The following is a 54,464-nucleotide window of genomic DNA, read 5'->3' on the forward strand; positions in this document are numbered from 1 at the left end:
CCAGTCAGGTGAGAATCGTGGATTCACCAATATTTAGGATTGACTCCAACAGAAGGCTTCTATGGCCTATGTCTGCCATCTGCCTCATTGCAATTCCTTTCTAGGACACAGGACACTAAAGACACAAAAGAAAACATTTCTTCCCTTCCTGTGGGAGGAAATGGATCAATAAGCAACAAATTACACTACTACATTTTACCAAGAGTTGTTAAACCCAAGTAACTAGTGCCACAAGATTTTCTCCTGCTAATATAAATTTAGAATGAGAAGGGTTTTTCCCCCTCTCACCAATATTGCTCCATCTGACTCCACAGCCAGACTGTGGGAGTCTAACAATGTAAGAGATCTTACCTTCTGCTGACTATATGCCAGATGTCCCAGGACCTCAGCTGCTGTTCAGATGTGAGCCATGTCTGCAAGTTCAGGTGTCCTGGCCTCTATGCCACGTGTCTGGGAAGAATTTCTTCTGCCTTTCAAGATCCTTCAGGCTGGACTAAGAATTGGATTGACATAGGAAAGATGAACAGATTTAGTTTCATACTGATGGAGATTTCACACCCACTTAAAATTCCAAGGGCAGGCATGTAACAGGAAGCTTATCTAAGATCCTGAGCAAAGGACTGGGGTAGAGACCTGGGGACAAAGAAGAAGAAGATCATCAGCCGGAAGATGAGAATTGATGTGTGGAAAGCAAAGATTGCTCTGTTATGTAGATATGTTTCTCAGGTAAAGAGAAATCGCTGTTAATAATTCTGTTCTTAATTCAGGCAGGTGATAGAGGGCCAGGTAAAGGGCCTTTGGTAAATTGATTGAGTGGTGATGGATTTTTACTCAAAATAATTTTCATGCCAAAGATGTCCATATTGGGATGGCCTGCTCTCAGCACTACATAATCAGCTGGACTGTGGTGATGGCTTCATGTGTAATACACCTCTTAAAACATATCAAGTTGAAAAGTTTAAATATGTGTATTTGAATCGAAGTCACTTATACTTCAGTAAAGCTGTCATAAATAGCTTCAAATCTCTTCAGTATGAAAATGTCTTTCTTACTTCTGTCCACAAATACCCTCACTGTCTAGACATTTCCATGCAGTGGTCATACCATAGCATTTGCCTTCCTGCCATCAGTTTCTGCCACTATGTGGCTGAGAATTTGACCACTCTGCTACTGTTACAAAACTATACCATTGTAGCCCATGCCCAGGAATGGTTCTGCTTTCTTTGTCCTGCAACAGGATGCGCACTTGCATTCAGACCAGGTCACCAATGGCACCTCATGTGGCTGTGCTGAAGCAGGGGCTCAGGAATTTGCTCCCAGGTTTTCCCATTCCCAGTTCCCTGCATCTTTACTCACCACTCACAGGGTCATATTTCCACATGTCTTTCTCTTGGTAGTCTAGAAATTCTCACAATTAAAAGGGGATGCTCATTATTGTCAATTTCCTCAGGGCAGAAAAGATGCTGTGGCCCATAAATTTTTTTTTAAGACAGGGACCATATTGTCACTGAGAGAGTAACGTTTGAGCAGTGGGCACCAGGGGCACAGTGGGTCTGTCCCCAGTGTCTGTACAAGTGTGTGATTGTCCTGGGTAATTCCTCCAAATCACCCAAGTTCCCCATGGCTGTGTTATCTGTGCTTATGTCTGGTAATAGGGATTCCACAGCTATGCCCCCTCTGGGCTGGGCAGAGTCTCCTCTCACAGGTCTGTGGAAGGTCCCAGCAGCTGCTTCTTCTTTAGTCACACTCAGAGGACATACTCTAAGATTCACCCATCAGCTCCCTCTATTTAAAGCCTGAGTGCATACCTTAGCTGATCCTCAGGGTGGAGCAGAGTTCACCAGCAGGGGTAACAATTTTACCGGAACAGCCCTTCCTCCCAGAGGCCAGTGAAAGAGATCACAGGTGCCTGGGTAGCCCAGCTCCAGCCACAGGACCTAGCAGGGCTATGTCCACTTTGGTGTAGACTCTTCTGCTTCCTGGTTTCTCCTCTTATTGCACAGGTAAGGATCAACCTCGGACAACCAGGGAGTGCCCTGCCCCTATGTCTACCCCTTTGGCTCAGACCCCAAGCAGCTTCAGCTCTATAAGTGCCCCATTACACAGGAGTGTCTGTGTTTGTAGGAACCAAACCTCTCCCAGCCTGTGCTGACCCATATCTGTACCCTGACAAGAGACATAATTGTTCATAATATGATTATATAGGCACTGGCACGAGACAAACAGCCATGCCTGGTTGCTCCTAAGATTCAAATCAGGGTCAGATGCACTCTAGGGATCTGGGTCTCCTATCATTGTCTGGATGAAAAGATGCTTTGACCAGTTTAGGTTCTGGTATCTCTGGACTCCAGCATGAGAAGCTGGCTATTATTGTCCTATATGCCAAGATAGTGCTAATGCTTATGTAGTGCTCAAGTCCCATTGGGAAGTAAGACAAAATCTCCCTTCACTCTCTGGGTCTGGCGACATTACCCTTCAGGTAGCTCAGGGGGGTGACTTCTCAGATCTTCAACAAACTCTTACTTGCCCTGGAAATAGATGATCTGACAGTGTCATATTCCTTCCTTTGATTACATGGTTAGAATGATGACCCATTCTCATCGTGTTCATGTTTTCAAAGGCAAACTAGGTTGCTCATATATACAAAAAATATTTAGTGGAGATGTCTGAGGACAAAAGGTATTAATTCCCATTCTGGCTCTAGGGCTCAGTCACAGAAGGTTTTGATCAAATCGGGCTTCAGGTTACAAAAACAGCATGGGGAAGTAAATAGTAGTCTATATAGAGGCAATAAACCATCAACGTATAAAAACAAATCCAATGTTGGGGCGCCTGGGTGGCTTAGTTGGTTGAACGTCTGACTTTCGCTTAGGTCATGATCTCGCGGTTCGTGGGTTCGAGCCCCGCGTCGGGCTCTGTGCTGACTGCCAGCTCGGAGCCTGGAGCCTGTTTCAGTCTGTGACTCCCTTTCTCTCTGACCCTCCCCTGCTCACGCTGTCTCTCTCTCTCTCTCTCCTTAGAAATAAATAAAACATTAAAAAAAAACCCCAAAAAACAAATCCAATGTCATTTATAATGATATAATTATGAAATCCTTAAGGATATATTTTAGAAAATTGAAAGTCTTGTATATGGCAAACTACAAGACATTCTAAGAGAAATTAGAGAAAGCTTGAATGAATGAGTAGATATTCCTTGCTTATGGTTCAATATGCTGGTCTTGGTCAAGGTAAGGATTCTTTCTTTTGTTTAAGTTTATATCCAGAGAGAGAGAGAGAAAGAAACCCAAGCAGATTCTGCACTGTCAGTATAGAACCCTATGAGGGCTTGATCCCACCAACCATGAAACCATGACCTGAGCTGAAATCAAGAATTGGATGCTTAACTGACTGAGCCACCTGGGTGCCCTGGTAATGATTCTTTATAAATTTTACAGCAGCAACTGGTGTCAATAGACACCTAGCACAAAATAAACAAAAAATGGAATATCTCACACAAATACCAAGAAAAAAATTTCAAAGAATATATTAAATAGTGATATTCAGTTATATATATGTATCAGAAAGAAATACACACAACAACGAAATGGGGTTTATTGCAAGGATGCAAGTCCAGCTTTATATTCAAAAATCAATCAATGTAATCTCCAATATTAACAGGCTAAATAAGAAAAAAAAAAAAAGACCCTGGGAAGTGAGGATGGCTCAGTCAGTTAAGCAATCACTCCTGATTTCAGCTCAGGTCTCAGGGTTCCTGAGGTCAAGCACTAAATGGAGCTCCATGCTGAGAATGCAGAACCTGTTTGAAATTCTTTCTCTCTCCTTCTCTCTCCCTCTATCCAAGCTCACATTCTCTCTAAAAAAAAAAAAACAATTTTTTCCACTTTTTTCTTCTTTTAATGTTTATTTATTTATTTATTTATTTATTTATATTTTTTACCTATAACTATAGGTAAAAAGGTATTGTCAAGTAGGTTTCCATACAACACCCAGTGCTTTTCCCCACAAGTACCCTCCTCCATTCCCATAACCCCCCATCCCCATCAGTCCTCAGTTTGTTCTCAACATTGAAGAGTCTCTCATGATTTGCCTCCCTCCCTCTCCCCTCCTATTTCCCACCTTCTTCTCCCCCACTATCCTCCATTAATTCCCTCCTAATCCTCCTATATGTGCAAACATATGGTAGCTGTCCTTCTCTACCTAACTTATTTCGCTCAGCAGAACACCCTCAAGGTCCATCCATGTTGCTACACATGGCCAGATTTCATTGTTTCTCATTGCCATGTAGTATTCCATCGTATAGATAAGCCACATCTTCTTGATCCATTCGTCCGTTGATGGACACTTAGGCTCTTTCCATGGTTTGGCTATTGTGGAGAGTGCTGCCATGAACACTGGGGTACATGTGCTCCTATGCATCAGCACTCCTATATGCCTTGGGTAAATTGCTAGCAGTGCTATTGCTGGGTCATAGGGGACTTCTATTGTAAGTTTCCTGAGGAACCTCCACACTGTTTTCCAGAGGGGCTGTACCAGTTTACATTCCCACCAACAGTGTAGGAGGATACCCGTTTCTCCACATCCTCGCCAGCATCTAGAGTCCTCTGATTTTCTCATTTTAGCCACTCTGACTGGCGTGAGGTGGTATCTCAGTGTGGTTTTGATTTGTATTTCCCTGATGAGGAGGGATGCAGAGCATCGTTTCATGTGTTTGTTGGCCATCTGGATGTCCTCTTTGGAGAAGTGTCTGTTCATATCTTCTGCCCATTTCTTCACTGGATTATTTGTTTTTCGGGTGTGGGTTTGGATTTTGGGGATTAACCCTTTATCTGATATGTCATTTGCAACTATCTTTTCCCATTCCGTCGGTTGCCTATTAGTTCTATGGATTGTTTCCTTTGCTACGCAGAAGCTTTTAATCTTGATGAGGTCCCAATAGTTTATTTTTACTCTTGATTCCCTTGCTTTGGGGGATGTGTCAAGTAATAAATTGCTGCGGTGAAGGTTAAGGATGTCTTTTCCTGCTTTCTTCTCTAGGGTTTTGATGGTTTCCTGTCTCATGCTCAGGTCCTTTATCCATTTTGAGTTTATTTTTGTGCATGGTGTGAGAAAATGACCTAGTTTCATTCTTCTGCACGTTGCTGTCCAGTTCTCCCAGCACCATCTGTTAAAGGGGCTGTCTTTTTTCCATTGGATACTCTTTCCTGCTTTGTCAAAGATTAGTTGGCTGTATACTTTTGGGTCCAATTCTGAGTTCTCAATACTACTCTATTGGTCTATGTGTCTGTTTCTGTGCCAATACCATACCGTCTTGATGATGACAGCTTTGTAGTAGAGGCTGTAGCCTGGGATGGTGATGCCTCTCATTTTGGTTTTCTTCTTTAATATTACTTTGGCTATTCGGGGACTTTGGTGGTTCCATACAAATTTTAGGATAGTTGTTCAAGTTTTGAGAAGTATGCTGCTGCAATTTTGATTGGGATTGCATTGAATGTGTAGATTGCTTTGGGTAGTAATGACATCTTAACTATATTTATTCTTCCAATCCATGAGCATGGAATGTTTTTCCATTTCTTTGTGTCTTCTTCAATTTCCTTCATAAGTTTTCATCATACAGATCTCTTGTATCCTTGGTTAGGTTTATTCCTAGGTATTTTATAGTTTTTTGTGCAATTGTGAATGGGATCAGTTTCTTGATTTCTCTTTCTGTTGCTTCATTGTTGGTGTATAAAAATGCAACCGATTTCTGTACGTTGATTTTGTACCCTGCAACTTTGCTGAATTCTTGGCTCAGTTCTAGTAGGCTTGTGGTGGAGTCTACTGGGTTTTCTATGTAGAGTATCATGTCGTCTGCGAAAAGTGAAAGTTTGACTTCTTCTTTGCCAATTCTGATACCTTTGGTTTCCTTTTGTTGTCTGATGGCTGATGCTAGGACTTCCAGCACTATGTTAAACAACAATGGTGAGAGTTGACATCCCTGTCGTGTTCCTGATCTCAGGGAGAAAGCTCTCAGTTTTTCCCCATTGAGGATGATGTTAGCTGAGGGCTTCTCATAGATGGCTTTCATAACGTTAAAATAAGTTCTTTCTATCCTGACTTTCTCTAGAGTCTCTATTGAGAAGGAATGCTGTATTTTATCAAATGCTTTATCTGCATCTATTGACAGGATCACATGGTTTTTATCATTTCTTTTGTTGATGTGATTTATCACATTGATTGATTTGTGAATGTTGAACCAGCCCTGTAACCCAGGAATGAATCCCACTTGATCTTGGTGGATAATTCTTTTCATGTGCTGTTGAATTCGATTTGCAAGTATCTTGTTGAAGATTTTTGCGTCCATATTCAGCAAGGATATTGGCCTGTAGTTTTCCTTTCTTGCTGGGTCTTTGTCTGGCTTGGGAATCAAAGTATCTCCACCGGTTTTTTTTTTTTTTTTTTCATTTCTAGCCTCATCCCCAATGAGTGTCTGTGTTTGTAGGTTCCCTGTCCCAACCTGTGCTGATCCAGACATCCTCCCTCTCTGCATCTCCGGGAACAACTACCAGACTCACATGCACCCTGAGCGGTGGCTTCACTGTGGGAAGCTATTCCATATACTGGTACCAGCAGAAGCCAGGGAGCCTCCCTGGTAGCTTCTGTATTACTACGCAGACTCAAGTACACAGTTGGGATCTGGGGTCCCTAACCGCTTCTCTGGGTCCAAGGACACCTCGGCCAATACAGGGCTTCTGTTCATCTCTGGAGTGCAGCCTGAGGACGAGGCTGACTATTACTGTGCTATATATCATGGAAGTGGGAGCAATTATCATTACTCACAGTGTTCCAGATAAGGGAGAAGTGAGACATAAACTCCTCGACCACAGACCTTGTTTCTGAGCCTCTGTCATTGAGAAGTTTCTGTGGAGGCTCTTGTAGAAGAGAGTCCTCTGTGATGAGACTTGTTCTTGAGTAAGAAGGACTGACACACAGATGATGCTGTTGTCTGAGACAGCACAGGTGTCCTAGGAGCACCCACAAGTGAGGGAAGAGAGGTGAACTACACATGCCCCTGGACCTGGAGAAAATGAACAAGAACAAATATTTTACAACAAAAATCATTGTCTTTCCCTCTAGTTATATCTCCTTTAATACTCACAGAATACTTCATTTCACACACTCATGTTCATCAATTATATGTCTGTTTATCTGTTTTTTCACATCAAGTAATTCTTTGGGACACATGATGAGTGTCCTGCAATTTAACTGAACTTAACGCTTAGAGTATTTTCCTAGAGATAGTGTCACATCCACAGTTAAGGGCTCAGTCCCAGGAGGCTGATCCCCATTTTGATGCCAACAACAACCAGTAGCTTACTTATACCGTTTGTTCAACATGGCTACACACTGGAGGCTCCTATGACTCCCTCTTCAAGTTCCAGTAATTTTGCCAGATCAACTCACAGAACTCAGGAAAACACTGACTCCTTTTGTGAGTTCATTAAAGGATATGATGAAGGGGACATGTGAACAAACAAATGAAGAGACACTTAGTACCAGGTCTGTGAGTGTCCTGAGCACCAGAGCTTCTGTCCCCATGGAGTGGAGGTGCATCATGTTCTATGTGTGGATGTGTTCGCCAACCTGGAAGCTTTTCAAACACTGTACATTGCGATTTTATTGAGGATTTGGGTAGACATGATTCGACATTAACTGCACTGTCAACATTTGTCCCCTATCTCAAGCATGAGGGGGTGAATATTGACAAGCTCTGGTCGAGGTTTGGTCTTTCTGGGGGCCAGCTCCATCCAGAAGCCACCCAGGAGCCCTCCCAGAGTCACCTCATTAGAACAAACATACTTCTAGTGCTCTTGTCCCTTAGGAAATGACAAAAATTTCAGAAACTCTGTGGCAGGACCCAGGGTGCACAGACTCCTAGATAGTTTCTAAGATCACACAGTACTGGTTGTCTCAACTGGACAAGCTGAACGAGATAGTCAGGCCATAAACTGTTACTCTTGTGTTACCATTGATACATCCATACCCAATATGTTGATAAGCACCATGTTCATAGACACAATTTTCCCTTTCACCTACCTCATAAAAAGTAAGTCAAAACTTCTTCATACTCACCTCACACCACCCCTACACACACTCATCATCTCCCCTCTTCTCCTGCCTCCCTCAGGCCTTCAGTCTCTCCCTATGGCTCTTCAGGCCTGAGCTGCAATTCTATGTTAGGATTTCAGAGAAAAGTAAAATCTTGCAGTACTTTCCACTCCCAAGGTCCCTCTCTCACAAGGAGAGGTCATAAAAATTGGACCACCATGGGGGCGCCTGGGTGGCTCAGTTGGTTAAGTGTCCGACTTCAACTCAGTTCATGATCTCAAGGTTTGTGGGTTCAAGCCCCATGTCGGGCTCTGTGCTGACAGCTATCTCAGAGCCTGGAGCCTGTTTCAGATTCTGTGTCTCCCTCTCTCTCTGACCCTCCCCTGTTCATGTGCTCTCTCACTCTCTCAGAAATAAATGAAAACAAATTTTAAAAATAAATTTAAAAAATAAATTTTAAAAATTGGACCACCATGAAATCCCTTCATCATTTGATTCCTACTCTCATCTCTGATTATAGTTTTCATGCCCCACCAGCCTCAGTTAATCTCTGTAATATGACAACAATATTATTGTGTTTCTGACAAATGAAAGTTCATCCAGCCTTTGAGTATTTGCACATAGAAGCTATTGGTGCAATTACTTTTCCTCCTTCAGAATTACAGAGGCTCCACACAAGATAACTGTAGATATAGTCGTCATCGTCATCATCATCATCATTATCATCATCATCAACAAAAACAACAACAGATTGGCTGCATATTTCAATACATGATAACTTATCTTGTTCTTGAGAATATTTGTTTCTAAGCTCATCAGAACACTACCTAAGACACATACTTTTGCTCCAATCAATGAAGTCTCATGCATTAGCCTTTTTCCAAAATAAAAGAAGGCGCTCTCTCATGATCACACCCAAGGAGGCATCCAGGGACCCTGGGGAGGGGGGCAGGGGATGAGTGTGATGTGAAGGGAGGGAAGAAGGGACTGTGTAGTCACCCTTGTCTTGTGCTTCCTGAGACCTGAATCCTATTGCTGTGGGATAAATATCTGCTGGGATGAAAATGGACAGAAGACCCATCCACAAGGTCCAAACTGCTGATTCAGTGGAATTCCTATCAGAACTAATCTGCACCAAATTCCTCCTCCTTGTGTAAATTCCATCCTCATGCAAAGGAAGTGACCTTCCAGGCACTGGGTTTCCTCAAATTCAAGTCCAGAACACAGGAGGTCTTTAGAAAGCCAGCTCCAGGAATGGGTTTGTGTGGGGAACAGCACTCAGGGAGTGAAGAGAGAACATAAGAGGGACAGGGGACACTTTTCTTCATATTTGGCCTCCAAAAGACAGGCTTCCTGAGGACAAATCAACCATATTCTCTCCCGCTCCCCGCCTCCACACACAGCTAATCTCTATGAATGTCCTGAACTCTGAAATTCCCAACCTTCTCTGTCCCTCCGTAAGTCAACCTGTGCTCAGCAGGTGTCATCAGCATCACAATCTAGGAAGCAGAAGCCCCATCATCTAGAAACTCAGTGATATTGAGTGTCACTGGGGTCCTGTCACCAGGGGAGGATGTGCCAGGAACACCAGCTCCCCTGGGATGAGGCTGATGTTTAGGAATCCCTTGGGTGAGTCTCTATGCCTGTGGGCAGCTCAGCCTCTGAGCATCTCTAGGCTCCAGTCAGTGCCTGAGGCTGATCAATACATTGATTCTGGGACAACAGCTTCACTGCTTCTCCCATGGAGCTCAGGACCCACGGGGACATGAGACACACATTCTGGGTTCTTTCAGGGCTGGGCTGTCTCTCCCCATACACTCCAGTGACACCTCCAGCAAGGATTGGCCTCTGCTGAAACATCTGTTCCAACCCAGGGCCACAGAGCCTATGACCACAGGGACACAGTGCTCCTTATCTCTACCCTACCTGGAGTCACATGTGGGATGTTTGAAAGAATTTTCTGGCTCAATTTGGCCTTGGGTAATGGAAATTCATTCCTCTAGTCACACGTGGCTGAATGATCAATCTTTTTTGAATGATCAATCTTTTTTATCCTGAACATGCTGGACACAAGACACAGAGACTGTTGCTTTCTGCACCCCTAGATGGATCTGACTCCTAGTCAGTCCATCCTGGAAGCTCTATGTGTGGTAATTCCATCGCTGAGATTGGTCTAAAGTTCAAAAGAACAGGCTTCTCATAGTGTCTCCTTGGGCACCACTTTGGGCTTTCTTACTTTTATTGCAGGACCAGCCCTAATATACAAACTCATAATTAAAAAAAAAAAACAATAATGAATCAAATAATTTAGAAACAAGTTTATAAACCCCTTTCAACCATGAACTAAAAGTCATGTATTTCCGTTATTTATGATCCATTTTATCAACTACCATTTCAATCCATATTCTCTTTACAGTAAGCACAGATCTGTGAGAATACACTGGTGGTCTTCCCATCGACAGTGTCATTGAGCTTAAATCTTTCTTCTTGGGGTGCCTGGGCGGCTCAGTCGGTTAAGCGTCCGACTTCGGCTCAGGTCATGATCTCACGGTTCATGGGATCAAGCCTCGCGTCGGGCTCTGTGCTGACAGCTAGCTCAGAGCCTGGAGGCTGCTGCAGATTCTGCGTCTCCCTCTCTCTCTGACCCTCCCTTGCTCACGCTATCACTTTCTCTCTCTTGGAAATAAATAAAACACACACATTTTTAAATCTTTCTTCCTGAGCTGATTTTTTAAAATAAAATCCCTACATTCATTTTCAGTTAACAGTTGTCTAAGTGGTGATGGACACATGAAGTCTGCAACGAGGTCCCTGTCCGAGCACCTGCAGCTGTCACTCCTTCTCTCCTAGAACTTCCTGCAGGCTTGCCCTTTGTGATCTGAAGTCAGGGACACACACAAGGCTCCTGCAGCTTGTGTTTGTGTGCTAGGAGGACAGATCCTGGGAGGGAATCGTGAACTACAGTGTGTGGAGAACTGTTGTTTCATGAGGTGGAAGTAGTGACAGATGACAAAGATGTTCAGTGTGTATCCACTCTAGGAATGCACAGGAGGGCTTCTCCCCACAACCTAGAGAAAAAGACTCCCTGTCTCCTCAGTGCTGAGGGGACTTCTGAGAAAATAGAACTCTGACACCGGAGAAGAATCAGAGAAGAATAAAGAAATCAGCCCCTGCACAGAACTGACCATGTGTCAATGTGGACCCATCACTGCTCTGGCCCTGATCCCCATCTGTGTGATTGTGCAAGAGTCACTACCTCAGTCCTGCCCCATCAACAGCCAAGGGAGCTGTGGGCAGACTCATTATGTGGCTACTGAGTAGGACAAAGTGCTCCCTTAGGTGATGGAAGGTCACACAGGGGGACTCATGGGCTGGCCCGAATGAAGGGGACAGTGGACAGAGCAGTTAGTTGGGAGGCAGGAAGTCTCTGAGATGGTCTCTGGTCACCATGTCACATAATGCTGTGCCCAGACATGGACACCAGGGGACGCGCATCACCTGTTTCTGACAAGTCAAGGATGATCAGTTAGGACCTGCCCCCTGACACTGCCTGTGCCCTCTGGCAGGACTCACACCTGTGATCTCACCGCCCTCGTGCTTAACAGAGCCCCTCCCCTGCCCGCCACCCTGATGTCCTCAGGCGGAGGGACTTGACCCAGGGCAGTGAAGTGTCTGAGGGCTGGGGATCTTATTTGCATGGATAGGCCCTCCTTCTCTCAGAGAATGAAAAGAGGATGGGACATATTAGGGGAGGTCTGCTCAGCTGTGGGGCCACAGAAGGCAGGATCAGTGATGACCTCCACCATGGCCTGGTCCCCTCTCCTCCTCACCCTCACATTCATTGCACAGGTGACTAAGGTTGGGCACAGGGGAAATGGTCCTGGGATCACATGTGTGATATGATTCTTCTTGAAGTCCTATAGTTTTATAGGGGAAGGTGCAGGAAACCGTGAAGTCTCCGTGTGGGAGAAGCAAGTGTCCACGTGGCTAGTTCTATGAGGACATGACCCTGGACATGCCAGATTTGTGGCATCGCTGGCAGCTGCTCCAAATGTGGTCAGACCTTCTCCTCTGGGAATGTTCCATCTTTTACTCCTTCCTCAAGGACAGTAGTCTGCACATCTCAAAAAAGTAGATGAGTTCTGCTGCAGATCAAGGGTCTTAGGTCAGTGCACAAGGAGTAGCTATACTTGAAGCCAGTTCACTTGAGAGATCAAAGTAGCGCTTTGTGATTTCACCGACATTTGTGAAATGTATATATTAAGGAAATCGTAAATTAACTGAAGAATGTGAAAGGATATTTTAAAAAATTTTTATGTGTACTTTTTATTGAGACAGAGTGAGTGGGGGTGGGGCAGAGAGAGAGAGAGAGAGAGAATCGGAAGCAGCTCCAGGTTCTGAGCTGTCAGCACAGAGCCCTATGCGGAGCTTGAACCCACAAATTGTGAGATCGTGACCTGAGCCGAAGTCGGAAGCTTAACCGACTGAGCCACCCAGGCACCCCGAAAGCCTATTTGAAAAAGTGACGAATATCCTATTTTTGTAATCTATAAGAAAACAAAACATAGGCGGGGAGCCTAGATGGGTTAGTTGGTTAAGGGTCTGACTTTAGCTTAGGTCATGATCTCATGGTTCGTGTGTTTGAGCCCCACATAGGGCTCTGTGCTGACAGCTCAGAGCCTGGAGCCTGCCTCAGATTCTGGGTCTCTGTCTCTCTCTGACCTTCCGCTGCTCACACTGTTTCTTTCTCTCTCTCAGAAATAAACAAAACATTTAAAAAATTAAAAAATTAAAAAAAGAAAGCAAAACATAGGCTTTGTTAACAGATAGTGGGTGATGCCATAAAACTTATCTTCTAGGTTCTCAATTCTGTTCCATTGGTCAATGTGTCTGTTTTTGTGCCAATACCATACTGTCTTGATGGTGACAGCTTTGTAGTAGAAGTTAAAGTCTGGGATGGTGATACCTCCCGTTTTGGTTTTATTTTTCAGTATTAGTTTGGCTATTCGGGGACTTTGGTGGTTCCATACAAATTTTAGGATAGTTTGTTCTAGTTTTGAGAAGTATGCGGCTGCAATTTTGATTGAGATTGCATTGAATGTGTAGATTGCTTTCGGTAGTAATGACATCTTAACTATATTTATTCTTCCAATCCATGACCATGGAGTGTTTTCCCATTTCTTTGTGTCTTCTTCAATTTCCTTCATAAGTTTTCTATAGTTTTCATCATACAGATCTCTTGTATCCTTGGTTAGGTTTATTCCTAGGTATTTTATGGTTTTTTCTGCGATTGTGAATGGGATCAGTTTCTTGATTTCTCTTTCTGTTGCTTCATTGTTGGTGTATAAAAATGCAACCGATTTCTGTACGTTGATTTTGTACCCTGCAACTTTGCTGAATTCTTGGATCAGTTCTAGTAGGCTTGTGGTGGAGTATGCTGGGTTTTCTATGTAGAGTATCATGTCGTCTACAAAAAAGTGTAAGTTTGACTTCCTCTTTGCCAATTCTGATACCTTTGATTTCCTTTTGTTGTCTGATGGCTGATGCTAGGACTTCCAGCACTATGTTAAACAACAATGGTGAGAGTGGACATCCCTGCCGTGTTCCTGATCTCAGGGAGAAGGCTCTCAGTTTTTCCCCGTTGAGGATGATGTTCCCTGAGGGCTTCTCATAGATGGCTTTTATGATGTTTAGTAGGTTCCTTCTATCCCGACTTTCTCTAGAATCTTTATTAAGAAGGGATGCTGTATTTTGTCAAATGCTTTTTCTGGATCTATTGACAGGATCATATGGTTTTTATCTTTTCTTTTGTTGATGTGATGTATCACATTGATTGATTTGCGAATGTTGAACCAGCCCTGTAATCCAGGAATGAATCCCACTTGATCTTGGTGGATGATTCTTTTTATGTGCTGCTGGATTCAATTTGCAAGTATCTTGTTGACGATTTTTGCATCCATATTCATCAAGGATATTGGCCTATAGTTCTCTTTTTTTGCTGGATCTCTGTCTGGCTTGGGAATCAGAGTGATTCTGGCTTCATAAAACGAGTCTGGAAGTTTTCCTTCGATTTCTATTTTCTGGAATAGCTTGTGAAGAATTGGGATTAATTCTGTTTTAAATGTCTGGTAGCATTCCGCAGGGAAGCCATCAGGTCCAGGGCTCTTATTTGTTGGGAGATTTTTGATCATTGATTAGATTTCTTCACCCGTTATGGGTCTGTTCAGATTTTCTATTTCTTCCCGTGTGAACTTTGGTAGTGTGTGTGTGTGTTAAGGAATTTGTCCATTTCTTCTAAGTTGTCCAATTTGTTGGCATATAATTTTTCATAGTATTCCCTGATAATTGCTTGTATTTCTGAGGGGTTAGTTGTAATAAGTCCATTTTGATTCATAATTTTGTCTATTTGGGTGCTCTCTTTTCTTTTTGATAAGTCTGGCTAGGGGTTTGTCAGTTTTGTTTATTTTTTCAAAAAACCAACGCTTGGTTTCATTGATCTGTTCAATTTGGTCTCTATGTTGTATATTTCTGCTCTGATTTTTACTATTTCTCTTCTTCTACTGGGTTTAGGGCATTCTTGTTGCTCTGCCTCTAGTTCCTTTAGGTGAGCTGTTAGATTTTGGACTTGCGGTTTTTCTAATCTCTTGAAATAAGCCTGGAGAGCAATGTACTTTCCTCTTAGGACTGCCTTTGCCGCATCCCATAGATTTTGGATTGTTGTGTTTTCATTTTCACTTGTTTCCATATATTTTTAAATTTCATCTCTAATTGCCTGATTGGCCCATTCATTCTTTAGTAGGGTGTTCTTTAACCTCCATGATTTTGGAGGATTTCCAGACTTCTTCCTGTGGTTGATTTCAAGTTTCAAAGCACTATGATCTGACAGTGTGCATGGTATGATTTCAATTCTTTTCTATTTATTGAGGGCTGCTTTATGTCCCAGTATGTGATCTATTTTGGAGAATGTGCCATACGCACTTGAGAAGAAAGTAAATTCCCTGGCCTCAGGATGTAAAGTTCTAAATATATCCGTCAGATCCATCTGGTCCAATGTGTCTTTCAAGTCCATTATTTCTTTAGTGATTTTCTGTCTGGTTGACCTATCCATTGCTGTAAGTGGAGTATTAAAGTCCCCTGCTATTAGCACATTCTTATCTATAAGCTTGTTTCTGTTTGTGATTAATTGTTTTAGATATTTAGGTGCTCCCATATTCGGTGCGTAGACATTTATGATTGTTAGTTCTTCCTGATGGATGGACCCTGTAATTATTATGTAGTGCCCTTCTTCATCTCTTGTGATTGTCTTTAATTTAAAGTCCAGTTTGTCTGATATAAGTATCGCTACTCCGGCTTTCTTTTGATTTCCTGTAGCATGATATATATTTCTCCATCCCCTTACTTTTAATCTGAAGGTATCTTCCCGTCTAAAATGAGTTTCTTGTAGACAGCATATTGATGGATTTTGTTTTTTAATCCATTCTGCTACCCTATGTCTTTTGATTGGAGCATTCAGCCCATTTACATTCAGTGTTATTATTGAAATATGTGGGTTTAGAGTCTTTGTATCTTTTGTAGGGTTCATGTTTGTGGTGGTGTCTCTGGTATCTTTGTTCCTTGCAACCTTTCCTTCAGAGCATCCCCCTCAGGATTTCTTGTAGGGCTGGCTTCGTGGTGACAAATTCTTTCAATTTCTGTTTATTTGGAAAGGTTTTTATCTCTCCTTCTATTTTGAATGACAGGCTTGCTGGATAGAGGATTCTTGGCTGCATATTTTTACTGTTCATCACATTGAAGATTTCCTGCCATTCCTTTCTAGCCTGCCAAGTTTCAGTAGATAGGTCTGTCACCACTCTGATAGGTTTCCCTTTGTATGTTAGGGCCCTTTTCTCCCTAGCTGCTTTCAAAATTCTCTCTTTGTCCTTGTATTTGGCCATTTTCACTATGATATGTCGTGCAGAAGATCGATTCAGGTTACGTCTGAGGGGAGTCCTCTGAGCCTCTTGTACTTCCACATTTACTTCCTTCCCCAGGTCGGGGAAGTTCTCTGCTATAATTTGTTCCAGGACTCCTTCAGCACCTTTCCCTCTCTCTTCCTCTTCTGGGATTCCTATGATACGGATATTGTTGCGTTTGACCGTATCGCTGAGCTCTCGAATTCTTCTTTCCTGTTCCTGGATCAGTTTGTCTCTTTTTTTGTCAGCTTCTTGTTTTTCTATAATGGTGTCTTCTAAATCACTTATTCTCCTTTCTGCCTCTTCAATCCGTGCATTGGAGGCCTCTAATTTATTATGGATCTCATTTATCGCATTTTTTAATTCTTCATGCCTATTTTTATTTTCCATTCTGTCTGTAGCCATAGTTTCTTTGATGTCCCCTATGTTTTTTTCAAGCCCAGCTATTAATTTTACCATTATTATTCTAAAATCTTGTTCAGTTATGCTGCTGATATCTGTTTTGAGCAGTTCATTAGCTGTCATTTCTTGTTGTAGTTTCTTTGGAGGAGAGCTCTTTTGCTTCGTCATTTTAGTTACCTTTCTGGCTCTTGTTAGTTTTAAAGACTTGTTATGCTCTCTGCACCTATGAGTGCTTCTGTATCCAAGAAGACTCTCTGACTGTCCAGGGCCTATCCTTTCAGATAGTGTTTTTTGAATGGTATCTTTTGGTCTCTCTTGTTGAGACCTTGGTTATTTTATTTTCCTACTCGTAGTGATTTTTGGGACTCTCCACCTTGTGTACTCTGGCTTGTTTCTTGAGGTAGCCCTGGAAAAGAAAACAGACAGACAAACACACAGGGAGCAGGAGCACACAAATGCACAGTTATTCAACTAACATGCAAACCGAGAGAAAAAACGAAAAAGTTAAAAGAAAAGACAGAGGAGGGAGGGCGAATAATAGAGTGTAAAATACATAAAAGGGTCAAAAAGGAGAAAAGAAAAGGAAAAAAGAAGAAAACCGATGGACAAAGAACGGTTTAAAGCATATAACCGGATTTCCCAGCTACAGTTAAATAGCTGTGTGTATGCAGTGCTGGTTGAGGAGCATAGAGAAAGAGAGAGAAGACAGGGCGGGGATGAGGCAAAATTGGAAATAGAATCAACAGACAGAAAGGATAAGAAGCTTTTTTCAAAGAGCTAAAGGGTGGACTATGGTTGGATAGGTGAGAGAAAGACCCTGGTGTTATCCAGAGAAACTATATAATCTAATTACTCCTGAGAGAAAGAGATGAAAATGTCGGTAGGTGTAGAATTTACATCTACAGAATGGACTAAATGTGATTGTTTAAGCAAGCCGGTGCCCAGAGTTAATCAGGTCAGGTTCTGGGGAAAAAAGAAAGAAAAGAAAAAATTTTAAAAAAAGAAGAAAAAAAGGGAGGAGGGAAACTCTGAAGCAGGGATGGGCGTAGTGTGATCCAATGCCTCAGGCGGGATTTCTGCCTTGAGGGTTGTGGGGAGGAGAGTGACGGTCCTCCAGTCCTTTCTTGAACCAACCGCTGAACTTCGGTTCTTTGGGCCTGTAAACTCCCCGTACTGGGGGCACATAGAAAGTTGGTTGTGCTCTTCAACCCAGGCCAGTCCCAGTCTCCAAATCCCAGTCCGCGCGCCCTGCTGAAATTGCCTTAGACACAACTTACTTCCCAGGCAATCCCCTCGGGGCAATTCCAGGCCTCCTGCCTAGCTGTGGGGGTGGAGTCAGAATTGCTGCTTCCTTCTCTGGGTCAGGCTGGCGAGCATGGGCGGGGGCTTGCCTGCCGGGTGCGCATAGCCCGCTCGAGAAAGGAAAACCAAGTCCCTCTATGTCTCGTCACCCGAAACACGAACTTGTGGGCAAATCTCCCAGTTTTTAACTCTTTGCCTTCCCTCTAGAGTTCCAGCTAGCCAAGAGCGTGGATGCTCAGTGCCCGTGTGCGGCTCTTTCAGGGGCCCAAGCCAGCCAGGAGGACAATGGCAGCAGGCACGCCGCTACTCTAGAAACCAGCCAGCCAGGAGCAAGCACAAAGAAACAGTCCTTGAGCTCAGCCCCTCCGGGACCAGTTGGCGCGAGGGGACCTGGCATGTAGGTATTTGGCGCGCGCGGTCTTTCTATGCCCCCAGCAGAGGTTTTTCTCTAAGCGGAGGTTTTTCTGTTTCAGACTCTCTCTTTTTCCCCTCTCACTCCCCGCAGAGGGGGATTGCCTCTGACCCTGGAGTCTCTGATCCCAGCCCAATTTTATCTTCCCCAGTTCGCACTCACGTTAGAAGGCTTTCTCAGTGGATTCTCCATCCTTTTTCTCCCAATCTCTCGGGTTTTATAAGGTTTCTGATGGCTTCAGATCTTTTCCATGTGAGGTATGGATGCGAGTGCAAGTACGGAGCTTCCTACTTCTCCGCCATCTTGCCAGAATCTATATCTATAGCCAACTAATCTTTGACAAAGCAGGAAAGAATATCCAATGGAAAAAAGACAGCCTTTTTAACAGATGGTGTTGGGAGAACTGGACAGCAACATGCAGAAGAATGAAACTAGATAATTTTTCCACACCATACACCAAAATAAACTCAAAATTGATAAAGGACCTGAACATGAGACAGGAAACCATCAAAACCCTAGAGGAGAAAGCAGGAAACAACCTCCTTGACCTCCACCGCAGCAATTTCTTACTTGACACATCCCCAAAAGCAAGGGAATCAGCAAAAATAAACTGTTGGGACCTCATCAAGATTAAAAGCTTCTGTTCGACAGAGGAAACAATCCATAAAACTAATAGGCAACCAACAGAATGGGAAAAGATAGTTGCAAAGGACATATCAGATAAAGGGTTAATATTCAAAATCTATAAGGAACTCACCAAACTCCACACCCGAAAAACAAACAACCCAGTGAAGAAATGGGCAGAAGATATGAACAGACACTTCTCCAAAGAGGACATCCAGATGGCCAAGAGACACATGAAATGATGCTCAGCATCCCTCCTCATCAGGGAAATACAAATCAAAACCTGCCGGAGGCCGCGCCGGCTCGGACAGGTCCAGGGGTCCCTGAAGGATGGACGGTGTTGGCGAAAGAGAATGAGAGAGCCCCGAGATTCCTTCTGATCACCAGGCAGGCATCTCTGTCCTGTCAGTTTTGGTGTCTTTATTTATAGGTTAAATGATAACATGACATCAGAAAAAGGAATTTTTACAATGGATAACTCTTTGTGATAAGATGCTTTGGAAAGTGTACAGAAGCAGGTTTTACAGAAATATTCTTGCAGAACTATTCCAATTATAGTGAGGTTAAGTAAATCTTATAACTAAAGATTTAGCAGGGTATTCTTAGTAAAAGACAGGATACATATTTGTTCTAAGTTAATCGCGCTAAGGTTAGGTCATAGGTTAAGTGTATAGATGGGCTAAGAGTCATTCTGTCTGGCTCTCAAATGAATGTTTCTGAGTTGGTTAATAAGTTGTTTGTGGAAACCTATTTGATGCTGAATGTGTGAACACCATGGAGGCCTTAAATGTGTCAGCCTTTTGTTTGTGGGTAATGCTTTAGCTACTCTTATCTATCCTCATCCTAGCCACCTGTAAGGGAGGGTGTTTGCAGAAAGTAGGCCTTGGGGAAGGGACTGCCATACATCACCAATGAGGAGAAGGTGTAAGTATTAACTTAAGTTCTGCCCTTATCTGTACCTTAACTCTAAATTAGGCTCTTTGTCTAGGGGCCAGGCTCAGTTGTAATTCTTGTGTTCTTAACCCTCTAAGTCTTGGATCTGCAAGGCCCTTAGGAAGAGCCTTTTGACAAGCATCCATAGACCTTTCATCTAAAATCTCTCTTGTAAAGGCAGGAATATGCTTTTCCTTATGAGGTATCTGTGTTCAGAATATTGGTCTGATATAGAATATTGTGAGGCCTGGTCAATACCAGCACAACACGAGCCAGTAGTAGCAGGAGATACCAGTTTTCATTTCTCATGGTAGTAGCTGTGCAAACACTGCCATTTCCTTGCTGTGACTGCCATCCATAGAGGCCGGTGTGGCTCCCGGCTAAAACCACACTGAGACCACCTCACGCCAGTCAGAGTGGTTAAAATGAGCAAATCAGAGAACTCTAGATGCTGGTGAGGATGTGGAGAAACGGGCACCCTCATACACTGTTGGTGGGAATGCAAACTGGTGCAGCCCCTCTGGAAAACAGTGTGGAGGTTCCTCAGGAAAGTAACAATAGAGCTCCCCTATGACCCACCAATAGCATGCTAGGAATCTACCCAAGGGATAGAAGAGTGTTGATGCATAGGAGCACATGGACCCCAATGTTCACAGCAGCACTCTCAACAATAGCCAAACCATGGAAAGAGCCTAAGTGTCCATCAACGGACGAATGGATCAAGAAGATGTGGTTTACCTATACAATGGAATACTACATGGCAAAGAGAAAGAATGAAATCTGGCCATGTGTAGCAACATGGATGGACCTTAAGGGTGTTATGCTGAGCAAAATAAGTCAGGCAGAGAAAGACAAATACCGCATGATTGCAAGTATAGGAGGATTAGGAGGAACTTAATGGAGGACCAAGGGAGAGAAGAATGGGGGAAATAGTGGGGGAGAGGGAGTGAGGCAACCATGAAAGACTCTTGAATACTGAGAACAAACTGAGGACTGATGGGTGTGGGGGGTGAGGGGGGAGATATGCATGGAGGAGGGCACTTGTTGGGATGAGCACTGAGTGTTATATGGAATCCAAGTTGACAATAAACTATTTGTAAAAAAAAAAAAAAAGGTCATAATATGCATTAAAAAAAAACTTATGTTCTAGGTTTTATTTTCCAGTGTGGAGTCTGGATGGAACATACTTTCTAACTTCAGGGACATTGAGGAAAGTCTGACTATTCACTACAGACAGGGACAGACCTCATATGGGATGGATTGTGATAAATGTAATGATGACTCAGGATTTTACAAAAGTGAAGAGGGATAGTGAGTATAAGGAAGTGATGAACCCAGCAGGGTAAGGGAGAGAGTAAATGACATTTATTCTATATCATAATTATCCTCTCACTTATCCTCATATTGGATGATTGGGTTGGTATCTCTATCAACAGGCCTACTGCCTTGTCTCTTTGGCACCAAAGTAGAAGTAGAAATAAATCCATGTGGTAACAGCCAAACTATTAAGTGACAGATGAGCAGCCCAAGAGTGGATCAGTTGGTTAAATGTCTGACTTCAGTTCAGGTCATGATCTCAAGGCTACTGAGTTTGAGCTCTACATTGGGCTCTCTGCCCACAGCTCAGAACCATGGAGCCTGCTTCAGATTCAGTCTCCCTCTCTCTCTCTGCACTTCCTCAATTGTGCTCTGTCTTTCATGTCTCAGCCTGTCTCTCTCTCTCAATTATAAATAAGGATTAAAAATTTTAAAAAAGACAGATTAAAAGGTCTCCCTCACCCTCTCAGGTAGATTTCATTATCTTTCACTTCCTATACAGTTCTAAACCTATTTGTGATAATTGACAAGAATGAATGAATATATGAATGAGAGTGATACAAGTTTTCAGAGAACAAACTATGGAGCAGTAAATCTTCAGTTTGATAAAGAAAACCATAAAACACCTTCAGTTAACTCACGGGGAGGAGCAGCACTGAAAGCTTTGGCCCCCACAGTAGGGAACAAGGCCATCATGTGTAATGTCAACCCTGCTGTTTGGCAGATGACTTGATGTTACTGACAGAACCAGAAGTCAGGACAAACAGTGAGAGGCATACAGATGAGGAAAACAAGAGACAGTTGTCCCATTTCAGGTGAGAGAGTGACTTACAGGTAAAATACAAAGGAAGCTACAATTAGGAATGCAACGATATAAATTGAAGGAGTAGTAAGTAATTTTGGAAACATTTTAGAATAAAGTTCAACATAGAAAGATCTTGTAGATGTGTATAGGCTAGCAGTGAACAGGTAAAAATAAGAAAAATACCCTTAAAACCACTCGATGAAATACTTAGATGCATATTTAACAAAACAAGTTATAGGCCACTGATGTCGTAAACTGGACAATGCTGGTAAATATAATCAAAGTGGATCTAAAACAATGGAAAGATATGTTCTGTTCATAGATTAGAAGTCTCATTATAGTAAATATGTCAGTTCTTCCCAAATTGTATGAACGTGTAATTCAGTTCCTGTCCTAGCAAGACAGAGCGAAACAGATAGAGGTAGGCACATCGGCCAATGTAACAGGACATAAAACCCAGAAACAGACCCACAGAGGGAAGGACAAACAATTTTGTTTTTCCACAAATTTGAAGAAGACTTTCAGAGGAGAAAGGATGGACTTTTGGACAAATGGGCAGAGAACAATTGGGCGTCCATAGAAATAAATAAATCATACTTAAAATTCACTTTATATATGTTTATAAAATCACTAAAAGGACTATAGACATAACTGCAAAACATAAAGCTATAAACATAAAAAAAAAGGAGATAATCTTCAGGATCTAGTATTTTTCTGAAAATATTTAGACAAGGTACTGTCATGACAACCCATAAAAAAATAAAAAAATGGCACTTGTTAAATAGGACTTCATCAAATAGAAATTCATTGTTTTTCTTTTTCTTTGTAAGTTATTAAGCCAGTGAAATTACATAAAAATATAGAAGATTAACATAATACTCAATTTCATGGACAGCAGCTGGAATGCATTGCTTTAATGCACAGGAGTGTTAAAACATTCACAGGACAGACATATTCTCAACGGTATGCCACAGGAGGGACATGATCCCAGTATCTTCTGCAAGGAATCGACAATTTGCCATTTAATTGAGATAAATTCCTCCAAATCCTCTAAACCAGGACCTCTTTGAAGATTGAAAAATGCTACATTCATTACAGGCAACAGTATAGGATCACATCATCCACCATTCAGCTCAATGATGTGTGACTAAACAGAGCTGAAGAAATGAGCTGGGCTCCCAGGGCTGTGGGACACAGTGAGGTATGTCACCATCAGCCAGGAGGGGGCGCTGTGGGACTGCCCTGTGGTCTCTTCACAGCTGTTCAGAGCCTGGGACTGGTGACTGGGCTCTGTGATCCCTGATAGGAACTCACCATCTGTGTCCTTTCTGCTGTGGCAAGGTCCTCTGAGCAAGGACCTGTGTGTTGTATCTGCAGTTGCTTCCTCCCAGGGGTCTCCTCAGTGGTGAAGCCAACATCCTTTGTCCCCATGTGTGTCCTTCAGCTGAGCTGAAGCCCCAGGGCTCAGGGAGGGTCTGGGCAGTCACTAGATGGACCTCATTTGCATGGACAGCTCCTCCTGTGGCAGAGGGTGGAGGAGAAAAGGAGGCCTGGGGCAGCTGAGCCCAGTGTGGGTACTGGGGTCTATGTCACCATGGCTTGGACTCCTCTCCTCCTTACACTCCTGTCTCACTGCACAGGTAGGAACTGGCCTCAAGGACACAGGGTGGCCTCAAAGACTCTTCCCATGCTCAGTATTTTGGGACATTTCCCCCCATTTCTGGTTACATCAGTGACAAGTGTCTGTGTTGGCAGGTTCCCTGTCCCAGCCTGTGGCGACTCAGCCACCCTCCCTCTCTGCATCTCCAGGAACAACAGCCAGGCTCACCTGCACCCTGAGCAGTGGCTTCAATGTGGGAAGCTATTCCATATACTGGTACCAGCAGAAGCCAGGGAGCCCTCCCTGGTATCTCTTGTATTACTACTCAGACTCAAGTACACAGTTGGGATCTGGGGTCCAAAGATGCCTTGGCCAATGCAGAGCTTCTGCTCATCTCTGGGCTGCAGCCTGAGGATGAGGATGACTACTACTGTGCTATATATCCTGGCAGTGGGGGCAACTATCATTATTCACAGTGTCTCAGATAAGGAGGAAGTGAGACAAAATCCCCTGGCCCCACAGACCTTGTCTCTGAGCCTCTTTTATTGAGAAGCTTCTGTGTAGGCTCTTGCAGGGAAGAGTTCTTTATGGTGAGACCTGTCCTTGTGGAGGAAGGAGTGAAACACAGATTATGTTGTTGCCTGAAACAGCACAATGGTCCCAGGAGCACAGGCAAATCAGAGAATAGAGCCCAACCACACACGCCCCATGGTCTGGAGAACACGAACAACTTATAATGGTTTTAAAGGAAAAACCTCAGGATTTCCTTCTTGTTTCCTCTCATTTACTACTGTTGTGAAACAGGAGTGTCTTGTCTATTTCAAATTCTTTTTAGCTGGACAAAGAATCAGTGTCATGACTCAGATTAATAGGAGGAAATAAAGTTTAATAGTGTACATATAAGGAATCCACACACACATGGAAATTCCAAAGACACTCAGGCAAACGAGGTCCATGTTTCCTGAACTACGTGGAAGGAGGTAGGGGTACCTTAATCAACTCAAAGAAATGCACTTCGCAGACAGAAGAAGAAGAGTAGATGATGGGTAAAAAATGTGGGCAGGGCCTCTGGGAAACAGTGGGACACAGAGGACTCTGACCAAACAGATTTTGCAGGGTCGCCCCATCTGCCCCACCTGGTTCACACCCTCGTGCAGCTGTCTGTGGTGCCAGCTCTCTTCCCAGAGAAGGTGCTCCCCCTAAGTTCTTTTAGTCGGTTGAGGAGACATGAAGAGCTTTTCCTGAGTGTGCTGGGCTTCAACTGCTTTTTAACTCATGATAATCTTCATGCCAAAGTGGCCCATTTAGAGGAGGCCTGCCCTTGTGTGCTGCAGTTCTAGTAAGAGGTTGCTATGGCTGAGGTCAACAGGTTACTGTCTGTGTTCTTCTCTTTAATTCTGATGGTTCCCTGTCTTACACTTAGGTCTTTCATCCATTTTGAATTTATTTTTGTATATGGTGTAAGAACGTGGTCCAATCATTCTTCTGCATGTTGCTGTCCGGCTCACCTCACAGCATTTGTTCAAGACACTGTCTTTTCCCACTGGGTATTCTTTCTTGCTTTGTCCAACATGAGCTAGTGTATAGTGTCCTGGACTTCACACTTTCCAGACTTTTCTGTGGCCCTAAGCGTTATAGTCATCTTGTGCTCACCCAGCCTTCATCAGCGTCACAGTCCAGGTAGTAGAATCCTCATGAGTAGGAAATCCTGTGACATTTAGTGTAACTGGGTTCCTATCACCAGGGCAGGATATGCCAAGAACAGTTGTTCTTCTGGGATGAGTTATGCTCAGGAGGAGTCTCTGTCCCCATGGGCAACCAAACCCCTGGGCATCTCTGGGCTCCAGTTAGTGCCTGAGGCTGATCAATGCACTGATTCTGGAACAACAACCTCAGTGTTGCTCCCACGGAGCTCAAGGCTCGGGAGGACATGAGGCACACACTGTGGGTTTTCAACCAAAAACTAAAAATTATATCTTTGTAGCACCTTGGTGGCTCAGTCAGGTAAGCATTTGACTTCAGCTCTGGTCATGATCTCACAGTCCATGATTTCGAGCCCTGCATCAGGCTCTGTGCAGACAGCTCAAAGCCTGGAGCCTGCTTTAGATTCTGTGTCTCCTTCTCTCTCTGCCTGTCTCCTGCTCACACTCAGTCTCTCTCTTAAGATAAAATAAAAACGTAAAAAAAAATTAAAACTCATATCTTTTCTATTATTTTTTCATCCATTTTCAACTATTATTTAAATTCTTATTCTCTCTACAGTAACACGGATCTGTGAAAATGTACTCATGACTGTACCTGCATCTTCCCATTGCCAGTGTCATTGAGTTTAAATCATTCTTCCTGAGATGATTTTTTTGTTTAAAATCATGCACATTTATTTTAAGTCAACAGTTGTCCAAGTGGTAACAGACACCAAAAGTCTGCAACGCGGTCCCTGTCCGAGCACCTGCAGCTGTCACTCCTTCCCTCCTAGAACTTCCTGCAGGTTTGTCCTTAGTGCTCGTAGGTTTCTGCCATACATAGCCTCACTTGTCAGGGCTCTTGCAGAATTGGGTCTATGTGCTTGCAGAACAGATACCAGAAGGGACTCAGTGAGCACAGTGTGTGGAGGACTGTTTTCTAAGCTGGTAGAAATAGAGGCAGATGACCAAGGCTTTTAGGGCTTAACCCTTCTAGGAATGCACATGAGGAATTTTACCCACAACTTAGAGAGAAGGGCTCCCTGTCTCCTCAGTGCTCAGGGGACTTCTGAGAAAGGAGAACTCTGAAACCAGAGAGGAATCAGGGAAGAGGAAGAAACTCTGAAAAGGAAAAGAGACTGTATGTCGAGAGACAAAGAACCCATACCTGAGTCTCAAAGTGCAATTGATTGATCTGGGTCATGGGCTGAGTGGTCAATAATTGTGATGTTTCTGAGCTAGGCACTCCAAATAAAAAGTGAAGTCAATGTCCACAGACGGTGGAAGCCATTCCCTCAGGAGTGGAAGATCATATTTTGGTGGGGGTGATTCTAAGCCTCTCCTTAATAAATATTGCAGACAGACCTGACATACCTGCATTTGGAGTCTTATCATAATTGCAGGACACCCCTCTGTAATTACCATAAGGACCCAAGGACTCAGATGGGTCCTTCCAGCCCACTCTACAAGACACACACCAGGAAGAGGAGGTGGGGGTGTGGGTAGTGACAAGAATGAGGTGTTCCTCCTCTGGGAATTTAGAAGGATGAGAGAGATCCTGTGGATCTGCCTCCCTGTAGTTGGAGGCCTGGAGTGTGCAGGTGGGGTGAGAGGTTCTGGGTTTTCTCCATATCCACTTCTTTGTGATACCCATCGTTCCAGGCACTACAGTCTGATCGGATACTCACACTCATGTCCCTTCATGAGGAAACCTGAGCTCACCAACAAACACATTGTCACTGTCCTCAGCCCTCCCTGACATATCTACATGGAAAGAAAAACAGGCACTGTTGTGTCAAAAATATATACAGATCCCTAATGGGACCCTGAGAAGGGGATAGGGCGTCACTAACACACACGCCACAGGAAAGATGAAGGGACTGAGCCCAGAGACAGGCTGGACTGAGGGACTCTGCCTTCACGACTCCTCTCACCCATCTGTACATGGGGATGGTGCCCAGGGTTCTGTCCCAGCACTTGTCCTTCCTACACGTCCACACCCACACTGCTCCCCACGTGTGGACACAGCCTCAGCCACAGTCACTGCTTGCTGCCACACACAGTCAGAATCCACAGTTTCTGCACTTGGAATTCAGTGTTCCTACTTGCTTCCCAGATCTTCAACTATTTTACTAATACGGAACCATCTCCTTATCTAATGCTCACCTGCTGTAAACGGCAGCACCATCTGATGGGTCAGTCAGAACAGGAACCCCTAGTTCACAGTATCCTCTTCCTCCTTCTCTCCCTGAGTTCCTTCTGCTCCACAGTCCTGAGCATCTCCTGTGAGCACAGCCTCCTCTGTCTCCACCTTTTGTTTTCCTGTCTCAGTTGTTCTTCCCTTGACCACAAATGTTCTCCACTATCTTGTCAGCCTCTCACATCACAGTGTATCCATGTTGTTTCAATCAGACCCTACATGGTGCTTCCCAGTTAACAGGGCACAGCTGGACTCTGCTGACACAGGTGTGGACATTAACCTCAGGACACTGAAGAACCCCCGGGTGGACATGGTACCAGCACCGGGCACAAGGCGTCTCCCAGGGCCCTGCAGGAGGACCCTCATGGCTGGGAGATCCCTGTGGACTCACGGTTGGGCAAAGGCTGACCTGCCCCTGTGCTCCCTGATGAGACCTAGCAGCCTGGGAGTTTCCTGGTCAGGATCCTGTGGTTCTTCTCAAAGCTGCTCCCTCCACTCCCTCTGCGTTCCATTAGGAACAGGCCCAGCCCTTTCCCTCTTCTCTCCAAGGTCCCCTCAGCTCCTGAATCAGTGATCACGTGGAGTCTGAGAGAGTCTGAAGGGGGTACAAATTTGCATAAACACTTCCATCATTTCCTGGAGACCCTAAGCCAATTAGACAAGCTTGGGACAACCCAACCCAACTGTGGAGGTTAGGGGCTGTATCCACATGGACTGGAATACTGTCCTCCTTCTGCCCCTCCCTCTCTGCTCAGGTAGGGTCAATATCACACTGCTTGCTGGGTGAGCAGCAAGACATTCTCAGTCCATAAGACCAAGAAACTTCCAGCTTCAATTCCCCATCACCTATGAGTGTCTGTGTTTGCAGGTTACATGTTCCAGCCTATGCTAATCCAGCCACCCTCCGTCTCTGCATCTCCAGGAACAACTGCCAGACTTACCTGCACCCTAGGCTGGGCCAGGAGTCTTGTTTGGTATAACACCTTCTGGTACCAGCAGAAGGCAGGGAGTTTCCCTGGTCTTTCCTGCCCTACTGCTCAGATTCATACAAGCAGATGGTACCTGGGGTCCCCAGTCATGTGTCTGGACTGAAAGATGCCTCCACTGATACAGCAATTTGCTCATGTCAGGGCTGTAGCCTGAGGATGAGGCTGACTATTACTGTGCTCCAGCTCATGACAGTCTGAGTGGATGTCTTTATTAACAGTGCCTAAGATAAGGAGGACGTGATACAGGATCTCTGGGCCCACAGACCTTAGCCTCAATATCTTTTCACTGAGAAACTTACATGGACACACTTCCAAAGGTTTCATAACTATAGGAAGGTCTATCCCTGAATAGAGGACACAGAAATACCTAGATTATGCCTGTAAAGTGGGACAGCACAGCATCCCAGGAGGAAGCTGTGAATGACATAACACAGCCCAACTGCACATCATCATGGGGTCTGGACAATGAACAGGTATAAACACTGTGTATGCAACTAAACCTGTTGCACAGCAAACATTCTTCGACATGTCATTGTTACCACTGTGTCCCATAAAGTGTGACCTCTTGTCATTACTGATATATCCATGTATCCACAGTTGATATATTGACAGTAATCTTGGTAACAGACACAATCTCCTCTCTCTGAACCAGCTACATGTGAACCTGGACCAGACTCTACAGACTCTCCCTGACAACACCCCCATACACACACACCCTCCCTCCTCTTCTCCCCTCTGTTCCTGTGTCCCTCAGGGTCAGTATCTCCCCCTGGCTCTTCAGGTCTTAACTGTGTATTCACATCAGGATTTCAGAGAAATTTGAAAGTAATCCTGCTTCATTTTCCAGTCTCCAGGATCCATCTCTAGGGAGAATGACCAGAATACAGGGAAGTGTTAACCCATCTGCTTTCAAAGGTGACCTAATTGCCTAATAAATCTTCCTCCAGCAGAAATGGTGTTTAAGACACTGAGTTTTAAATGCAGAATCTTCAGAAAGAAAGCCCTCCTTCAGTGAGTGTAGAAGCCTAAGGGGAAGAAAGGTCTACCTGGCCTCATTTTGGGACACACACACACACACACACACACCCCTCATCTCTATGAGTGTATAGTGTCCTGGACTCTGCAATTCCCAGCCTTCTCTTGTCCCACCATAAGCCAACCTGCACTCACCCAGGTGTCCTCAGCATCACAATCTAGGAAGTAGAATCCCCATCAGCTGGAAACTCAGTGACATTGAGTGTCACTGGGGTCCTGTCACCACGGTAAGATGTGCCAGGAACACCAGCTTCCCTGGCAGGAGGCTGATGTTTAGGAATCCCTTGGTGAGTCTCTATCCCAGTGAACAGCTCAGCTTCTGAATATCTCTGGACTCCAGTCAGTGCTTGAGGCTGATCAGTATATTGATTCTGGGACAACAGTCTCATTGTTGCTCCCACAGAGCTCAGGCCTATGGGGTCAAGAGACATACATGCTGGGTTCTTTCAGGGCTGGGCTGTCACTCCCTCAACCCTACAGTGACACTTCCAGCCAGGATGCACCTATGCTGAAACATCTGTCCCAACCCAGGACCACAGGGCCTGTAACCTCAGGGACACAGTTTCCCTTATCTCTACCCCACCTGGAGTCATATGTGGGATGTTTGAAAGAATTTTCTGGCTCAATTTGGCCTTGGGTAATGAAAATTCATTCTTCTAGTCACAAATGAGTAACTTTTTTTTTTTTTTATCCTGAACATGCTTGACACAAGACACAGTGACTATTGCTTTCTGCACCCCTGAGATGGGTTTGACTTCTAGTCAGTCCATCCTGGAAGCTCTGTGTGTGGCAATTCCATCGCTGAGATTGGTCTAAAGTTCAAAAGACCAGGCTTCTCATGATGTTTCCTTGGGCACCATTTTGGACTTTCTTACTTTTATTGCAGGACAAGACCTAATATACAAACTGATGATTAAAAGAAATAATAAATAAAATGATTCAGAAACAAGTTTAGAGACTCCTTTCAACCATGAACTAAAAGTCATGTATTTCCATTATTTATGATCCATTTTATCAACTACAATTTCAATCCATATTCTCTCTACAGTAAGTACAGATCTGTGAAAACACACTGGTAATCTTCCTATTGACAGTATCATTGAGTTTAAATCATTCTTCCTGAGTTGATTTTTTTTTTGTATAAAATCACCTACATTGATTTTTAAGTCAACAGTTGTCTAAGTGGTGACGGACACATAAAGTCTGCAACAAAGTCCCTGTCAGAGCACCTGCAGCTGTCACTCCTTCCCTCTACAACTTCTTGCAGGTTTGCCCTTTGTGCTCTGAGGTCACTGGCACACACAGGGCTTCTGCAGACTGTGTCTGTGTGCTTTGAGGACAGATCCTGGGAGGGAATCATGAACCATAGTGTGTAGAGAACTGTTGTTTAAAATAAGCAGAAGTAATGAACACGACAAAGATTTTTAGTACATAATGCCCCTAGGAATACACGTAGTTGCTCTTGCCCATAGCCTGAACAGGAGCTCTCCTTCTCTCCTCAGTACTGCAGGAAGCTCAGAGCAGGAGAGATCTGGAAACCAGGGAGGAAGAACAGAATAAAGGAAGATCACAGAATCCTACACAGAAGAGGCTACATCTCCATTGGTACTAATCATTGCTCTGGACATGATTCTGATCTAAGTGGGATTTTTGTAGAAACACCACCTTAGTCCTGACCCACAAAACATACAGGGAAACATAGGCTGACTCTTCCTGAAGAGTCTGAGTAGAGCTAAAGTCTGGCTTGAGCTTATGAGAAGCTACCACAGGGATACCCGTCCTGGCCCTAGTAATGGGGCAGTGGGCAGAGCAATGGGGGACAGGAGCTCTCTCAAGTGGGCTCTGGTTACCATTTCACACAATGGTGAATATGGACACCAGGGGGCTCAGAGGACCTATTTCTGAGGGTTCAGGGGTGATGAGACCTGAGACCTACCACCTGCACTGTCTGTGCCCTCTGCTTGAGACTCATAGCTGTGACTTCCCCACCACCTGGCCCCACACAGCCACTTCTCTGCCTGCCCCCTGACATCCACAGGCAGAGGGATTTGACTCAGAGCCAGTGAGAGATCAGAGATCAGGGAGCCTCATTTGCATGGAAGGGTCTTCCCTCTCTAAGTGGATGAAAAAGGGACAGATTAAGGGAGGTCTGCTCAGCTGTGGGGCCACAGAAGACAGGATCGGTGATGGTCTCCACCATGGCCTGGTGCTTTCTCCTTCTCACCCTCCTCACTCACTGCACAGGTGACTAGATGGGGGGACAGGGGAAGGGGCTCTGAGAGGACTCGTGGGCCCTGCTTCCACCCTCTTGTGTCTAGACCTCAGAATCACCCTGTCTGCGTCTCTCCCCTTTTCAGGTTCCTGGGCTCAGTCTGGGCTGACTCAGCCATTCTTGGTGTCAGGGTCCCTGGGCCAGAAGGTCACCATATCCTGCACTGGGAGAAGCTCCAACATTGGTGGTAATTCTGTGAGCTGGTACCAACAAGTCCCAGGAACAGCCCTCAAAACCATCATCTATGGTACGAGCAGCCGACCATCAGGGGTCCCTGATCGATTCTCTGGCTCCAAGTCTGGCACTTCAGCCTCCCTTACCATCAAGGGCTACAGGCTGAGGATGAGGCTGATTATTATTGTGTAACATGGGACAATAGTCTTTGTGGTCCCACAGAGTTCCAGGCCTGTGGGGAAGTGAGGCAAAAACCTGCTGTCCCCACAGTGATGGGCTTTCTTTGTGCAGCCCCTATCTTCTGCCAAGACAGCAGTTTTCTTTTTTGTTTGGCCTAAAACTGAGGCCCAAAACCAAACCCAATGAACCTTCTCTATTATATGTCCTTGTCCTCTCAATTCTGTCCCCAAAGCCTGTCCTAGTAGGCACACATTTTATCTTTTATGAAAACTGAACAGAAATTCCTGGATATTGTGAGGTTATCCTGGGACAGAGTCCCTGAGGATTGTGCCTGTCTGCTGGGGCTGCCATAACTTCATACCACACACTGACTGGGTAAATCAAAAGATATTTATTTTCCCACAGTACTGGAGGTTTAACGTCCAAGTTCACTGTGATTTCAATTTGGTTTCCCCTGAAGTTTCTCTACTTGGCTTTCAGATGGCTACATTCCTCCTGGGTCCTCATGTGGCATTTCCATGTGGCTCACCCATCGTGTCTCTACCTCTTCTATAAAGACACCAGCCCTATTTGTTAGGGCACAAGCCTTATAACCTCATTTATCCATTTTTACATCCTTTGATGTCTTATCTCAAACAGTCACAATGTGGGTTAGGGTCTCCATACAGGAATCTGAGGGGACACAGGTCAGTGCATATCAAAGCCCCAGGAACAAACCAGGGACACAGAGTATAGCTGTGTATGACTCAGGATAGTCAACTGTCCACATGATATACATGTACGGCATTGACCAAACCCTCACTACATGACCTATGTGGGCTTGAGGCTCAGATCACAGTGTGGAAATGACAGGAGGGTCTACATGCTCAGAAAGCTGACACTGTCTTGGGAAAGAAAGAGGACACATAAACAAAACATATCTTGTCTCACACTGACTTCCCACATGGGGAAAATGTGTCTGCAAGCCCAGGTAATGTCCACACAACATAATCTCTGGATAACAGAGACTAGCCCTTACTGACCCACTGATAAGGAACCCTTGTTTTCAGGATGACTGGATCAAATACCCCACCATCTGCCCTGACACCATCATGGCAACCAGGAAGGAGATACCTATTGCTTTGGGTAACACAGTAACTGTCTGGGACCTGGACTCACTGACTAACCATGTAGTTGGGAGATTTGGGGTCCAAATAGAAGAAGAAAATGATGGAAGCTTCACCAAAGAAGTCCCCACTATCTGTATCATCTTCTTTCCAACCTCTGTGTAATTCAGGTTGGAGCATGGATTGTGGACAATCTGCACATAGGACACAGGGCCGGGTCTTTATGTCTCATAAAACTACATCTCAGCCCCCTGACCCTGATCAACTCCAGCCCAACACATACTCACTCGAAGGCATGAGGTTCTGACCTGAAATGCAAGCAGTCCTATGAGAAATAGAAACATAAAACATATTCCTGATATGAAGGCCTCCTCTTCCCAGAAGTTTTTAGAAAGAAAAAGTTTTCCAGATACCTTAATGGTAAACATTTCCAGACCACCCCACACCTGAGACCTTCTTCTTTGCTGTTACTCTGTCAGGTGAGGAACAGACTCAGGGGCCAGTCCAGGAACCACTCCTTTTGTCCCCACACTCCATTCGGGGCTGCTCCTTCCTCCAGGCTCCCTGGATCACCTCTGTGTCATTGCTGAGTGTCCCCACCTCACAAGGTCCTGGTCACAGGGAGTGAGATCATAGTCTGCCTGATTCTAATTCCACTGTGACTCTGACCAACTGGGACACAAAACCTGATATTAAGAGTCACAACTGAGCTCTGCTGGTGTTTCCTTAACTTGGACTCTCCTTGTCAGTGTCCCACGGGAATGTTCTTTCTCTATCCATTAATGCCATATTATGTCTTGGGTCATTTCTTTTCCCAAATTTCACTCTCCCTCTTTTCCCTCCTCCCGTTTCCACTTATCAGTTCATGAACATAAACAGTCATCTCCTAACTGTTGTCTCAATAATGTGTCTGTGGGGCGCATTTCAGGAAAAAACAGAGGGTGAGCAAAGAAGAGTTTACTTCCTAGGAATCACTCCAGGACATGAGAAAAGTCATTCTGCACTTAAAGATTTCAGACTCAAGTGGCTTTTGTCTCTCATAAAAATACTATTCTCTCCTGCTGGATTTGGGGGTGTATTTTCAGACTATGATGACCAAGGAGACATCACTGTCAGTGTCTCCAGGAGGGATGGTCACAAATACCTGTGCTTTTAGCTCTGGATTAATCTCTACAAATAACTACCCCAGCTGATACCAGCAGACCCAGGAATGGGCTCTGTGCACCCTTTTCTACCAGATAAGCAAATATTCATCTGATTTCCATGATGGCTTCTCCAAGTCCATTTCTAGGATCAAAGCCACACTCACATCTAAGAGGCGTAGCCCCAGGACGTGGCTGACTGTCATTGTATGAAGTATGTCGGTAGTGACATTCCACAAGGATCTAAATTTATGGAGTAGTGAAATATGAACCTCCTCATGGGCTCAGCCTGGCTCAGCCTTTAGAGGTAGGAGAGAAAACTAAGAGGGAGTAGTCAACATCACCCATGGGAAGGCAAGCTCCTTGGCCCCATTCTCCTGTCTGGTGGTTCATAGCCATGTGTTCCCATCCCCATTGTCTCAGGGTGAGTCCATTTCCCAGTGTGACCCTACAAGACTGTGCTTCCTCTTTCCTTCTCTGCTGGTGGTGATGAGGAGGGTGTCCACCTCCCAAATACATGAACAAGCACTGAGTCTCTGAGACCTCATTGTTCTCTCTGAGAAGCTTCTTATTCAAATGACATTAACAGTCCTGTTCTCATTTATTAATTTAATTACAGAGACCTAATTAATATTGAGCATTTCGTCATCTGTACAGACATGAGCTGGGTCCATAGCACCTCTGCTCCACATGCCTGATGCTTCTAGTCTGCATGCAATGAAGATCATGAAGGAGAGAAATAGGTGGGAAAGTTCGAGTGTTACTGTTGTCTGAGATACTCATACTTTTCACCTCTTCAGCTTTAGTGCATAATTTAATAGTGTAAAGTAAAGTAAAAATTTCTCAAAACAAAATATTAACACTGTGGTAGAATAAAAAATTACCTATTCATTTGGAAAGGATTTTATATCTGAGAAATCAATCAATATATGTCAGGAACTTGGATCATCCCAAGTACACGAGTATTTGAGAATTGACAGTGAACAGACTGTCTGACTGACACCAACATCATTTACACCCAGTGCTGTAATTTTACTAGTGGGCAGGAGCGGGTAATGTGGGCCTCCCTCAGAGTCAGGACAGTGGGGTTCATCTGTTGTGTAATCCCCCAAATTTGCCAGAGCTGGGGCATTGGTGCCCATGTGTGTCAGTAGGGTCTCAGCAGCTGTTTCCCCTCAGGCTGGGCAGAGTGTCCTGCTCTCAGGTGAGTGGCAGTTCCCATTAGTTGTTTTTTCCTTTGCACCTCTCATGGGACAAACCCTGACACTCTCCCTCAGACTCTAGTTGTCTAAGAACTAAGCTCTTCTCTTCTGTGAGGCCTTTGGAAAGGGCATAAGACAGACCAAGGGCAGCCCAGCCCCAGCTCTGTGGCCTAAGAAGCGGTTATCTTACCATGGCATGGACCCTTTTCCTCCTTGTGCTCCTTTGTCACTGCACAGTTAGGGACAGGACCCAATGCCCCAAGGTGGGCTTCTAGCCTGAGTCAAATCCTTCTGGCCTAGGTACCTAATCAAGTGCAATTTGTCTGTTCTCTTCATTCTGCTGTATCTGGATTTGCAAGTTCCTTGTCCCAGCCTGTGCTGACCCAGGCGCCCTTCGTCTGCACTTCTTGGAGCACCTGTCAGACTCACGTGTACCCTCAGCAGCGGCTTAAGTGTTGTGGCTACCACATATATGGGTACCAGAAGCTGGGATCCCTCCCTCCGTGTCTACTTAGGTTGTACTCAGACTCAAATAAAAACCAGGGCTCCGGGGTCCCCAGCTGCTTCTCTGGATCCAAAGATGCCCCAGCCAATTGGGGCTTCTGCTCATCTCTGGGCTGCAGCCTGAGGATGAGGTTCATTATTACTGTGTAACAGAACATAGCAGTGGCAGCAGCTACACTTATGCACAGTCTCACATAATGAGGAAGTCAGACAAAATCCCCTTGGTCTACAGACCTTGTGTCTGAGCCTCATTTCATTGAGAAACTTACCTGGAGACCTGCTATGGGCACTCTTCTGTGGAAAGATCTCTTCTTGAAAAGAGAAAGACACATCCACATGCTATGCCTGTAAAGTGAGACAGCACAGGGCCTCCTAGGAAGACACTGATGGGTGAGGAGGTATCAGAGCACAACTGCACATCCCCAGGGGTCTGGAGAAGATGAACAGGAATAAACACTGTGTCTAAAAGGAATCTGCTGCCCAGCAAACATTCACCAGTGTCATCACTCCCTCAAATATTCCAGTAACATCTCCAGCCAGGATGGACCTCTGCTGAAAAGTTTGTCCTTCAATCACAGGGCCTGTGACCTCAAGGACACAGTGTCCCTATCTCCACCTCACCTGGATTCAGATGTGGGATCTTGGACAGAAACCTCTAGGTCAAGTTGGCCTTGAGTGATAGAAATGCATATGTCTAGTCATGAGTGGATGAATGAACAATTTATCTTGAACATAGTGGGCACAAAAACATAGTCCAGACCAGTGCACACCTCAGAGATAAGTCTGACCCCTAATCAATCCATCCTGGAAGTTGTGTTCAGTAATTCCATCACTGAGATGACTCTGAAGTTCATACAAACAGGTTTCTCTTGGTATTTTCCTGGACACCATGTTGGGCCCTCCTACTTCTACTTGCAGGATCAGACCAACTATATAAAATGCAAGATGATGATGATGATGATGATGATACATCAAATAATTTAGAAACAACTTTATAGACCCCTATTCAAACCAGAACTAGACTAAGGCATTTATTTTGCCATCCGTTTTTTCAACTACTATTTCAGTCCATATTCTCTGAGCAATACACACGAACCTGTGAAAATACACTGGTGAACGTACCTGCATCTTCACAATGACATTGTCCGTACACTTAAATCATTCCTACAGGGCTGAATTTTGTATAAAATCACACACATTTATTTTAAGGTAACAGTTGTCTAAGTGTTGACAGACACATAAACTCTGTAACAAGGTCCCTGTCAGAGCACCTGAGCTGTCACTCCTTCCCTCCTAGAACTTCCTGCAGGTTTGCCCTTTGTGCTCTAAGGTCAATGTCACACACAAGCTCCTGCAGACTGTGTCTGTGTACTGGGAGGACAGATCCTAGGAGGGAATCATGAACCACAGTGTATGGAGAACTGTTGTTTCACAGAGGTGAAGGTAGTGACAGATGACAAAGATGTTCAGTGTGTAAGCCCTCTAGGAATGCACACGAGGGCTTCTACCTACAATCTAGAGAGAGCGATTCCCTGACTCCTCAGTGCTGATGGAACTTCTGAATAAAGAGAACTCTGAAACCAGAGAGGAACCAGGGAAGAGGAAAGAAATCATCCTCCTGCACAGAACTGACCATGTGTCAATGTGGACATGTCACTGCTCGGGCCCTGATCCCCATCTGTGTGGCTGTACAAGAGTTACTACCCCAGTCCTGTCCCATAAACCACCATGGGAGCCATGGAGAGACTCACTATGTCTATTCTACTCACTGAGTAGAGCACAGTGTCTCCTGAGGTGATGTGAGGCCACATAAGGGAACACCTGGCCTGGCCTGAAAGACCAGTGGGGAGGCAAGAACTCTGATGGGCTTTGGTCACCATGTCACACAATGCAGTGTTTGTGTGTGGACACCAGGGGGTGTGCATCACCTTGTCTGAAGGGTCAAGGATGATCAGAGCTGGGATCTGCCACCTGACACTGCCTGTGCCCTCTGCTCAGGGCTCACAGCTGTGACTTCCCCACCCACTAGCCCACTGGAGCCACTCCTTTGCCCATCCCCCTGATATCTTCAGGTAGAGTGAGCTGATCCAGGGCCAGCGAAGTGTCTGAGAGCTGAGGGTCTCATTTGCATGGATGGGCCCTCCCTCTCTCAGAGGATGAAAAGGAGGAGGAACAGATCAGGGGAGGTCTGCTCAGCTGTGGGCCCACAGAAGGCAGGATCAGTGATGACCTCCACCATGGCCTGGTCCCCTCTCCTGCTCACCCTCCTCATTCACTGCACAGGTGACTCTATGCAAGGATAGGAGAAGGGGTCCTTGGAGGACTCGTGGGACCTTATTCTTTCTCTTGTCTCTAGACCACATCATCACTGTCTCTTTTTCTTTCCCACTTCCAGGATCTTGGGCCCAGTCTGTGCTGACTCAGCCTCCATCAGTGACTGGGGCCCTAGGCCAGAAGGTCACCATCTCCTGCACCGGAAGCAGCACCAACATCGGTATTGTTGGTGTGAACTGGTACCAACAGCTCCCAGGAAAGGCCCCTAAACCCCTCATCTATGCTAATAGCAATCGACCCTCTGGGGTCCCTGACAGATTTTCTGGCTCCAAGTCTGGCAACTCAGGCTCTTTGACCATCAGTGGGCTCCAGGCTGAGGATGAGGCTGATTATTACTGCCAGTCTGCTGACACAGTGCTCTAGGCCTGTGGGGAAGTGAGACAAAAACCTGCTGTCCCCTCTGCACTGGGACTTCTTGTCCAGCCCCTAATGGCTGAAGGGGATGAGAACATGCTTGTAGTTCTGCCTCCCTTGGTTGGAGGTCCTGGGGATGTTTAGGTGGGTGTGAGGTTTGGGTTCTTCCCCATCCCCACTTCTTCATGATTCCTCCTGTCTTAGGTACTTCAGCCTGACCTTCAGTGCTCCACACTCATGTACCCTTATGGCTCCTCCTAGCTCCTCCTGTGGTGTGAAAGTCTGGAAACATCTCCACCAAACACACTTCAGGGTAGGCTCAGTCCTTGTGCTCCCTGGAGCATTTACATGATAAAGACAAGGAGGTGCAGATATTACCAAAACATACACCCAGCTCACCACTTGGGACCCAGAACAGAAGGTAGGACGTCACTAACACTCATGCCACAGGACTGATGAAGAGACGGGCACCAGAGCCAGCCTGGCACCATTCTCAGACTCTGCATCCAGGACTCCTCTTACCTGTTCTGTACATGGGGATGGTGCTCAGAGCCCAGTCCCAGGCTCCTGTCCATCCTACACGTCCACCCCTGCACTGGGGGCCGCTCACCATGCCTGGACACCAGCCTCAGCCAGTCACTCTTTGCTGCCACACAAGGTCATGGTTGACCATTTTAGCACTTGGGTTTAGTATTTCTACTTGTTTTGCTGATTGTCAACTATTTTATTAATATAGAACCGTCTCCTTACCTAATACTTGCCTGCAGTAAACAGCAGCACCATCTGATGGGTCAGTCGGAGCAGGAACCCCCAGGTCACACTATACTCTTCCTCCTTCTCTCCCTGAGTTCCTTCTGCTCCACAGTCCTCAGGGTCTCCTGTGAGCTCAGCCTCCTGTGTCTCCACCTCCTGTTTTCCTGTCCCAGCTGCTCTTCCCTGACCACATAGTTTCCTAAGTCCTGCTCTGCTGTGTCCATCCTTCTGTTCCCTGCACAATGTCACCCAGCAGTTTTGATACTCTGTGAAATCACGTTCCATCATGGTTAGAGCATCTTCTTACCCTGTTTTGATTTTCTCGTCTGTGAGCCCATGATGTTCTTCACTATGTCATCAGCCTCTCAAATCACAAACAGCGTATCCATGTTGTTTCAATCAGACCCAACACGGTGCTTCACATAGTTGTTCACATAACTATTGAATGCCGATGACACAGGTGCAGACATTAATTTGACCTCAGGACACTGGCAACCCCGCAGGTGGACATGGAACCAGCAGGGGGCATTTTGCATCTCCCTGGGCCTTGCAGGAGACCGTCACAGCTGAGGGGGCATCACTGGCCTCAGGGCTCCAGAGGCTGAACAGCCCCCTTGTGCTCCCTGATGAGACCCAGCAGCCTGGTGCCCTCAGGGCCTGGGAGAAGCTCTAGGGGAGGGTCCTGTGGTTCTTCCCAAAGTTGCTCCCCCCACACCCTCTTGGGTGTCACTCAGAGAAGTCCCTACCCTCAACCTCCTCTGTCCTGTGATCACCTCTTAAGTCCTAAATTAGTGATCATGTGGAGTCTTGTGGAGTCTAAGAGCATCTACACTGGGGGGACAAATTTGTTTAAAACAGGCTTTTCCTTCTCTGGGGGCAGTAGGATGGATTTGAAAAGCCCGAGGCAGCTCAGCTGCATAATGGAGACCAGCAGCTGTGCCATGATGGCCTGGACTCCTCTTCTCCTCATGCTTCACTCTGCTCAGATGTGAGCAATATCAAGTTCTGGGTGAGCTCCCAGATATTATAAGCCCCTAAGACTGAGAAACTCCCAGCTTAAATGCCTCATCACTCATGACTGTCTGTGTTTGCAGACTCCCTGTCCCAGCCTGTGCTGACCCAGCCACTCCCCTTCTCCATCTCTGGGAACAAAACCCAAACTCAGCTGCACCCTGAGCAGGGACTTCAGGTTTTGTGGCAAAAGCAGGTACTAGTACCAGCAGAAGCCAGGGAGCCCTGCCTGGTTTTTCCCATACTACTGGTCAGAACCAAATAACCAGCTGGGATCTGGGATCCCCAGCCTAAGATGATGCCTCCACAGACATGGCAACTTTGCTCATCTCTGGGCTCCAGTCTGAGAACAAGGCTGACTATTACTGTCAGGTGTAAGACAGTGGTGCTCAGCACAGTAGTAGACATAGAAGGGGAAGTGAGACAAAAATCCTCAGGCCCATAGGTTCCAAGTTGTGACACTTTTATTGAGGCAGTTAGTAACTTAGCCTATAATGACCATAGAACAAAAGCCCTGCAGATTCTGGTTCAAAATAGTGCCACCCTCTATGTGTCTCCGTTCTTATGTAAAAATGTTTATGACCCTAACAAGAAAACAATTATATTTAGGCAGAACAGACAACACATTTCCAACAGTAAAGGAGGGATAGAACATGATGCAGATGCCGTGTAGACTATCAGAACATTGCCTTGGAAGGGTAGTGTGTGTGTGAGTGCTCGCGTGGTGTGCGGGCGCATGTGATAGAGAGAGGCCCAATGCTTATCATGGCTCCCAGGCTGGGCCTAGTGTATCTACCTGAGAAGCCCAACTATAAAAGTAAACATGTATCCACTGTAAGAATACAGTTTGATTAGAGAGCAGTGTCAGCCAGCCAGGAACCAGCATTAAGTCCCATTGTCTGAGACCAATTTTCTTGTACACAGCTTTTGAAATAAAATGACATCATTGGATTAACCATGTAACTAGCACTGATACCTCTGTAAAGTGACAGGTACAAATTTTTTCTTAAACTTTGTATTTCATCATTTTCAGAGTCCAGCAATGTATCAGTGTTAGTAAGACAATTCTGATGCTACCATCCTCTTGGAAGTTGCTTATTTTGTGTAAAAACTAGAAGTTTTTTTTTTTTTTACTGGAAATTTCAGCACTGTGGATCAAAACATAAATCTGAGTGGGCACCTGAGTGGCTCAGTCAAACATGCTCCAACTTCAGTTCAAGTCATGGTCTCACGGTTCCAGTGTATGTGTCCCACATTGGGCTCTGTGCTGAGCCTGGAGCTTACTTCCAATTCTGTGTCTCCTTCTCTCTCTGCTTCTCCCCCACTCACAGTCTGTGTCTCTCCCTGTCTCTCTCAAAAAATAAATAAACATTAAAAATTTTAAAAAGATAAAATAAATCTCCTTGTCCCTTCTGAGACCTTTCTTAATTGCAAACTAAGTTTCAAAATAAAATATGCCCCAACCATAGACTGCAGGAATATAGACTGCAAGAATATAGCCAGAGTGTTTTCATTTCATTTCAAAATCCATTTGAAACATTAATCCCTTTTTTTAAAGTTTTACAGCTGCATTATCATAAAATCTGTACTTGTTTCAACTAAAAGATGAGAGTTTGTACCGCTGCCTCAACATTCTCCCTCAGTAATCAAAGTGGCAAAGTAACAAAACTTAGTTGCCTTGCTCTTTCTTCACTGTTTCAATCAGGACAATAGTTTGCTTAGCTCACCACTTGGGGGATTACAGCACACATAAATTTATTTGAGAGTAGTCGGAATCCATTGCTTTAATGGACAAGAGTTTTGGAATATTAAATGTGTAGGTAACATGCCCAAGCTTATACTAGTGAAGTTCATATGCCAGTGACCCCCATACACCACTGATGCTGTGGTCAGATTTGTTTCATATTCAGCAAGGGAGCAGGATGTGGGACAAAGAGATGTGGGATATTCAACAAGAAGAGTCCTATTGATGACTGTTGAGGTTGGGTGATGGGTGCAGGGGTTCCTTGCACTCTTCTTTGCACTGTTTGTAATTTCAAATGGTTCACAATATGTAGATTTAAAATCCTCTATTACTATTTGTGATGATGATGTCCTGCTATTAGAAGACACTCAGAGTTGCCAAAATTTCTCCATGATCTCAAGTTGATGCCCATCTCCACCCAACAGAGTCAGGAGGAAAATGTCTAGAGACCATGGAATGTATGGGAATCCGAGGTTGTGAAATAACAGAAAAGGAGAGAGGCTGGAGGTCAGAGAGCAAGGGGTGGGCGCTGCTCAGTGGGTGGGGAGGTAGGCATGGCAAGACCCTGAAGAGAGCTTAGGGGGAGGGGTTATGTCTGGAGCAGTGAGAAGTCACTGAATGAGGACCTGACTGAGTTCAATGAGGCTGATCCCTCCAAGTTCCTTGAGGATAGAGTGTCTGAGGGAAAGGGGTAATCCTGGGCACAGGAGTTTATGAAAGGCCTTTGATTCTAGCCATCCCAGTATTATTCCCTCAGAGAAAGCTGAGTTGCATCCTTGGTACAATGAGGAAGTTGAAGGTTCATTGATGACACTGCCCATGTACTAAATTAAGACCTTGAGTAAGAAAATACAGGTAGGGTGTATATATATTTTTTGGATATAAAGGGATTGTATGACTGAAGAAATAATCTTGGCAAGATATATGTGACACAGATATACAAAACCCACAAATTAAGAATATAAAGTCAATTCCTAAAATAACAAAGTTTGTTACACCCTCCACTCTTAAAGATGAAACCTACCAAAGCCTTTCTTATTTGTATTCTTTTATTCTTATTCTTATTCTTAATTTTACCAATCATTAAATTATATCTAATCTCTATAAAATCACTAAATGCAATTCTAGACTTAGAAATGTTTACTGAATTGTCCAGTTTGAGTATGACACTGAATGATCTCTGTAACATTCCCTCCCTATGTCCTTTCCCTGAACAACCCCTACAAGCCCTTCAAAGCATCACAACTGGACCCTTGTTTATGACATCTGACCTGATGCACACTTGGTCATTCAGCTTCATCTAGAGTGTCCTAGAACTAAGTATTTACACCATATATGTGTGTCCCATGGACCAGGGCTCCTCTGGGAGTGAGAAATTACACTAATCAAACACATAGAACAGAATCTAACTATAGGCAAGCCCACCTTTCAAAAGTTCTCATTATGTCACTTTGCTTTTATGAAAGACCTATATCACTGCCTGTTTTTGCTTCTGAAACATATCCAAAGACTAGTTACAGTTTTACAAAAACAAGACAAGAGTAAAAATAGTGTTTAACATTTCATTTGCAGGGAGGATTATAGAGACAGAGCACCCAAGAGGATGCCACCAAACTCCTTGCCTGTAAACTACACTCAGAAGCTCAGCATCATCAAGCTGCCAGAGGTTTGAACTATCTGTGACAAACTGTGATTTATCTCCACATTCTTTCTGTATCTGTTAGAGAGACGTATCCTAAATATCAGAAAAGCCTAAGAGAGGTTATTTTTTGGTGGTGGGAATATTAAAACATTCTTCCATATAAATCGACCGTGACTACTTCTTCAATTTATGTCATTTTGGCTTAAGAAAAGATTCATAGCAATGCTCTGCTGTCAGATAGCAGGTGAACCCTGTACTGGGAATCAGACCACAGGTGTTTGAATAGACAGGGACCTGGTAGCAGCCTAAAGTAGCTAAAGTCTCAGAGCTTTGTGCCATGGTGAGGTGTGTACGTTGTGCCCAGCAGGGGACATGGTAGGAAAACACAGTTGATCATGGAAGACCATTCACACAAAGGAACCCAAGTCTGGGGGTGGGCCTTGTCTTCATTGATAGGAGACTGTGTCCCCTCTGGCCTGGCAGAGAACCCTTGAGCAGAAACGTGTCATCTCAACAGGTGTTTCCTCCCAGAGCTCTCCCCAGGAATGAAGCCAAATTCCATCTTCCCCTGTGTGTGATGTGGGCTGAGCTCCAGCATTAGGGCTCAGGTAGGGACTGGTCTGTCGTTGGATGGAACCCATTTGCATGGAAAGCTCCTCCTGTGGCAGAGAGTGGAGGAGAGAAAGAGGCCTGGGCAGCTCAGCCCACTGTTGGGGCCAGGGGTTGCTGTCAGTAGGGCCTGGACTCTGGTCCTTCCCATGAACCTCTGTCACTACACAAGTAAGAACAAGCCTCAGGGACCAGGTCTCATTTCCTAGCCTACTTCAACATCTCTGGCTCAGAGCTTGAGAAACAACACTGGTCCCGGCCCCGTCACCCATGAGTGTCTGTGTTTGCAGGTTCTCTTTCCCAGCCTGTGCTGACCCAGCCTCGTATCATGTCTGGGAACAAAAACCAGACTCGTCTGTACCCTGAGCAGTGGTTTCACTGTTGGCATCTACCACATGCCTCGGTAAAGCAGAAGGCAGGGAGCCCTCCCCAGTGTCTCCTGTACTACCACTCAGACTCAGATAAGCACCAGAGCTCTGTAGTCCCCAGTCGTGTCTCTGGATCCAAGAATGGCTCGGCCAATGCAGGGATCCTGCTCATCTCTGGGCTACGGCCTGAGGATGAGGCTGACTCTTACTGTAGTACATGGCACGGCAGCTCTTATACTGACACAGTGTTCCAGAACCACTTGGAAGTGGGACTGAAACCTCCTCTAAGCTCTGTCTGCTTTGGGCAGTCACCCCTGCCCTGCCTGGGACCATAACTACCTCAGAGTGACATATTTTGTCATGTCTTCCATCATGTTGCTTTCCTGGGACCTATGGTATGCAAATGTATTCTCATTTTCCTTAAAGCTTTCTTTTGGTCCACTGCTAATATCTTCTCATATTGATCTCATTTCGACAAACATAAGTCAGATCTTAAGTATCCCTCCAAGCAGATGATGGATAAGGACAGAGGTGGGTCCCACCTATGGCTGCCTCAGGTCTAGGCCTGACTCAGAGATGTGGGTGATTCAGAAGCTTGTGGTGGATCTCTGTGTCCAACATGGTCAATGCCCGTTTCCCTGGGATCACTGCCAAGAGTAGGTTAACTTCCTTCTACATCTGCTGATCACAGTGTGCCTTGGGGAAGTGTTCTTTCCCTCCTCAGCATCAGAGAGAGCAGCTCTCTGTGGTGCCAAGGATGTTGAACAACAGAGTCTTCTCCAAAGTGAGAGGTGACTGTGTGTGTGATCTCCCGTGTGCACTGGACATCCAGCATCAGGCTGCGTCCCCACTGAGGCAGGTTCTATAGGTGCCATGTCTTTCCTCCACCCTAAGGAAAACTGAGGCTTATGCCAGGATGCCAGTGAAGTTGTAGGCAGTCAGGATTTGGGGACACTCAGATGAAAAAGATACATCTCACAACAGCCCTGAAGGAGGACATAGAGTTGTAGGGGAGCCGTGTCTCCATTCTGGTGACTCAGGAAGACAACTCTGGAGACCCTGTAGTCCTGGCCTGGGGTCCTCCCCTCCTCACCCTTCTCTCTGCACAGGTGAGGGGTCAGAGGATTGTGGAAATGGCTAATCAGGGGCACCTTCCCTGTTTCTCTTTTCCATCTCCCAGTAATGTGTCCACCCTTTGGCCTGGCTTCAAATATTTAGATGTGAGCAAGGCAGCCTGTTGGGGACCCCAATGTCTGTCAGGGTGGCCTGTCCTGAGCTCGTCTGGACTCCATCTATGCCACCCCAAGTGGCCTCACTCCCCCTTGGTCTCCAAGGGCCATTAACACCGATCCTGTCTTGGCCATATGTCTCCCTGGAGCAGCTTCTGACCCTCTTTCATCATGTCTCCCTACTTGATCACTGTCTGTCTTAATTTACTCAAATAACAGCATTTCAGTAGGGGGCATGTCCCCAGCAGCTCCAGTCCACATCCATCCTGCTGAACCTGCCCTGCCTCCTCTGCTTCTCCTGAGGGTCAAGAATGGGAAGAAACGTGTGAGCCTTGCTGAGTCCATCCCTATAATTCCCTTAGTAAACCAGAGAAGTTGGAACAGCACAGGAGGCCCCATTGTCTGCATCTGCAGGTGGTGCCAGGTGAGGAAGATCCCCTACCCGTTGGCGATCACCCCCTACTTTCTCCACACATCAGCTAATACATAATGATTCACCTTCTGTACTTATGGATTGACCAACAGTGTATATATTTTATATAATTTAAATGACATAACATGGGGTCCTATTGAATAGTTTCTTTCATTTAATTATTCCATGTAATGATTCAGAAGTTCATCCATGTTGCAGCAGGGATAAGTACTTCGATATTTTTATTGCCATATCATGGTCATTGTATGGACATCCCACCATTTATCTATCCATCATTCAGCTGATGGACATTTGGGTTGTTAACACGTTTAGTCAATGAATCATATTGCTACCATAGGGGAGAGGGCAAGATGGCGGAGAAGTAAGGAGCTCCGTACTTGCACTCGCGCCCATACATCACACAGAAAAGATCTGAAGCCATTGGAAACCTTACAAAACCTGAGAGATTGGGAGAAAAAGGACACAGAATCCACTGAGAGAGACTTCTAACGTGAGTGCGAACCGGGGAAGATAAAATCGGGCCGGGATCGGAGACGCCAGGGTGGGAGGAGATCCCCCTCTACCCTCTACGGGGAGTGAGAGGGGAAAAGGAGAGAGTCCGAAACAGAAAAACTTCCGCAGGGGGGAGAAAAACCTCCACTTGGTGCATAGAAAGACCGTACTTGCCAAATACCTGCACACCAGGTCCCCTCGCGCCAACTGGTCCTGGGGGGGGGCTGAGCACACAAACTGCTTCTTTGTGCTGCTCCTGGAGGCTAGACTTCAGAGTCGTGGCGCGCCTGCCGCAATTGTAGCTTCCGGGCGGCTGGGGCCCCTGAAAGAGCCGCGCGGACACCGGGCGTCCGTGCTCCTGGCTGGCTGGGACTCGAGAGGGAAGGCAAGGAACTAAAAACTGGGAAATTAGCCTGTGAGTTCGTGTTTTGGGTGACAAGCCATAGAGGGACCCGGTTTTCCTCACTCCAGTGGGCCCGGGCTCAGAACACAGTGCGGGCAAGCCCCCGCCCCTGTGCACCAGCCTGACCCAGAGAAGGAACCAGTGATTCTGACTCCACCCCCAGAGCTCCGCAGGGGGCCTGGAATTGCCCGAGGGGGTTGCCTGGGAAGCTGTGTCTAAGGCAATTTCAGTGGGGCGCGCGGACGGGGATTTGGAGATTGGAACTGGCCTGGGTTGAAGAGTGCAACCAACTTCGGCTGTGCCCCCGGTACGGGGAGTTTACACGCCCAAAAAAGCGAGGAGCAGCGCTTGGTTCAAGAAGGGACTGGAGCACCGTCACTCTCCTCCCCACAACCGCCAAGGCAGAGCTCCCGCCTGAGGCACTGGATCACGCCACGCCCATCCCTGCCTGAGAGGTGCCCTCCTCACTTTTTTTTTTCCTTCTTTTTTTTCTTTGTTTTTCCCTTTTTTACTCTTTCTTTTTTTCTTCTTCTTTCTCTTTTCTCTCTTTTTTCCCCAGAACACTGACCTGATTAACTCTGGTCGCCAGCTTGCTTAAACGATCACGAGTCCATTGTGTAAATGTAAATTCTACACCTACTGACATTTTCAGCTATTTCTCTCAGGAGTAATTAGACTATATAGTTTCTCTGGATAATTCCAGCACCCTTCTCTCACCTATCCAACCATATTCTACCCTTTACCTCTTTGAAAAAAGCTTCTTATCCCTTCTGCCTGTTCATTCTATTTCCAATTGTGTCTCATCCCGCCCTGCTTTCTCTCTGTTTCTCTATGCTCCTCAACCAGCACTGCATACACACGGCTATTTAACTGTAGCTGGGAAATCTGGTTATATGCTTTAAACCGTTCTTTGTCCATCGGTTTTCTTCTTTTTTCCTTTTCCTTTCCCCTTTTTGACCCTTTTATGTATTTTATACTCCCTATTATTCGCCCTCCCTCCTCCATCTTTTCTCTTAACTTTTTCGTTTTCCCTCTCGCTTTGCATGTTAGTTGAATTAGCCTGTGCGTTTGTGTGCTCCTGCTCCCTGTGTGTTTGTCTGTCTGTTTTCTTTTCCAGGGCTACCTCAAGAAACAAGCTAGAGTGCACAAGGTGGAGAGTCCCAAATATCACTACGAATAGGAAAATAAAATAACCAAGGTCCCAACAAGAGAGACCAGGGGATACCATTCAAAAAACACTCTCTGAAAGGGTAGGCCCTGGAAAGTCAAAGAGCCTTCTTGGATATAGCAGTGCTCATAGAAACAGAGAGAATAATAGGTCTTTAAAACCAACAAGAGCCGGAAAGCTAACTAAAATGACGAAACGAAAGACCTCTCCTCCAAAGAAACTCCAAGAAGAAATGACAGCTAATGAACTGCTCAAAACAGATATCAGCAGCATCACTGAACAAGATTTTAGAATAATAATGGTAAAATTAATAGCTGGGCTTGAAAAAAACATAGGGGACATCAAAGAAACTATGGCTACAGACAGAATGGAAAATAAAAATAGGCATGAAGAATTAAAAAATGCGATAAATGAGATCCATAATAAATTAGAGGCCTCCAATGCACGGATTGAAGAGGCAGAAAGGAGAATAAGTGATTTAGAAGACACCATTATAGAAAAACAAGAAGCTGACAAAAAAAGAGACAAACTGATCCAGGAACAGGAAAGAAGAATTCGAGAGCTCAGCGATGCGGTCAAACGCAACAATATCAGTATCATAGGAATACCAGAAGAGGAAGAGAGAGGGAAAGGTGCTGAAGGAGTCCTGGAACAAATTATGGCAGAGAACTTCCCCGACCTGGGGAAGGAAGTAAATGTGGAAATACAAGAGTCTCAGAGGACTCCTCTCAGACGTAACTTGAATCGATCTTCTGCACGACATGTCATAGTAAAAATGGCAAAATACAAGGACAAAGAGAGAATTTTGAAAGCAGCTAGGGAGAAAAGGGCCCTAACATACAAAGGGAAACCTATCAGAGTGGTGACAGACCTATCTACTGAAACGTGGCAGGCTAGAAAGGAATGGCAGGAGATCTTCAATATGCTGAACAGTAAAAATATGCAGCCAAGAATCCACTATCCAGCAAGCCTGTCATTCAAAATAGAAGGAGAGATAAAAACCTTTCCAAATAAACAGAAATTGAAAGAATTTGCCACCACTAAGCCAGCCCTACAAGAAATCCTGAGGGGGATGCTCTGAAGGAAAGGTTGCAAAGAACAAAGATACCAGAGACACCACCACAAACATGAACTCTACAAAAGATACAATGAATCATATTGCTACCATAAACATCCCTCTACATGTTTCTGTGTTTACATATGTTTTTATTCATCTCGGGTGTGAAACTAAGTAGACTTTCTGGGTCATGTGTACATCTAAGACACACTTTTTAAGAAATTTCCCAATTTTTTGCCAAAGTAACTGCATGGTGACATTTTTAGCAAGGCTGTATGTGGGCTCCATTTCTTTCTTCACTTTCCAGCCTGCACTTGTAATTATATGTCTTTTTACCTTTGGCCATCCTAGTGGCATAATTGCCACGTGTTTCATATTGCCACGTGTGCTTTTCCCCAAAGACGAATTTATTTGAGTATATTTTTCAAGTGCCGCATAGTGCTTCTTAAGTTGTGAGCAGCCATAACATAAACATGGTTAAGAGTTCTATCCATGGGACAGTTAACCCATGTAAAGTGCCTACTGTATGCCAGAGTGCTAAGGATTAAACACACTCACTCACTCACTCACTCAGTCACTCACTCCGTGTTAAAGAAGTAGAAATTGACACATGTGAACTTGCGTTTGCCTGATGCCAGCACCCCTCTTATTAATAGCAATGATATATAATGATCTTGAACTCATTCACAAAGTTATATGATAAATGTCACAACCCATATTTCCAAAATGTCAGTTTCGATTCCTTCTAAATATTTGTGGGGTCTTTCACAAATCCTGAGTTAGACAATGTTCTAGAGTGCAGAAAATTCCATTCTGTAAAAGGTGAACATCCTGCTTAGGAGACCTTGATGCTCACACCTGGCCTCGGTAGGATCTGTGATATCGCACAGGAAGGGGTCCATCAGTTCTGCCTTTTCCAGGAAAGCCCTGGGCTTGGGAAACAGGTTTCTGTTGTGCTGACAGTTGGGCCTTGAGGGATCTGGTGACCTCAGTGGGGAAGCTTGGGGGGCCCTCTCACAGGGACATAGGACAAGGCTGGAACTGGTACCCTGGGGCCACTTCCTGGGTCTAAGTGTCTGGAGTCCTGGGAGAAAACCCAAGACCAGGTGTCCCTCACTCTGGCTCTCATGACTAACATCACACAGAGGGCAGCTCCTGTTCCCTCACTTGTTCCATCCAGAGTTCCCGTCAGAGAGACACCTGTGCCTGCTCTCCCTCCTGCCCTCTGACAGTACCCTTTCCCTCCACCAGGACCACTGTCTTGTCATTGCACTTTCCTTCCTGTCGGGGACATCAAACCTCAGCACTGCCATCAAGCCTGTGTTCTCCCAGCTTCATCCTGGGAGTGCTGGGGACTCCTCCCGTCCCCTTAGGAGGCTCCTCTCCAGGAGAAGTCAGACACTCTGGGTAGTGAGGTCAGCTTCTCTGAAAAATTTTCTTATAACTATGATCAAGCTCCTCCTGGAGGACAGAGGAGAACGGAGGGAAACTGAGACAGAGCCCTTCATTCACTTATTTTGGAATTAGGTGGGAGACACATACGAGTGAGCCAGGCTTCCTGTAGCGCCTAAACAAGGCTGTTGCAGCTTAATGGTCTCTGTCCCTCTGTCACTCTGCTCTAGGGAAACACAGGACAGTTTCCCTGGGGCCGCTGCCCCACAATACTCTACACACAGGAAGGTGGGTCTGGAGAGAGTTGAAGAGACCTCTGCCCTGATGGGAGGCTGTGCTGTGTGAGGTTGCACCCTAATGTGGGTCTCTGTCCTTCCTCTAGAGGACAGGCTGGGGTGTCCCTGGACAGAGTCTGATGAATCCCTGGGTTCTGTTCAGGTTCTGCCCCACCTTAGACCCAGCTGTGGGTGGTCCCAGATCAGTTGGGGGTAGGCAGGTGTTGTGGGCCTGGGAGTCTCACAGTCAACAACAAAGTACTGAAGGTTGTGTGAACCAAGAGAACCAAGTGACCTTCTGTCCAGTCCCCTACATGTCCCCTGCTTCCATCCTAGGCTTTATTGACAATTCTCTGAGCTCTTAAAACTTAAAGATAGTGGGTTTCTGTCTTTCTCCTGAGATTAAAGGTCTGCCGAGCTTCTGAACTCCCAGATAATGGGCTCAGTGCCCCACTGAGCACAGCTGACAGACCCCTTACCAAGGAAGATACACAAATGGCTGATAAATCTGTGAAAAAAATGCTCAACATAGTATGTCATTGGTGATTACAAATTGAAGTAATGAGGCACCAGTAGACTCTTATTAGCATGGCTAACAATGTGACAACATGAGATGCTTCCCAGGATGTGGGGCATTACTGGTGACCTTCATTGCTGATGGAAATGCAAAATGCCCAGTCACTTTGGAAGGTCACTTATCAGTTTCTTACAAAGTTAAACCAATTCTTATATGATAAAGTACAGAAAGCATACTCTTAAGTATTTCCCGAAATGAATTGCTTGTGTCTGCACAAGAATATACACATAAATGTTTACTGCTATGATCCTGTTCACTTCTCCATGAACTCAGATCCTGGCCTCAGGACTACAACACAAGTGTGCATTACCACATTATAAATGTATGTTTGATTTTTCTGTAGCTTTTTATTAGTATTTAGTGTTAAATTTGCTCAAAGGCTCTTTGAAGACCAATTGGGACAATGTGAACATATCTTTTGATGTAGTAATATGGGGTGGAATATTAACATATTTCTCAATATGGAACCCAGGTTATACTTTTGGAATTAATCACACTGGTAATAGCATATCAATTTATATTATGGTATGAGGTCTCATTTAATGTTTTATTTATAATATTTATATCAATATAAATCTTAACATGCTTACATTTAAATTCAGGATCTAGGACTCTGGATGTTATTAAAGAGAATAAGCTTCATGGGTAGATTTTCTAGAGAACCATTCCTCAGGTTGTTTAAATGCCATATGAGGGACAAGGGGCCTCCTAACCTCATTTTGGGACACACACACACACACACACACTCACACACACATGCACACACGGTTCTTTCCTCTCTGAGTGAACACCGTTTGGACTCTGCAGGTTCTGGGCTTCTCTGTTCCTCCAGAAGTCAGGGCCAGACTGTGCTCCCTCAGCTGTCTCCAGCGTCACAGTCTCTAAAAGGCAGAATCTGCTTCAGCAAGAAGCAACTGATGACATCGAGTGTAACTGGGGTCCTGTCACAAGGCAACTAAGACATGTCCTGAATACCTCCTCTCCTGGGACAAGGCTGATGTTCAGGAATCCCAGACAGAGTCTCTGTGCCCACAGGTAGCTCAGACACTTACCATCTCTGGGCTCCAGTCAGTGCCTGAAACCAACCAATACCCTGATTCTGGGAAAGCAGACCCAGTGCTGCTCCCATCGAGATCAAGGCCCTTTGGCCCATGAGATACAACCTCCCTGTGCTCTCAGGGCTGGCTGTCACTCAGTCCTTTTCCCCAGTGACACTTCCGTCTGGCTGGACATCTGGGAAGTCTTCAGTCCCAACCTAGAGCCACAGGGCCTGTGACCTCAGAGACACAGTCCCCCTTATATTCACCTCTCCTCCAATCACATGTGAGACCTTTGACAGTAACCTCTGGTGCAGATGACCTACGGGAATAGAAATTCATTCCTTTATTGATGGGTAACTATGAACTATTGCTCTATCCTGAACATGCTGGACACAAGGCACGAGGACTACAGCTCTGCCTACACAAGAGATGAGTCTGACCCCTAAACCCTCCATCCTGGAAGCTGTGTCTGCTTGGGTAATTCCATTGCTGAGACAGCTCTGAAGTTCATAGGAACAAGCCACACAAGGGGTGTCATTGGGCAAAGTTGTGGGCTTCCCTTCCTGCAGGAACAGATGCTGAGTCCAAAACTTATAAGTAAATAAATAATTAAGATGAAGAAGAAATAAAGCCATTTTCATAAAAGTTCATGGATTCCTATTGGAACAAGAAGAGAAGACATTCCTTTCCACTGTAGTCCCACCCATGTTATTCGTCACAATTTCCATTCATGTTCTCTTTGTCATAGGCACAGGTGTGGGAAAATCGTGTTAGTGACTGTACCTGCATATTCACAACGATATGAGGAATGAGATTTAATCAATTTTAGGTTAAATTCTTTATAAAATCACACACACACATATTTTATTTGCACAGTTGGCTAACTGGTGACTAACACATAAATTCTGTCAGTGCATCTGCTACTTTCACTCCATCCCACCTGGGAAAGTAAACTGGTGCAGCCCTTCTGGAAACAGTGTGTAGATTCCTCAAGAAATTAACAATAGAACTACCCTATGGTCCAACAATAGCACTGCTAGGAATTTACCCAAAGGATACAGGAGTGCTGATGTATAGGAGTACATGTACTCCAATGTTCATAGCAGCACTCTCAACAACAGCCAAAACATGGAAAGAGCCAAAGGGTCTATCAACTGACGAATGGATCAAGAAAATGTGGTTTATCTATACAATGGAATACTACATGGCAATGAGAAATAATGAAATCTTACAATTTCTAGCAACGTGGATGGAACTTGAGGGTGTTATGATGAGCGAAATAAATCAGGCAAAGAAGGACAGATACCATATGTTTTCACGTATAAGTGAATTAGGAGGAACTTAAAGGAGGACCAGGGGAAAGGAGAAGGGGAAACAATAGTTGGGGAGAGGGAGGGAGGCAAACCATGAGAGACTCTTGAATGCTGAGAACAAACTGAGGGCTGATGGGGGTGGGGGAGGGGGGAAGGGGAGTGACGGGCATCGAGGAAAGCACTTGTTGGGATGAGCACTGGGAAAACCAACTTGACAATAAACTATGAAAGAAAAAAATAAAGGACTACAAATCTGAACAGTAATTGCTTAAGTAATTAAATAAAGACAGGAGTTAAAAAATGAGGGATTTCCAGGGCAAGATGGCTGAGAAGTACGGAGCTCCGTACAT

The 54,464-nt window shown here is 45.1% G+C and overlaps 3 gene segments (V, D, J or C); all 3 read left to right on the plus strand.

The window, feature by feature from the left end:
• Positions 1-23,428: 23,428 nt before the first annotated feature.
• On the plus strand, positions 23,429-23,922 carry LOC120227879. The segment is given in 2 exon segments: positions 23,429-23,474; positions 23,590-23,922. Coding segments are annotated over 2 exon segments (379 nt in total).
• A 7,616-nt stretch (positions 23,923-31,538) lies between these two features.
• LOC120227489 lies at positions 31,539-31,997 on the plus strand. The segment is given in 2 exon segments: positions 31,539-31,584; positions 31,698-31,997. Coding segments are annotated over 2 exon segments (327 nt in total).
• Positions 31,998-38,048: 6,051 nt separating this feature from the next.
• LOC120227479 lies at positions 38,049-38,617 on the plus strand. The segment is given in 2 exon segments: positions 38,049-38,203; positions 38,316-38,617. Coding segments are annotated over 2 exon segments (456 nt in total).
• The last annotated feature ends 15,847 nt before the right edge of the window (positions 38,618-54,464 follow it).

Source organism: Hyaena hyaena, unplaced genomic scaffold (assembly GCF_003009895.1).
Source record: "Hyaena hyaena isolate Hyena2069 unplaced genomic scaffold, ASM300989v1 scaffold_19, whole genome shotgun sequence".
Lineage (NCBI taxonomy): Eukaryota > Metazoa > Chordata > Mammalia > Carnivora > Hyaenidae > Hyaena > Hyaena hyaena.